Source organism: Amblyomma mixtum, chromosome 7, assembly GCF_055824585.1.
Source record: "Amblyomma mixtum isolate Tamu chromosome 7, ASM5582458v1, whole genome shotgun sequence".
NCBI lineage: Eukaryota > Metazoa > Arthropoda > Arachnida > Ixodida > Ixodidae > Amblyomma > Amblyomma mixtum.
In genome coordinates this window covers 65044102-65110220 of record NC_143018.1, presented here as the reverse complement: position 1 = coordinate 65110220, position 66119 = coordinate 65044102, and the positions used below count along the sequence as shown (strand labels likewise).

Sequence of the window (66119 nt, the reverse complement as noted above, 5' to 3'; positions counted from 1 at the left end):
GGAGGTGAGTCAGTTTTCACCCCCGCGTAGCCATTCGAAGTAGCTGTTTTTTTTTGTTCCTTTTTTGTGTGTGCGAAATCAAAAAGGGAAAGACTACTTCGTTTTGGGCTGAAGATTTATAGTTGATCGGATAGGGTTGTACTCCCTCATATCTTCAGCAAAGATTATCGTTTCGCTGAGTTAAAAATGAGTGTCAGTTTGCCATGCTACCGAGAAATAAGGGCACTGAGAGGAGTGTAGCGAAGATTCCCGAGTAGACGATGTGCTGTTTGCTTAGGTGGAGCCGTTTAGAGAAAGCAAGCTTCTTTGTGTTGGAATCTTGGCACACGATTCTTTTATATGTTTAGTAGATTCAGACGGGTCAAGCTTGGCTGAGATACCAAGACCTTGTTGCTACATTAACGACAGTGTAGCTAATGCCTTGCGAAAGGCAAGGTGCGTGTATTTGTGTTCCTTTGCGTACTCGTGTTTACTGGCGCGTGGTTAGTTATCCGATTGCGGTATTCGGAGATTAACAGAATGAACTGATCAAAAGTGCACAATTTTGTGGAGAACAGCTGTAGCAGCTTGTGTATAGGTTATGGTGCCTGACACAATGAGTATAAGAGAAGTATTGCGCCAGTACTGGAATGAGTACGAATTCTGATGAGCAGTCGTATCTGTGAGGTTAACTGGAGCAGTTGATTCTCAGTCTCGAGCGATCAAATTTCTTTGAGAAGAGTTAGTGGATTAATTTGAGCGCGGGCCAAATTTTAGGCAGACTTACGATATCCGGGTGGTATTTGGGATCAGAGCTTGATTGATAAGGAATGGAGTTTCTATTAAAAATTTGTAGGCTTTGACACACCACCGCTTATCGTGCCACGTGGCAGTCTGTCTTTGGCGACCTCTGATGTGACGCGGACGCTCGCTTTGACCCTAAATTGCGGCAAAATTGAAGGGTCAGTATTCTGGAGCAGGATTTTGTTTGGTACAAAAAGGAAGTCTGGTGGGTCTTGAGTGAATTCCGAACGCTTGCGCGTGGAGCGGTGCTTTGTTGTTTGGAACGTCCCATCTGTGCTTTCCTTTGTTGTTGGTTTGGTGTTTTGGGTTTGCCTTGGAAGTTGATGTTGCAAGCGCAAATCAACGTGGACGCGAGCCCATCTCTTCCTGCCCAGCGGTGGGGAACGCTGGCCCTTCGAGATTTTCCGGGCCGCGAGAGAAGCCTTCAGGGTTCGCTGGACTCAAGAGGCGCCGAGAGACGACTGACTCCGGTTAAGAGCAGCCTCGAGCGACATCCCTCCGGACAGCGGATGCAGTCCCCTGTCCATCGGGATCTCCTTCTCCCGGCGGGGCAGTCTGTTACGTTTCGCCTCCTTCGTGAGAAAAAATCGGCGTGGTAGCAGCGGAATGCCGATGAGTCACGAAAGGCACGCGGGGTCAACGCCTGAATTAGCCACGGAAGCGGCGTCAGTCATCCACCCCGCATGTGGCCAGCCAGCTCTGCAGTACGGAAAGAAGTTAGCTGCCACGTTCGGCAGTACTAGACATTCCAAGGGGCACATCAAGTTGACAGCAGCAACCGTCTTCCAGGGAGAAGTGGTCAACGACCGTTTCCCCTACCCCGAGCACGTGCGACCACATGAAAGGCGCAGGAATGCTGTTCGAGAGCCTTCCAGAATCTGTGCGACGCAGAGGGCATCCTTCTCTCCCAACACGTGACGGGGACGTGTTCCCCATTGAGAGTGTGTGTGTGTGTGGGTGCCACAGTGAACTTTCAGGACGCTCCTTTCCCGACAAGCCCGGCCCCCATCTAGGGAGCCCAGGGAAATGAAAGGATATAAAACTCGGCGCCTTGGACGGCCGAGTAGCTCCTGACCATCTGAGCTCATCGACATGTAGCTTTGCTCCTTGTTTTGAGACTCTCTTACTGAGACGTTCTCTCAGTTGCTGTTTATATATATGTAAAGTCCCTTGTATAAAGTTCTTCTCCCTGTCTTTCCCCGTCTTAAACCTCGCCTCCGACCTCCCTCATCCCCTCTTCGACCCGACCATGCTACGAGAGCCGCAACAAAACGGAATGAATTTTCACTGCCCTAACTCAACTGATAATGGTGGCGGTAGACGATCACTTCATCGGTCCTTCAATGTGTACCTTTATCGTCATGTGCAAAGTTGAATAAACGGGCCAAATTGCCAAGCGGCGTCATCTAATAGCGGCATTTCTTCCGTTTACACGAGGCCAGTAATAATCACTGGTATGTCGTTTTTGCTTGACCACTCTTTATGTATGCTTTGCGGTATGCAGCTTCTTTCGGGAAATGAATTGCATCGTGTTGCTTGTGCTTTCTTTGTACTTACTTTCAGAGTATTTTAGTGTCCACACCATACATCAGTATTCAGTTTTATGACTTCATCTATTAAGGTACATCCCCGAGTGCAAAGCTCCGCGGAAACAGTTGTAAGGGGCTCAGAAAAGCAGGCACAGTTCTTAGCTTTTTGAAGTTTTAGCAGTGAAATCGAATGCCGGTGGTTGCACTGCTGGCGTGCTGGCCATTCTCATTCAGGCGAGCGATCGCATTGCGGATGAACACGGCACGCTAAATCGAAATTGTTCGCAATGCGCCGGCAAGGAAATGGGAGTCCTCGCCAGAAGGAGGCATGCAAGTCGAACGTAACAGAGGCTGCATACTTTCCGGCCCACGCGACTGAACCACCCAGCGTGTTCTAGGATAAAAGACCAGCATCACCAGTGGGGAAATGTTTCTTGCTTATGGAAAACTGTGGCGTTACCCGAGCCTTAATGCAGTCAGCATTCGGCGGCGGCTTTCGAGTGTGCGTTTACTGTGCCATGTCGCCCTTGGCTAGCGGCCGCAAGAACGCAACGCTCAGAGCTAGTGCGCCAGGAACAACGGTGAATAAGAGCTGTAGAATATATCGGGTACTGATGGGCACGGTAAAAACATCCGCCATTTGGGTCCCGGTGAAGTTGTTGAAAGGAAAGATAGCAGGCGACACAACAACAAATGGCTGCTTCTCTATAGACCGTGTAAGCCGCCGACGGACGAGTGTAATCTTGGAGTGCATGCTCAAGTCAGTCCAAACTGGTCAGCTGAAGGAAAAGAAATAACAGCGCTTTTTAAAGACGAGACAGAGAACGAGAAAGGCACCGGCACAGTCTGTCTGTCTTTTTTTCTGTCCTGTCTTCAGAAAGCACTTATTTCTTTTCCGTCAACGTGTGCTAACCAGCACGTATTATCCCTTTTGTGTTCCACTGAACTTGGAAAATTGTGGTGTGGGCGCGAGAAGCAGAAGGCATATGACTTTCTCGTAGAAGCAAAGGGCAAGTAGACGATCTTTAACCCTAAAAACACGCTGAGATGTCTGAATGTTTGGCTCTAGATACTCTCATACTCGTAAGCTATAAAGCTGCCTCTATAAAAGTCACAAGCGGTGACGGTCTCTATATTGTAGGTTACATACAGCGTGAGTCGTTTTGTTATTTTCATTATTCTTGGCACGTATAAAAGCGCCTGGGGACAGGATATTTATATGTTCTTTCGGAATTAGCTGCCGCGTAACTAATACAGTGAACCGGTTTTCGAGAATAAGTAACAAAATGAGACACACCGTTTTCAGTAACTGTTATACTCCTCACTGTGACCCTGTATTCATGATAAAGGGAAGAGAAATATATTCTTTTTACTTTCCTCATGTACTACACCGCAAAGAAAAAAAAAAACTTATCCAAACCCACCTGCGTCTGATGCGACAACCTTCCGCTACCAGCATGCACTGCATGGCAGAGAAAAATAGGAACGAACAGGTCTGCTATTCGCCGGCTGCTGCCGTGTTTGACGTTTTGCGTTTGCTTGCACAGGGGTCGGAGCGAATGATTCTTCGCTCTGGTATTTTACTACTGCTTTCGGCCCGCGTCTCTTTTGGAACTTCGATGCTTCTGCTGTGAGGTATACATGTGCGTGTGCACGGCTCCGAAGCGGCGATTCGGACTGCTTTAACGAAATAACCAGTATGTAGTCGGAGGACTCCTGGTCGAGGATCCATTCCCACAGCGCGACGTCGGTGAATAACGCCTGTAGGTGAGAAATTTCGACCACTTGATAACTTTAGCGCTGCGACGAGTAACAAGGACAGAGAAGGAAGGGTGTACCAACTAGCTCAGATCACGGTTTTGCTTCCACCACTTGGGGCACTTAAACGTGCGTTGACATCGCACAGCATACGGGCCTCTAGCATTTCGCCTCCATCGAAATTCGACCACCGCGGGCGGGATCAAACCCCCGAATTTCGGGTCAGCAGCCGAGCGCCTTAACCATTCAGCCACCACGGCGGCCTGCTTTAGTATTAGTGGATATTTCATTGTGTTTGAGGTTTAATGGCCCAAAGCTACTCAGGATGTGAGGGACGTCGCAGTGGAAGTCTCCGTATTATTTATACCACCTGGATTTTTTTAACGAGCGCTGACATTGCTCAGCACTCACGCCTCTAGCATTTCGCCTCCATCGAAAGGAGACAGCCGCGGCTGGGATCGAACCCGCCTCTTTCGGGCCAGCAGGAGAGCGCGACAACCACTTGAGACCCCGCGGCGGCTATTTGGTGGATAATTCGTGATTAGAAATAAAAATGATGTTTTGTGGTAGGCTTATGCATAACGTAAATAATAATTCTAAAGAGCGTTATTTGCTATGTGATCAAGGTGCCGATAAAGAATTTAAGTACAAGTATTTACTTTGAAAGAAGATCGGAACCCATGTTAATACGGTTGATTTCTGATCTCTAGTCCACCAATCCCTCCCCGGCCTCCTCAATTTCTAGGAATAGCGATACCTTGAAAACAATTTGAAGCAATAGAAGACAACATGGCGAGACGGATCCTCATCACTTCTCTGAAAAGGGCAAAGTATCAGTTGTTTTTGCGCTAGCGGTTTTCACCTCCAAGCATTTTAGAGGTCAAACCACAGTAGAGCTATGGTGTGCTGCTATTGTGTTGCACCAAGGTGGCCCATAAGGTCATAGGTCAGGTTAAGGTCATGGGTCAAAGTCAAGTCAAGGTGAAACAAAAATTTCTGATGATTTATCTTTAGTTAAACCTGGTGTGTAAGCAAAAGCTTCATTCCCCTGGCTACGCTAAGAGTGGTGCTTATGGTTGAAGCAATGACATCACTCATAGTTTGGCTTAGGGAAATGAAGCTTCCACTTATGCACCAGGTTTAACTAAAAATATATCATCGGCAATTTTTCGTGTAAGGCATCATTTGTACCACCGAACGATTCGGTTACAGACTTCCTTGAAAAAGATTTATGGGGTCAGTTTGCGCCAGATATTTTTCGTAGTTTATACGAGCAGAGAGAATTCCCATGCCACAAAACTTCGCTACAAGTCTCTGCGTTAATTAAGCGTCGCTACGGTGCAATATCTCCTTGCAGTATTACTCAAGGCTAGTCCCTACCGTAGTTTAGAGCAGCCTTTACTTCTCCCGGAAAGTTTATGAAGGAAGCTAGCAGTTACCTAAACCTATGAAAGAATAGGGAATAGTTTTTTAATTGTTCAAAAAAATCTGCTGTTGACAAATTGGAAGCTATATTGAAATGATGTTTTCTTTGAAAGGTAATGAGAAAGTAGAGGAAAGACAACGACATGCTCCCAATGGGATCCAAACACACGACCTCCGCTTGTCGCGCACGGTGCTCTAACTACTCAACTACGGCGGTAGTTGCAAAAACTGTATTTCTTAAATTTTTTCTGCCATGTAACGTAACTTTTCTGCGTGGTTACCAGCACCATCTTCTGTCCTCTTTCCTTACCTGTCTTTTCCTGAGATCGAGAAATGCCAAGGACGTTAACCAGATCAGTGTCTGGCTTGCTACTCTGCGCTGTAGGAGGACTTGGCTTAATGGGGCACGAAGAACACGTATACAGCCGGCATCATTTGTACTGGTATAGGCGAAACACCGTGGCATTTAGTAAGGCTGAGATCTGGGCTAGTTGGTATGCATTCATACTGGTGAACAGCGCAAAAAAGGCGGGACAACAACAAGACTTGTTGTTGCTTGTCTTGTTGTTGTCCCGCCTTTTTTGCGCTGTTCACCAGTATGAAACACCGTGGCGCCCCTCTCTACAGTCATCGATAATCTCTCCTTGTCAAACTCCCAAATTTGTATGCTGGTCTGGTGGTATGGAAGGCGAAATACCTCTCTTCGTACTGCGTCTCTCCAGCAAAAACTTCAACCCTAACTCACCTTGAGGTGACGGTGACAGCCGCACTGCATCTTTTACGTGACTACAGAACCTAACCAGACTGGACATGCATGTCTAAAAAACGCTCATGCAATAAGCCGGCTAGCCCTCAGAAAAGTTTTTCCTTGGGCCAGAACTCATGCAGCTGGATAACGTACTAAAATAAGATGATACAATGGTCGGGCGGTTCTACGTCTTACACAGGCACCCCTGTCGTTGTAAAAATGTTATCACGAAAACGAAACAAAAGGCATGATACCCGAAAAGCAAAAAGAAATACAAAAGGAAGAGAGGCGCTTGAACTATGACGGGATAAATCTGTTTAGGTGAGGAAGTGACGGCAAATCAGGGCCACAAGGAAGGTGGTCAGTTGTTGAATAGGACTGGGTTGAATTGCATTTGGGCTTTCAATTCGAATTCGTGTACCTACATATAACCCTCGAGATGGCCAGGATAACCCTCCGAAACAAAAGAAAACTACAATGGCTACGTTACAGCAGCCAGCACTCGTTCCGTTCCCTCAATACATCCGTGTTTCATTTTTTGCTTTACTGTGTCTTTCCAAGCTCTGGTGACGTCCGCGTACGCAACAGACGCAACGCTGGAAAGCAAGATGTCCCGTTTATCTCTTTCCGCCCAGCACCTCGTCTGGTTACACCCCACTTGCCCTCTGCATATGTTCACTTTCGCCACGCTTGGCGTAGTAGCCACAGTCCATGAAAGTATCAGGACGCTTGTTGCGCATGCGCCACTGATTCTTCTTCTGTGAGCATCGACAATGCGTCCACTAACGACCGTTATCTGCATCCATCAAGGCTCAAGATATTTTGACGGCAGGGGACACGCCTACCGAAAGACAGCCGGCATTTGCTCAGTCGACACCATTACCTACGTCCACGGCATCTAGAGCGCGTCTGTGTTAAACGTTTCTACCACGGTGATATTCTCCGCAACGAGGGCCTGGATACGGCGGGGCCCCGTCAGCAAAGGTAGGCATAATTACGCGAGCTATTTTTGGTGTTATTTAAGCACCTTAACGCCGCTGGAGAGGAGGTTTGTTTGAGGATTGAAGACACTCCTCGGTGTTTTGTTCTTGCGCCTGTAAGTGCCTACTGAAGCATCAGAGAGAACATGGCACGGCAAAAGATGGTGCTCACTTTTGCACTATGCTATTGAATTGCATGGTTCTATGAAGCAGTCCTGTTATTATCGAGCTGTTTTAGAGGCTTCGCAAATGTTTCGTGCAAGCTTCGATAGACCGCAAGACTCCATTTAAAAAGCATCTAATTTTGCGAATATTGCTTACTTACCACGCCACTCCCCCCTCCCCCTACCTGGCAAAAAAAGAGAATAAAAAATGCTAATTTCGCGTGAAGTTGCACGAGCCACAGTGTAGACAATGGAGTGCCTATTCTTTGATAGATACTGTCGTATACTTTATTCCAGGTGCACTGGATTTAACGTTAGGCGCGTGAGTAAGCCAGTGTGAGGTTATTTAATAATGCGGGATATGTCTTTTTGGCAGGCTTACGCGATTCTGAGAGCGGTACGAAGAAACGGAAGGGAAGCATTAGCACTTTGTCGTCTATTGTGGTACAGCTGCAACGGAAAAAGATTAGCACAAGTTACTCATGACCGGAGCGGAAAAATTGCGAGACGCGGTGCTATTGTAGCTGTATGCGCAGATAGCGAGAGTGCCTGGCACATTCCACTTTCCAAAGTGGGGGTGGCCGACAGAAAGCAGTCCATCCGAAAGCAGGCACTGCCACGTTGCTCGCCACGCCAGCGCAAAAAGAATAAATAAAACGATATTATGTGCTTAGCCACCTTAGCACATGGTTTGGCTGATAAGTGATCTACAGGCGTTCGTTTAGGATGTTTCATTTCAGATGGGCGAATGTCTAGGTGGGCTGCTTTCTGCCGGCCGGCCCCGCTTTAGGAAATGGAATGTTCCTGGCACTCTCGCTATCGGTGTACTCAGCAACAATAGCGCCGCGTGTCGCGATTTTTTTGCTCCGGTCATGATTCACTTGTGCCATTCTTTTTCCGTTGCAGCTGTACATTTTTATTGCGAGCTGCTCTTTAAATTATGGGTCTGGCTATGCATTTGGGAAGCTAGCAAATTGCTACGAAGGCTGGCTTCACTCTTCCTATTTATAGTCTGAGTTGAGGCCTTACCAACTAGCTTGCAAGCATGAATTCTAATATGGGCTGAAGTAAGACCGTTCCCGCTGTCCGATTCCACGTTGGCGGCCTAAAAGAAACAACGCATATTCCTGCCCTTGTTTAGAATTTGCAGTTTTTGATCACTCCAGCGTTGCGGGTTCAAACAAAAAGGAATACTGCTGCTAACTATCTTTTTTAACCTTTTTATTACGTATTCTTTGGATTCCCGTAAATTTTATTTCCTCATTAGTGTTATTCTGGCCTATTGAAGTAAGCTGTTGAACTTTTGTTATGCATATCTTTACTTAAGTACCAACCGAAAGGAATTTTGGCTAGTACACTTAATTTCAATCTAAAGCAACATTACTAGCTGCGTGAATTAGGAGACAATTACTGAGCTGAGATTTAGGAACAAGTTTTTTTTAAAGAAAATGAATATACAGTGCACATTCGGCCAATTATCAGCGTCGCATAAGCGTCGACCAGCCGGCTGGTCAGCTCCTTATCGCGGCGCTGAGCGGCGAAACCATTAAGAATAAACACCTGCGCACAAGGTTCTGCCTGTCGCAAGTAAGCCCAGCCAGGATTTTCGTGGGAGCGCGATACTTGCCACGGTTTTTTCCGTGCGCAGTTTTCTGCACGAATTGAAATGGCAGAGGCGCGTGTAGCTAGGTCTTTTTTTTTTTTGCATATATCGCATAATTACGTATACTCCGGGAAACATTGGACAAGACGCGAAATAGAGGACCGAAAGAAAAAAGATGCCTCGTTGGACTTTCATGCTCTTTATTCGGGCAGCTCTCACGTGATACGTGCGTGCATGAGCGTGAGTGCGCGCTAGTTTCAAACTGACGGTATTGCCCATTGGGCAAGGCAAGATGCTCCAACTGACTGCATAATCCCAGCCATGCGCAAAGGTAGTAAAATCAGAGCTGGCACGAAGTTAGCGTCGACTTTTGGCATTTTCCACTCGTCCATCATGGCTTCCCACTGTGGGTCGGAGTCGCATTCTGCAGGCCAGTGGTTGAGGTTCCTTTTTATTATCCCCCACTATTTTTTGATGATATTGAGGTCAGTTATGACGGTCAAGTCGAGAAAGTGGGGCAGAAGCCTGTCATCAAACATTTTAATGCATTTTTCTTAGAGGGATAGACTCAGAATCAGACAGAAGGGACCGAGCCTGTACCTTGATACCACAGCCCAGATGTTTACGCTCTGACGACCGCGTGTTTTCACGTCCTGGGACTAGCTAGGGTAATGGATACGAAAGTATGAATGATGGCCTTTATTGCCGGAATGCTTCACTACACCTTTAATGCAATTCCAGGACAAATCTTTGTGGTTGCATAAAGGAAAAACATTACAGACAGTTCGTTGCGTGGATAGGATGAAACGAAATGCCATTTTATAGGCATATTTTTGTTTAATAGAAGAGTCAGTGCAAACGACGCTATGGGCAAACTTCATACTGATGCACCAAACAGAGAACAGCACGCCTATTAGAGCCGCATGGCGAATTCATTGCTGCTCGTGAATTTCAGTGCTGAGCATTTATCCATCCGTGAAAGCCCCTCTACCCATATTATTCATGCTGAACTCACTGTAGGTGATCATACACAAACCGCAGTCTTTCCACCTTGCTGGTTGTCAGTGGCAATGGCTTTTTGTCCGCTACTCTGTGCGCCAGGCCTCCTATACGGAGTCATCACACAAGATCGTCGTTTGTGTCTTATCGTGCGTTGTCCTTTCCTTGGCCTGCCGCAATGAAAGGATTCTCCGTAGCTACCGTAACAGTGTGCCTAGACGGGTCGGCCGTTTTTTTCTTGTTTTTGCTGTTCAAGCATCTAGACCAGCCTGCAAAACGTTCATCACTGACGACGAGAATAATTCCTTTAATCTTTGCCTGCCTGACACGAACTTTACGCCCCCTGTTTCAACATATAGCGAACGACTAGAAACACTAGGTCTTAACCACTTGAAATACCCTCCAACGCATGATGAGCTAAGCAAAGCAGATGTTGTAGCCTGGCGCCAAATACAAACTCATTTTGAAACCTACATAGGGCATAAACTATCCCACTCTGCTTCTTAATATCCGTCAGCTTTCAGATGATCTGTGTCACGGAAGTTCCACCTCTTGCGTTTACACTGAAATATGGCTAGTAACATTTGCACTTTGTACGAAAGCGCAGGATTACGCACTATTCCTCTTGCTTGGGTTTAGATGGGGTAGCCGCAACTTGTGAGGCGCGCATTAGTGCATTGTATCAAACGGGAGCCATGAAGTTTCAAAGCACTTTAATAAATTCATTACACCGTCTGAGTACATCTGAGAGCGCTTCTGTTTGTTAAAGCACGCACACTATAAATCTCCGCACAACCGACTGCTTTCACCCGTTCTCATTCAGCCCTCCTCTGGAGGGCCGAAGGTCCATTTCGTTAGTCCCGGCTGTGACGAATCCTCATAGCCGTGAGGTGCTTCAGTAGCAGTATCGTGAGTGTTCGAAATTTATTACACCGCCATAAAGGAATTTGTCTCGAGACCTCAGGATGACAGGACTGGTTGTAGAAGTTCATCTAGAAGTAGAATTGAGACCCTTCTTTTCCTTTTGTAAGCAAGGAATAAAAAGCTTGAAACTTACTTGCACTCTCCTAACCGCGGCACAAGAATATTTAGGCGAGGAAACTGTTTTCTTGGCCAACCAGGTAAGTCTTTGAAGCCAGAACCTTTTAGTTTCCAAATTCATGATATCACCTTAGTCGCATTATAATAAGACTAATTTAGAGCTTTTCGTAACACTCGAGGGGAAGGGTTTTGATTGAATGGTGTGACGACGTCGCAGAGCTTCATGTTCGTGCACCGCAAATCTGGCGCATATCCGATGCAGCTATCGTGCCAGATATTTCCTTTTTCGATACCTATTAAGACATGTTTGCAAATAAAAAAGGTGCCTTGGGAAAGACTACTTGCGTGCTTTAAATGCGAAAGCACCGTGTCATCGCGAGGTGTGTTGCGAGGTCCATTAAAGATCTGGCGCATGTACTTTTGCGTTTGTGCCCTTTTTGACAACCAGAGCACAACCATTCGGAACTTCATGCTGTGTATACCCACGAGTTCACTATGGTTGCGTACAGTGACCAGCGTGACATACGCGTGTTTTTGTTTAAGCAACTGTATTTTGTCTTTTATTCTTCTGTTCTGTATGTTTATTTTTTTTGAGTGATTGACTTAAAGGCTTTTATTTTAGGGAGGAAGGCGCAAAGCCGCTGTTGGCGAAATAGGGATAGAACGTTAGTCACACGTCAAGGCCCAAGGAAATGTAGTGCCAAGTCTGCTGCGGCTATACCCGATCACAAGTGCTGTTGTTGGCATCCCTACAACGACCTGATCAGGCCGCTTTGGCTCCCATATGCAGCGAATACGAGCTCTTAGTATCTAGTGTCTCCCGTACACAACTACCCTACCGCGCTGCTTACGAACTTTTTATATTTTTTAGAGCGCAGCTCTTTGGCGTCCGTTCCTGGGTTTCGCGTCGTCGTCGGCGTTGTCGTCGGCGTTGTCGTCGGCGTTGTCGTCGGCGTTGTCGTCGGCGTTGTCGTCGGCGTTGTCGTCGGCCTCGTAAACAGCTCCGCCCCCCTTTCATCCCCCCAGCGCTAGCAGCGACCGACTGATAACGACCGACTGATACCGCTGGATGCCGCTGACGCCGCTAGAGAGTCAAGATAACGTGACTGCATAGAACACCGTCGCCGTCATGCAGGAAGAGGAGGAAAGGGTCCCCCCCCCCCACCCCTGTTCTTGTGTGGCGGATAGGGTGCTCTTCAGTTGCCGACGCGCCGGTTATTTCACGTAGGCCCCGGCACGTCGACGAATACGTGACCACCTTCCCACGGCTAGACCTGGTTCTTAGCGCTGCGGAAGCGAGGGTATCATATTGTTTGTGTCGGCATCGGCGGCGTTGTCCCTGAAACCAACTCCGCAGCTGGGGTTGACTCACTATCGAACAGGTGAAACAGCTTATTTGCTGCGCTCAAATTTCGCATTAGGAAGTAACGTAATCGTCGGTAATTTTTTTCGTTATAATGCCACACCTACCCATTGGTATAGAGTCATAAGGCAAGCACACACCAGTTTAGGTTCCACTTTACTCATCAATAAGTAACGTGCTTTTGCGGCCTATGGTGCAAGGAAAATCCATAGGCCACAAAAGCATTTTTCTATAAATTACACACCGAAACTCTACCTGTCAACACGTGGCTCGATAGGAAAAACATTTTTGTGTCTTCTGTAAACTGTCGCTTGTGCAATGTGCCTGGAACAATTGACATTGTTTTATAGGCTGCAAAGAGGCGGTTTTGTTTTGCGATATGTTGCAGAGGACGCTGCAGAAAGATGTTCTCCTAAATTCCCACATTGTGCGCTACCTTGTTGTTTCCCAACCTGGCTAAAAAACCCTATGATATGATTCTTCTGTTTGGACTTCATAGCCTCTGGAAACGCGCATGCAAGACCGTAACGTTGAACCTGCTGTTTCACAAATAATTCATTTTAGCCGAATGTTGTTACGGCAGATAACGGACATTTACAATGAATTGGATTTTTTACCGGTTTGGTTTCCTCTCCTGATGCGGTGTATATCCTTACTGGCCTTTTAGTTCTAATATGTTTACTATTATGTTTCTGCCACGTAGCGCCTACCTACTTTCTCTGTAGATAGTTTTTTTTGTGTATACACATACACACATAAACACATGTCTATATATCCTTTCTGTACAAAACAATGTAAATAAATACCATGAAAGAAAGAAAAAAAGCTTTTGCGGCCTATGGGTTGAGTGCTCGCCTCGCAATCTGAATACCCCTTGTTCAATTCTGCGCACCTTCGCAATAAATTTTATTTTTCTTTGCTGATGACGTCACCGGGTTTCTGGACGACGCCGGGTTTCGTTGCCGATGAGCCAGGCAATGCTTTGGCAATAAAAGGTAGCCTGGAGAGCCATCAACATTTTTGCTACCTGCTCGCAGCATAAGCGCCATTTTAGCCACCACTGAAAACAACCAGAGACACTATGCTTCAGCGCCGGTGTTATGGACACCTGGGCCTAAGCTTATGACATTAAACTGTTATGACTACGGCCTTTACTGCTCCCTCTGTGCCTGCGGCTTTGGGCTGTTGTGTCCAAGGAGTAGGAATTGAATCCCCGCCATGGGCGCCGTATTTAGATCTAGTCTTATCAACTAAAGACGCGAGGGATCACGAAAATAATTCCCGCAAGGGCACCTTGTGTAACGAGGTGTTGGTGCATGGCGCCACCACGGACCCTTAGCCCCCATACCGAAGCTGTCATCCGTACCGTGGCGATAGGTTGAAAGGTGGAGGGAAGAAACCTTGAACGGTGGCGGTCGAGGAAGTGGTCAATCCTCGGCCGATGGGCTCCTCGTCTGTCTACCAGGCGGGGAGTCCCGGGACCTTCCTCTGTGTATAAGGGTGAATCAGAGGCGACAAAGTATGGGAACCCTTAGTTTATACATGCCGTATGGAAAAATTTGCAAAAAAAATCTGATCGGCCCCTAAAAAGGGGTCGCACCGATGTCAAGAAATTGAATCCACAGAAGCCAGAAATGTTCGCGAAGTTTTTTATGGTTCACTCAAACACTGATGAACCGGTAGCCAACCTCTCTGCATTTGTCATCGCCAACACCCTAAAAAGCTGTGTAGGCAAAGACTACAAAGCAAAAAAACAACGAACCGGAGATCTCCTTGTAGAAGTAAACGCAAAATAACAAAGTATCAAACTGATGTCATTACAGAATCTTGGAGAAATGAGCGTACAGGTAACCCTGCACCGCACCCTGAACCACTCGAAGGGAGTCATATCTGAATATGAACTCCTACAGAGTACCGATGCGGAAATAGAAGAAGAACTAGCTCAACAAGGAGTAATAGCAGCCCGAAGAATAACCATCCGGAGAAACAATGCAGAAATCAAGACAAAACACATTGTCCTAACTTTCAATGGCACAACTCTGCCTGACTCCATCCACGCCGCATACCTCCATTGCAAAGTCCGCCCATACATACCAAATCCGAGACGATGTTTTAATGTTTTAAGTGCCAGCGCTTTGGACACAGCATGTTGGCTTGCTGCGGTAAACCCACTTGTGTCACATGCGCAGAAGACGCACATACAGAAGAAAGATGCGAACGCACAGCAAAATGCGTCAACTGCAATGGCGCACATGGCGCGTACTCCAGGTCGTGCCCAGTCTGGAAAACAGAAAAACAAATTATAACTTTGAAGACTACAGAAAACCTGTCCTACCTTGAGGCAAAAAAACGCGTCTCTTTCCAACAGAAAGGGACATACTCTGAAGCGGTGACGCGGGGACGGCCGCCGCCTTCAGTTTCTGTCGGCACACAGGTCTATCCGGTGGACCTGGTGTCGACACCCAAGTCCCCACCACAGAAGAAGGTGGTAAAGTCCACAGGGCTGAAACTTTCGCAAAAAGACCACGCGATCCTCGCTGGAGGCCCTCAGGCCCCACTTTCATCAGCGGCATCCTCGGCGACAGACACCCAGAACAGCTCAGCTGAACTGGACCTGTCGCCCCACCCCTCTAAGAAGGCACCTGCTGGCCCAAAAGACTCTGCCGCTGGAGCAGGGCCTGGTTCAGCGGTGCCAACAAAAAAGACGAATGCGAAGGCCACGGGCCATCGCAACCAAGAAGCATCCCCCACGTCCACCGTGGAGGATATGGATGTCGGCGAAAGTCCGCCGACATCTAAAACACACACATCCGCGGCGTCTCCGCGGAAATCCGGCGCCACGAAAGTGGCGATGGATACAACTCCTGGTTCGCCACCGCTGCAGCGGCGGCGAGACTCCCTAGAGAAGAAAGGGAAACCACGGATCACTGCTCCTGAGAATAAGTAACTTTCCCCAATCCCCAACTTATCACAATGGCGTATCTAATACAATGGAACTGTAGAGGTCTACAGAGAAACTACCCAGACATAACCGATATGCTCAAAACAATGGCACCTACAGCTGTGTGCCTGCAAGAAACGAACCTTGGGCCACAGCACACAAACATCTTTAAAAAATATAATATTTTCAGGAAAGACCGAGTACAAGCTAGCCGACTCTCAGGAGGCGTCGCTATCATTACGCAAAGCGATGTCCCTGCAAGAGAGGTATCATTAAAGACGAACTTAGAAGCGGTCGCAGTAAACATCATTAGCCATAAAACAGTAACAATATGTTCTGTGTACATACCACCACACAACACAAATACCATGCATGACCTAGAAGAACTTCTGGGACAGTTGCCTGAGCCGTATGTCATAATTGGGGATTTTAACGCACACTCCTCATTCTGGGGAAGTGAGCATACTGATTCCAGGGGTCAGCTCATCGAGGATTTTATTCTTTCACATAGCATATGTTTAATGAACACAGGAAAAGCAACGTACTGCTGCGCCAGCTCTGGAAAAATGACCTGCCTAGATTTAGCGTTTGCATCACCATCGGTTTTTAATGATTTTATTTGGGATGTTTTAGACGACCCTCGGGGAAGTGATCACTTACCTACGGTTTTAAAGCTAACATCAGCTACCTCCATCCTCCCTACTAAGCCACGGCGATGGAAAATTCACCTCGCCGATTGGGCACTTCTCAGAACGAAGGCCTCACTAGAAAAAGAATATGCCGAAACCCTTACGATAGAAGAAATAAATGAAAAATTTTTGACATGCTTAACATCTGCAGCAATAGAAGCAATCCCACAAACATCTGAAATTGCACGAAAAACACATAAAGTTTGGTGGTCAAATGAATGCACATTAGCTAAAAAGCAGCAAAACAAGGCTTGGGGCAACCTTCGCAGATATCCCACTGCAGGGAACTTGCTCACCTTCAAAAGGGCTAGAGCCAAAGCACGATACATTAGACGCAACGCAGAAAGGGCATCATGGCAACAGTACATATCCTCGATAAACAGCTCAATAAAATCCAAAAAAATGTGGGAGCAGGTGCGGAAATTCACTGGAAATTTTACTCCTTTCACATTCCCAATGCTAACAACACCCGGTACTCAAACAACATTAGAAGAGCAGGCCAACATATTAGGTAAACATTTTTCTACAGTTTCAAGCTCGTCCAACTACACACACTCCTTTCAAAAGCACAAAACAATAGTAGAAAAGCAAGAACTTCCCTTCAGAACATGCATACATGAAGACTACAATCACCTTATTACCATGCAGGAACTAAACGCAGTACTAACATCCGGTAAAAAGACAGCACCAGGCCCAGACAATATACATTATGCCATGCTTGCTCACCTCTCGGAGACTGCCACAGAGGCTCTCTTAAAATTTTTCAATAAAATATGGATGAGTGGAGAAATTCCCTATGCATGGAAAGAAGCAATCATAGTACCCTTCCTAAAACCTGGAGAACCACCAACTAGTCCCACCAGTTACAGGCCAATAGCACTCACTAGCTGCGTTGCAAAATCATTCGAAAGCATTCTAAACATCAGACTAACCTTCATACTTCAGTCCCAGCAACTTTTAGATATACACCAGTGCGGTTTTAAAAAGACATGTTCCACAACCGATCACCTTGTACGCTTTGAGAACACAGTCCGGGAAGCGTTCATCCACAACCAACACTGTATCGGGGTCTTCTTCGACCTGGAGAAGGCTTACGATACCACGTGGAGGTTCGGTATCCTCCGTGACCTAGCGGACCTAGGTATCCGCGGCAGGATGCTGAGCTGTTTGAGCGACTTCCTGACCAATCGAACGTTCAGAGTCCGCCTAGGCGCAACCTTCTCCAAGACTTTTATCCAAGAAACTGGTGTGCCCCAAGGGTGCATCCTCAGCACGACCTTATTTGTCATCAAAATGAACTCCATAGGAAAAGTAATCCCAAAATCCATAATGTACTCAGTTTACGTAGACGACCTCCAAATAGCATGCACGTCTTCCAGCATACCTACCTGTGAGCGGCAAATACAAATAACAATAAATAAACTGGCTACCTGGGCAGATAGAAACGGATTTAGATTTTCCCCTCAGAAAACAGTAGCGGTTCTGTTCTCTTTGAGACGAGGCCTACAGGCCGACCCCACACTACATTTAAACCAAACCCCACTACCTGTCAAACAAGAGCATAAATTCCTAGGGATAACTTTCGATAAAAAGCTCACATTCTTGCCACATATAAACAGCTTAAAGAAAAAAGCTTTCCAGGCCCTTAATGTGCTGAAAATACAATCAAGAAAACGCTGGGGGTCTGATAGAGCTTCCCTGTTGCATATATATCGTTCTCTGGTTCGCTCTAAGTTAGACTATGGGTCCATAGTATATGGCTCAGCAAGACCGTCCTACATAAAACGACTGGATCCTGTCCACAATCTTGGTTTAGGGTTGTCTTCCGGTGCTTACAGAACTTCACCAATAGCAAGTCTGTATGTGGAAACTAATGAACCTTCCTTAGAAGATCGAAGAACTGCACTAACTTGTACATACATCCTCAAAATCCTTTCTCAGCCCAAACATCTCTGTTACCCAATTGTGACGAAATGCCCATCCCGAATACTCTTCAACAACAAGCCCCATGCGATTAAGCCGTTGCTCTTGCGCTTCGAAGAAAAATGTCAAACTCTGAACATACTAAACGAAATCAAAAATATTGCCCCAAGCCACGAAGCGCTACCACCGTGGTACACTCTCCCCACAGTGTGTGACGTCACTCTAACACGCCTCAGCAAAACCTGTACACCACACGACCATATAATACAAGAATATCTAGCACTACAACAAAAATACAGAAATTATACTGCCTTTTATACTGATGGGTCAAAAACTCATGCTCATGTAGGACGCGCAGCAATACAAGGAAAAAATGAAAATGCAGTGCGACTGCCCTCATGTGCTACAGTGTTCACCGCTGAGTGTTATGCCATTAGTGTTGCGGTACAGAAAATAACAAATGAAAACATCAAAAACAGCATCATTTATACAGATTCACTGAGCGTCCTTACAGCATTAAACTCCAAAAATGCCATGGAGCCACTGATAGGGAGCATCATACACAATATAGTAAAGGTCACAGCACAAAAACATGTTATAAAGTTCTGCTGGGTTCCCAGTCACGTTGGTATTAGGGACAATGAGAGAGCCGACATGTGTGCTGTTCATGCCAGAACCATGGAAATAAAACATGTGAATTTGCCTCCTAGGGATTACATGAAGTTAGTGCATAGCAGACTAAGAGCCAAGTGGCAAGCTTCTTGGGAAAATGAAGGACACAACAAGCTGCATACCATAAAGCCCATTTTAAAAGAATGGAAATCATGCCGCCATAAAGAGCGTTTTATCGAAGTAATTTTATGTCGTTTACGCATAGGTCACACACACATCACCCATAACTTCTTATTAACAAAAAAGGACAAACCTGTGTGTGAAATGTGTGGTGAGGAGCTCACAGTTAATCACATTTTAATTTCTTGTTCCCATCTCGAAGAACTTAGGAGAAAGTTTTTTACTGTATTTTATAATCAACAGATTCCATTTGATCCCGCATTGCTTTTAGGCGAGCAGACAAGCAGACACTTGTCGAGTTTTCACTTGTTTGTAAGTTTCTAAAGAAAGCCAATGTTTTAAACCTGTTATAATGTAACCTTTATACACTTGACATAACATCATCTAACCTTGTGTTTGGCGCATGATAGCCATAGTTGCTTATGCGCCATAAAACCCCATATAACTAACTAACTAACTAACGAAAATAATTCCTATTTCGAAGATCCTCATTACGCTTTAAGTTGAGAAAAAATGGCGGTACTAGTGGCGGCAAAATATGATGACACAAAAATGGTGGGCTGCGTGCTGCCGCACTCACTGTTTCGGAAAATATTATTTACTATGTTCACTATATGGCCTGGAAAACCGTATATTTGTGAGATGTAGGGTGCGAAATTCGCCTGAAGCAACAGGGTCACTGTTCAGTGCTGCCCGCGATGAGAAAAAGTTGCGAGTTCATTTTGTACAGTTTTGTACAAAGGCAGAACTTAAGTTTGCTCCAAGTTTTTGCCCGCTTTATTTTCAGAGCATGGCAAGCTCATCGAAGAAAGACCGGCGCTTAGGAGTCGTCACTGCAAAGTACATGGACACGCTTCGGAGCTTATGCACATTCTCCAAAGCTACCGCTAAGGATATCAGCGGCATCTTCAACGAGTTCAACCGCACTCTTAGCAGGGGAGCGTCCAGGCAATCTACCTCATCTCGTGGTGCCAGGAGGCGCAGTGGTGACTCCTGTAAGGAAAGTTCTTTGCACGGGGTAAAATGTTGCACTTACTTTGGTAAAAAAAAGTTGGGTTCAGGACACGTCAAACTGTAACCTTAAGTAGTTTTACTCCATATGGAAAGACTGAGAAACGCACTTTTAAACAAATTGAATAAGGCAACGTTTTGAGACGGAAGTAGACTAACGTAGATAAGAGGACAGGCCAGATAATGTTTTTCTTATTGTGATAAAACAGACGAAATGGACGCGGTACGCGCACTTGAGTTGGTTTACAAGAGGAGATTCCAAACAGAAAACCTAGCGCAGACAGCAGAGAATGAGACGAGGAGTTGAGATCAAGGAGTATGCTTCTATGAAGAGAACGTGGCTGATGCTGCGCGGAACTAATTGGAAATTTGTGGATGGGGCCTTTGGCCTATAACACATTTAATGTGTCGCTAAAGCATAAGGCACAAAAATATATACACACTGTATTGGCGGTATTGAATGACGACGGACGTTTAATGTGCACTTGAGTCTATCTTCATGCGCATGAAAAGTCAACACTCCAGCACCTCGACCAGATGTCATCTGGTGGGGACAAAGCCGTAGTCAGATGCGAAGCAGACTGAAGTGACACTTAAACAGATTATTTGGCTCTCTTGCGCACACAAAGAGCTGAACAATTCGGGGGTGGCGATAGCAGCAAACCTATCCAGCTGTCGTCGAAGAAACGAGTCGGCGCTGTTCTCGGCCACGCTAAATATAAAGCACGAAAGCCAACAATAAGAATCTCGAACAATGTAGCAGTTGCACGTGTCTGCGATCATTAGGGACATATCTCGAAGCCTATTGCATGAAATTAAAGCTACAAAGCACCGGGCCGGCAATTCGAGCATGAACAAAGAGTACAAATATTTGCAGCATTACATTCACAACAGTTTAAGGGTGTGCCAAAGGCCACCAGGCCACACTGTCTGATTGTGTATCGTACGTGCAGTGACGCCCTTACGACACCCCCCAAACTTCCTCATCTCAGTAGGTGGTAGGAGAAGTCGCACATGTGAGAACCTTACCAGCCTCGCAGGCCCAAGTGCTAGAATATGCTGCTGTAACAGACTCCGCGGCCAGAGCACATTTCATTTGAACCACCTGTACACGCATACACACGTGACTTTAACCAGCAAATGTCATCGTACAAGTGATATAAAGAGAAGTTGGCTAAGTATAACCGAACACAGGCTAGCAAACTTAGCATGAAGCTATTTTGCACAAATGCCAGCAGCAGACTGTTTAGGCAACCGAAACAAGTTTAAGAAGTCCTGATACCTAACATGGATATTTTGTATTGGAGGATACGAATTTCCGATAGCTTCGGCCATCTAGTCTAGGCAAAGTTACGTGGTTTCCTGTCAGCGTAGCACAACCAATTAAACGCAATATATCAACAGTCTTTAGGAAAACACCGTCGCGCAATGCTTTACCTGCGCAAAATATAACTACCTTCAGTGAAAACAAGTTAAACAACAGTCGGTTATGGTAGAAGTAGTGGCGTCTACCTATGTCCCGATAGCACGGAACTGGATCATACATATAAAAGACATCTCTTCCGCGTCGGTCGAAAAAGACCAAAAAGTACCTTCTGGTATGTGGATCACGAGCGTTCATAAGGGACGCAGTAGGATCAGCTGTATATGCTGTGCTTCCGTATTTCTTTCAGCCTTTCCTAAGAAATTAGCGCACCGTCGAGCACTCTGTTCTTGCAAGCCTTACCGCAAAGTGATAACCGTTCTGATTCCGCCGTGCCGCACCGGGTGCATCCCTGCAGCTTCATCGCAGGAGCAACGCCAAGGGTAGAAAGCTTCGAGACGCAGATACAGCAGCGTAGATAGGAGGTACTTCAGGTACCTCTCGAATCCACCACGTGTGAGGCGTAGTGCAGTGAGAATGCGCAGCTTCTTCCAGTCTAAAATGTTAGCAACGCATGTTTAGCACCCTTAAATTAACTTTCAGTAGTTCTGATCTTTATATGAGCAATTTCGGACGTTTAAATGAGCAAGTGCTTTGCTGAACCATTCAAGTACAGGCCGCCATGATGGCTCAGGGGTTACGGCGCTCAGCTGATGACCCGAAAGACGCGGGTTCTATCCCGGCCGCGGCAGTCACATTTCTATAGAGGCGAAATTCTAGAGGCCTGTGTACTGTGCGATGTCAGTGCACGTTAAAGAACCCCAGGTGGTCGAAATTTCCGGAGCCCTTCATTACGGCGTCCCTCATAGCCTGAGTCGTATTTTAACATTAAACCGCCACAAACTGAATTAAACATTCAAGTACTATATTCAAGACCTTCATCGTACATTCCGTGGTGCAGAGCCGATCCCTCCGTGATGCAGTTCGTTATGTTCAATTATTTCAGTGCATGAGCAGCTTCGACCTAAGAGCAATATAGCACGATATATTTCTGTCTGCACAAGGGAGGGTCAGATACCCATTTACCAAGTATTTAACCCCCGAGAAGGCGAACACTAGGCCAGGCGACAGGTTGTAGCTATTGTATCAACGGTGGACACCCGGTGTGACAGTGGAGTTTGAACACCGCACTTCCCCCATGAGATGCGGATGGTGAAGACAAAGGGCACCCCTTCGGGTCTATGAGGCACTTATCCGGTGATTTGTGAACACAAATCTCGGGATATATTTTTCCTTTTTCTATTTCCCCCATACACGAAATACGCTTTCCTGTATGTGTAACATTATGACGTATAATTTAATATTAAAATTTTGGTTTAATTATTGAAATGTCAAGTGATGTCGCTGCTGCATCTGTAATTTACACTGTAATGACATTATGCTTACTGATCACTGATTGCACTGTTCCAAAAGTAATTGCTTGTCTAGCTACTTGATATGTATTGTGTGTCCTCATGTATGAGCATCCACTTTCGTTGTTACATTTGTTTTTTCTCCTGGTGTTTGCATCTTTCCGCTGCCCTACCTTGCTGTAATCTCTTGAGCCCAGTCAAGCTGCTTCGAGCAGCGTTTTCTCCGAGAGTTCCTACCGTGTATATTGTGAAATAAATGAAATAGAATTGAAGTAATAAAGATAAGTGTCGTAGCAGTGACAGATGCTTCTGAAATGAACCTAATCACTTTCAGCACTTCTTTCAAACTCTGTCGCAGCGCTTGAAAGCGACAGCGGCGACCGCGAGAACTTCGACCGGCCCTGCACGTGCGAGCCCGGCGAGCAGCAGTGCTGGCTGGTGTCCGAACTGGAAGCATGGAACCGGGTGCTCTCTCGCAACTACGTCGAGCTGCACGAACACTCGTGGGGCGAACTGGTCCTCCAGGGATTCAAATGTCCCGAGAGCAATGAGCCGGGAATCCGTGACGTCCTCATGGCCTCCCTGCTGATTAACGTGCTCCTGCGGCAGCACAGGCGAGTGGCGCATGCGAGCGACTTGGGCAAGTTTTGCCCGTCACGCGCTTCTTTTTATTTTTGTATGCCAGAAGTGATTTTCGGCGGTTAGCCGCTGACCACGGCCGCCGCTGTGGCTGAGTGGTTATCGCGCTTGACTGCTGACAAGAAAGAGTGAGCTTGATCACGGCCGCGGCGGTCGAATATCGGTGGAGGCGAAATTCTAGAGGCCCGTGTACGGTGCGATGTTACTGCACTGACTAATTGACTGACTGACTGAGTGAAAAACTTTATATTTAAAATATGCATAGGGAGCGAGTGGAGCGGTCCTTAAGGGGCCGTCCCTAACAAACGCTAGTTGGGCTGCTCATTACAGGAGCCCAATGGCTGTAGCTACTGCTTGGGCGTGCCAGACCAGGGCCTTTTGGCTAGCCAGGTCAGAGCAGCCGAGCAGGGCCGCCTCCCAGTCCTCCCGGGTAGGGTTGGGGATGAGGGGAAGGTACGGGGTTGATTGGCATGCCCACACCATGTGGTAAAGGTCCGAAGACTTTTCCCTCAGTGCGGGCACTCCTCTTTGCACGCAGGGTCTAAATGTTTGAGGCCTGCCGGGCACAGCAGTGTTTTAGTATAAAGGCGAAGGAGTAAGCGTTCCTCCACCTTCGTGAGGCCCTTGCAGGGCTTAGGGAAGATTGCATGGCCGAATCGGTAATATTGGATGATTTCCTTGAAGGTAAAAGCCGGATTGGGATCGGAGTCCGCATCGGAGGGAGGCGAAGGCGATGCCCGAAGAGTGAGCGCGCGGGCAGCGACGTCGGCCGCTTCGTTTCCCTCGAGACTCGCGTTCGCGGGAGTCCATAGTAGTGTGCGGGACGCGGGAGCCCCGAGGTTATTGCTATTCTGAGGTATTCGTTATGCCAAATAGGGAATAAAGCCCCTTTCGATGTTCCTGCAGGCCCCTCGCAAGTCGGTAATGATGACCCGCGAGTCCTGATCGGCGGCGGCGAGCGCGATTGCCATCTCTTACGCAGGAGTAATGTCTTGTGCTTTGAACGTAAGCCGGTTCACTGCGTTGTTTTGGTGGACGACTGCGGCCTAGTACCAACCCCCATGGTGTGGGCCGGTGGCGTCCGCGTAAAATACTCCGCGTTTGTTTCCATAGTAGCGTGCCAAGGCTCCCGCCCGCGCGAGGCGCCGGCCACTATGGTCGTCTCGTGTCATGTTGGCCGGAAGAGGGCGTAGATGCAGGGCGTAGATGCAGGGCGTAGATGCAGGGCGTAGATGCAGGGCGTAGATGCAGGGCGTAGATGCAGGGCGTAGATGCAGGGCGTAGATGCAGGGCGTAGATGCAGGGCGTAGATGCAGGGCGTAGATGCAGGGCGTATCTCCAGATTCCGGCAATGCGCACGCGCTCTTCCGTCAGTGTTGGATGTTGGATGTGAAGTCGGGCAAGCAGGCGGCGACCCGACGGCGTCTAGAGAGTCTTGTGTAGTGGTTTGTCAAGTGCGCTTCTCGGAGCTCCACGAAGGTGTTGACCATCCCCAGACCGAGGAAGCGATGGTTGGACGTGGTGACCGGCAGGTCGAGAGCACGCTTGTAGATCTTACGGAGAACCACCTCAAGAGCTTCCTCGTCACATTTGCGAAGGTGGAGGTAAGGAGTGTTGTACAAGACTCGACTGGTTTCGAATGCGTGCGCCATCCGCAAGGCATCTTTGCACCGTAACCCCCCGCGGTTATTGAAAACCCGGCGGATTATGCGGTCCACCTGGTCCCCCATCTTGCGCAATTTGGCCAGTGTCGTGTCGACACGGCGGTGTTTATTGATAAAGAGACCCAGTACTCTGATCTCAGCGTGTTCTTGGATGGGTCCGCTCGCTAGGGACAGTTCGTTTTTGGTAGTGCACTTCGGCGAGGGTCGAATGTGCACAAATTTTGATTTTGCTGGGGAGCATTCAAGGCCGCAGCGGCGGGTGTAAGCGTCCACTATCTCCGCCGCTTGCTGCAGGTTGGCTTCAATGTCTCCTACCGATCCGTGTTTAGCCCAGATGGTGATGTCGTCGGCATAGAGCGCGTGCTGTATGCCTTCAACACTTTCGAGCTGGGCTTGAAGTTTCATCATTGCCAAATTGAATAGCAGGGGTGAGAGGGCCGTGCCCTGCGGGGTATCGCTCGTACCTAATTAGTAGGGGCCGTGTTCTTCATCGTGTATCCGGATATACGATTGCCGGGCGGAAAGAAAGTGTCTAATGTACTGAAAAGTGTTGTGTCCACAGTTCGTTTGGGAGAGGTGCGTCAAAATAATGTCGTGTATTACATTGTCGAAAGCCCCCTTCAAATCGAGGGCGAGTACTACCTTGTCATTAAGGGTGTATTCGACGGGATTCAGAATTTCGCGGTCTAATTGAAGCAGGACATTCTGCGAAGAGCGGTGCGGGTGGAACCCAACATGGTGTCTGCGAATACATTTTGGTTTTCCAAAAACTCGTACAGCCTGTCTCGCACCATAGTCTCCATCAGCCTTCCCGCACAAGACGTGAGGGAGATGGGGCGGAGGTTGTCCGTGTTGATGGCTTTGCCGGCTTTAGGAATGGAGGTGACCAGGGCAGTCTTCCATTCAATTTGGAGGGGTGCCTCACCTAGCCAGATTGAGTTTATTTATGCAATTGAGTTTATGTATGCGCCGCCGTGCGTCGGCGGGGAACGCCGACACCTTTAGGCCAAACTGCGTCGCCCGGGTGGCCGGCTGTAATTCGGCCTTAAAATCTTTAAAATTGGGCCCACCTGGCGAAGTTTGGTATCCAAGCGTTCCAGATTGCTTGCTGCGTCGAAAGACGCAGGTGGTCGAAATTAGACCCCAGGTGGTCGAAATGTCTGGAGGCATTCAATACAGGAACGCCTCTTCATAGCGGCGTTACTCATAGCCTGAGTCGCTTTGGAAAGTTAAACCTTCATAAACCATCCACCATAGCCCCTGGTCACGCTTTCCACTCTAACACTTCTGTCCATACGCGTTGACTGCGGAATACATTCAAAGATTTGGGCCAAGTGAGCTCCTGCTACATCCATTTCACTTGAAACTTCTGCTTACTCTTGCGAAGCAGTCACGAGGAGGAGGATATTACGAGGAGAGGAATGGCGTGGAGACGACCAGAGGGTACCAGGGACGAAGATCATAGGTCTCCACATTGTTTGAGTAGTTCCGTGAGACTAGCATCCAAGAACTTTGGCTGTTGACCTGGAGGCACTAGTCGGAACCTGTACAACCCGACTGGAAGGGTGGAACCCGAATGAACGCGTTCATTTTATGCGCCGTCGGTGACTCGTAATCTTACACGAAAGCGTTCACCGCCGGCACATACTGTGATGCGACGGGGCAGATATTGGTGTGGCGGTGTAGTGAAATGAAACATTTTTTTAAATACTGCTTTTTGTGTGTACCTTGGTGTATGAACAGGACTTCTTATGGCAATATCTGCTTACGATGCTCCCAGGAGCATAATCTTGCTGCATAGAAATATCAGTTAGAAGACAGAATAGACATAGGATCGGGTGAGCCCGTCGGTATCAGTAAACACAATGCTCAGCTATGTTCGAGAGCAACAGTATTTATCCGAAATATTTTCGAGAATAATCTAGGGAAAGCACATACCCAACAAGTCTTGACAAAATCATTTTTAAGGAAAAAACCGTTGATGATCACAATTTTTCTAATAATGTGAGATTTCACTTTAACAATCGATATATCAGCAGATCACCCGATTCTCACATTTTTAAAAATTAGTTCTTCCTATCGCCAAAAGCGTTCCGGTAATCAGCCGGAAATCTATAATCGCTCACAAGGAAATTTTAACCGTATGTAAGCCACTGTCGTTCCATGCGGCGCTCTGTGTTATCCAGGGGACCCGTACGGGCCCCCAAACGTCGTTTTCTTTTGATGAATTTGTTGGCGAGTGTACGTTTGTTATTTACGCTACGTTCCCAATTGCTTTTCTACTGCGGTCTGAACTGTTAGAAGCGATCGATGGAAACACTTTAGAAGAAGTATTTTGCTACATATCAGAAGAATGAACCACCAATATTCTATGTTTCCCTAACGGTATCTTGCATTTTTAAAATTTTCCAAATTTTTGTCAGAGAATGTTGGACATTATTTAGATCTACTAAGATGAGCCAGTGAAAATGCATGACAGGCGTGTTCGGATCAGTCAGAAAGCTACACCTAAGCTTATGCACACCTTCAATAGAGTGCATAGCAAAAAATTACCGACGATTACGTTACTTCCTAATGCGAAATTTGAGCGCAGCAAATAAGCTGTTTCACCTTTTCGATAGATTGAGGCAAAGAAATCGAGCAACTCATGTATGCGCTATCACAGAATTTTTTTTTTATTTTTCGCAGGAACAGGGGGGAGGGGGGCGGCGTGTACACCCAGCGGCAAACGATGGGGGCAGAAGCGCGCGCAGCAAGCGGACAACACGATAAAGGGAGGAGGGAAGAGATAGCAGCGACTGACTGATGCCGCTGACGCCGATAGTGAGTCAACACCAGCTGCGGAGTTGGTTTCAGGGACAACGCCGCCGATGCCGACACAAACAATATGATACCCTCGCTTCCGCAGCGCTAAGAACCAGGTCTAGCCGTGGGAAGGTGGTCACGTATTCGTCGACGTGCCGGGGCCTACGTGAAATAACCGGCGCGTCGGCAACTGAAGAGCACCCTATCCGCCACACAAGAACAGGGGGGGGGGGTCCCTTTCCTCCTCTTTCTGCATGGCGGCGACGGTGTTCTATGCAGTCACGTTATCTTGACTCTCTAGCGGCGTCAGCGGCATCCAGCGGTATCAGTCGGTCGCTGCTAGCGCTGGGGGGATGAAAGGGGGGCGGAGCTGGTTACGAGGCCGACGCCGACGACGACGCGAAACCCAGGAACGGACGCCAAAGAGCTGCGCTCTAAAATGAACAGCGTAAATAAAATAAGGGCGTCACTATGACGTTGGTACACCATTGACAGGACAGAGCCCAATGTTTTGCATTATGTCTTTCAGCTTGCCATTCTAATCACAAGCCACGGTGTCTTAGCACAGCGTCAGTCGGAGGGACTTTACACTGAGACTAAACGTGAGGTTATGTTCAGCTAATAGGAAACAGCCTGAGCGCGCACTGTACAACGTCTGCTCATCGAGCAGTGGTAGTTAATTTAGCGAAGACCACAGATGCTAGAAACAGACGCAGCGCTAATAGAAGTACTCACTGACAATTTTTATAACTGGCAATTTATTGGGCCACGTCTCAATAGCTGGTAGGCACGCAGGTCGAGCTTATGAAAAAAAAAGTGAGCTGAAGCCCCCTTTGCGCTCACCTTGAGCTCGGCGGTAGGCCTTTATGTCATCCGTTGTCAGAGGGGGGCCGTGTTTGTGACTTTTATCGCAGAGAACATAGGCGCTACTTGATATCTCCGAATTCGAGATATCTACTAGCTTGTATATTGTTTTATCGCCCTTAAGAGTCACTGCGAGTACTGGGAAATTTTTAGTGCAGAGTATTCCCCGATGGCAATATACGGGTGATCTGCTGCTATCAGACGGGTTTCAGTGTCCCCGCAACCCAGTGTATCATCGTGCCGCTCTGTTGAGTGATAACAGCCATATAAATAACAATGCACTAGGGGCCGGCCGCTTTCTTAGAGAGAAAAGAAAACATTGATAAAAGAAGGTGCTGCCTTGTGGTGGACCCTACATCCAATGTGCACAGCATTCGATGGCCCTGCACACTGCAGCCTCAGAAACAGTCTATTCAGTGTCGAGAAACTCTAGTCGAGTTAAATTTATCGCGCAGCTGTGTCACCGAAAACTAAATACTCATCAGTTGGAACGCCGCCGCGGTGGCTAAGTGGTTATGGTGCTCGGCTGCTGACCCGAAAGACGCGGGTTCGATCCCGGCCGCAGCGGCTGGAATTTCTTTGGAGGAGAAATTCTAGAGGCCCGTGTACTGTGCGATGTCAGTGCACGTTAAAGAACCCCAGGTGGTCAAAATTTCCGGAGCCCTCCACTACGGCGTCTCTCATAGCCTTAGTCGCTTTGGGACGTTAAACCCCATAAACCAAACCAACCATCATCAGTTGGAAAGCGGGGTAGAGAAACAGACCAAAGAAGACGACAGCACAAAGCGATTCAACCTGTCGTCCTTTCCAGTTTTATCTCTGGCTGAAGGCTTTTACAATGTCAATAATTGCGCTGACAGCTAATGAAAACACTAGAAAAAGAAGAATGGGGGGAAGCGCAATTGGCAGGTTCTTCCAGATCATGAATTGCAGTTTCCCAGTAGCCCTCTGCATAAAAATACATATCAGCTGTATTTTACCGATACTCACCCGTGGGACAAAACGTGGAGGCTAACGAAAAGAGTTCAGCTTAAGTTAAGGACAACGCAGCCAGCTATGGAAAGAAAAATGATAGGTGTAACGTTAAGAGATCGGAAGCGGGCGGAGTGGGTGAGGGTACAAATGCGAGTTAATGACATCCTAGTCGAAATCAAGAGGAAGAAATGGGCTTGGGCAGGGCATGTAATGCAAAGGCAAGATAACCGCTGGTTCTTTAGGGTAACGGCGTGGATTCCAAGAGAAGGCAAGCGTAGCAGGGGGCGGCAGAAGGTTGGGCGGGCGGATGAGATTAAGAAGTTTACAGTGAAAGCATGGCAGCAGCTGGCAAGGACAGGGTTATTTGGAGAGATTTGTGCGAGGGTTTTCTTTTGCGAATAATCAAGCTTACGATGCTAATGATGAATGGCTACTCAACAGGAAGCATTCAAGTTGGTTTCTTTATAATTGTTTTCCTGTCTGGTATTACAGGTGTGTAACCGACGTTGTTGTGGACAATGCTATTACGAAGATCGAGATGGGCATCTTCTGGCATTCCCTGCAGAACGGCGCTAAAGGAGTGCGCTCCTTCTCGTTCACTTCTTCAGTGAGCGCTGAACTCAAGCTGGTGAGCTGAGCAATAACAACAGACTTATCATAGTGCAATCACATACTGCTACAGGGAACCGCTAACAGCATGCGCAGATCATTCCTATACGCCAACTAAGCCGCACAGTTGATCGGCCCAGTATTGCAAATGGATGGTTTCATCCTGGTCCTTTGTAGAGCCGTCATTTGCCGATACGTTTCCAATATCGGACCAATCACCTCTGCTGCTTGGGCATGCGCAACAGCACCTCGCCCCTCCGTGGTACCTGTTGGTGCCTCGCAGTATATGATGACGCTATATTTAAGCTCAAGTACATCCGATGTAGGACTGGACATCCTAATCTCTTTCCCCACCCCTTTCTTTATGTCTGCGTTTCCACCAGCTTCAGTGGATGAGCGTGGGCATGTGGTCCCAGTCGGCGGTCTGCCTCCCTTCTCTCCGCGAACTTCACGTATCGCGGGTCCTTTTCGATGCCGAATCGGCGGAGACGCTGGGCGACTACCTTGTGCGCACCACTACCCTCAAGTACATCCGCTTTCAAGATGTGCAGGTAACGCCTTCAACTCGCAGTCATTTGCATTTTTTATGTGCGACTTTCTCCCATTCCGCAGTCCTGACGCCCAGATAATGAAATGAAATCAAATTTTTACTCAGACAGGGGGCTGGCAAAAAGGCGTGTAAGCCACAAGTGTAAGCCCCGAACCCCGTTTCCCAATTTGGCGTGGCACTCGTTCTATAAGCTAGTAAGATAAAAGAGAACAAAAGCTTGTGTTTAGAAGCTAATGCACAACCTGAATGCTAATCCATATACCAAAAATCAGTTTCTAGGCGCACAGAGGCAGAAATCAACAAGGATGAATGCAGTGAAAAAAGAATACGAGATTAAGTTCACAGCAGGGCTACTACTATGTTTTCTAGAGAAAATAAATTCAAAACAAAAACATTCTTTCCAAAGGCTTGATATGAAACTTTATTTTAGCATGGCTAATACAGCACGGCGATAGCTGAGCAAATCGGATACCTGACATGTCCTTTTTTGTGTGCTATATTACATGAGTATCTTTTCTATTGTGCAAGTTTGGGATCGTATATTGTAGTAACATTCCTTATAGAGGTAGTTATGAAAAGGAACTGGATTAATACACAATTTGTTTCAATATGGTTACCGCTAACCTATTTTTGATAACACTGGAGATAGCACTCGATGAACTCGTCATTTGACGCTGTACGAATATCGCTAGTAATATGGCAAGCTCCTCGAGCCTGATTCTGTTTTACTTAAACTTAAAATAACAACATTGTGCCGTCCATCGATTTGTTCTTAACACTGGAGGCCAGGAAAGTAGCAGAGAAAATTATGTGTTAGTCTTGGACGCGCATGGCTACAATACGTTTTAAAAATTCAGGGGACACTGACTGTCTAAAGTGCGTAGAGGCGAAAGCGTTTTCCGCACCATTTTGACTGCCTCTGCGGCACTGGTGGCGTTACATATAATTGAGTACTAATTGCTAAGTGATTTCAAATCACTAATTAATGGTTAATTACTGATTGAGGCCTGAACACTAATTAACTGCTAATTATAGACGCTCAAGCTTCGCCTTTAGGAGTAGAACACGACAGCGTGTTGTAGCGCTGCCAGGGAGTCCACGGAACGCCACCACCCGTTCGGCGAGGTGCCTTGCCCTTTGAACGCAACGGTTTTTGAGGAAAGGAAATGGCGCAGTAATTCTGTCATCTCGGTGGACACCCGAACCGCACCGTACAGGAAGGGAGGAAGTGGGAGTGAAAGAAGACAAAGAGGGCCCGTAATGAAGAAAATGAAAATTGTATTTGAGGGAAGAAAATTACTCAGTAACTGTGTCACATATCTCAATGGACAGCCGTCAAAATTCAGGGGGGCACTTTTTTTACCTAAAGTGTGGTCACTGATGTGGGGTTAAGATGTTAAGCTTCATCCTCTAAAGAGCGGAACACGACAGCGTCTTGCAACGCTCCCAGGGAGTCCATAGAACGCCATCGCCCATTCGGTTCTAAGCCTCGCTCGTCGGTAAATTGGTTTTTGAGGGAAGGAAATGTATCTGTCTCTCAGATCTCGGTGGACACCTAAACGTCGCCGGAAAGGAAGGGAGGAGGATGGGAGTGAGCGAAGACACCGTATTCACTAGACGCGCCTTTGTTCATTCCAAACCATCGATGACGGAGTGGATATCATGCCCGTCTCGCACGCCGAAGACCGGGGTTCGATTCCCGAGCTCGACGAATTTCCTACTCGGTTTTATTTATTTATATGGCCTGACTAGAAAAGTTAATTAGGCTAATTAGGTGATTAAGCAATTAACTAAGCTCAGTCCCACTTACATGGAGCATCACCATATGATCTCTTCAGTTAATTGCATGGTTACTAGCCAAAGTACAATTGGCCCCGTTTGAAATTCGCGCACTGTGACGTCACGACCGTTTCGACCAACTGAAAAGCGTGACATTTCTGTCGACAACTGCTGCTTACAACGATGAGACATTAAAGGCTTTCGCCTTAATAAAATATTTCATGGTGTCTTCACCTCGGTGAAGCCTAGGGATGCACAATACAGGCTAGAGACATGTAAACAAGGTCTTAGACCACCACAAATCAAGTATTTTATGCACGTACGCGTGCTGTGTAAGTGGCGAAAGTATATATGACGAATGTCAAGGAGAGCAAGCGCAAACCCTGCCTGCGTATTTTGTGTCTCTGCCTTTTTCATCAGATTCTTAATTACTTTGAGTAAAGCTGAAATTTGGGTGAGTTGGTAAGTATTCACCTTATGGGGAACAGCGCAACAAAGGCGGAAAACACATACAGAAGACAAGCGCTGACTAGCAACTTAGTTATTGAAAGACAGAAAGTAAAATATATGCAGGAAAACATACAGAAAACCTAGTAAAATGAAACTTTGTCATGTGGGAGGCAATATAGTCAATTTCTTTGTCAATGAACGTCACGGAAGGGTGGCTAGCGCACTTTGCTCCCTGATTGTGGATAAAATACATTTCCATGACATAGCGGGTCCCCTTGTCCTTATGGCGAAAAAGCACTGCTGTCTTCTTGTAGATAGGGCGCACTTGCAGTTTGGCAACGAAATTTTGTGTCAGGAGCCAGCCCTTCTTCAAACATTCTTTCGTATTTCCTTTCATGGTTGCACTTGCATTTGGCAGGTACAGCTGCAACGGAGAAAGATTAGCACAAGGAACTCATGACGGGAGCGGAAAAATTGCGAGACGCGGCGCTATTGTAGCCGTATGAGCAGATAGCGAGAGTACCTGGCACATTCCACTTTCCAGAATGGGGGTGGCCGACAGAAAGCAGCCCATCCAAAAGCAGGCACTGCCACAGTGCGTCCCCACTTTTGACAGTGCTTCCCCAGCACATTCAAGGAAAACGGTGATAAAGATAACGTTCCGCGCCACGCCAGCGCAAAAAAAAACAAATAAAACGAGATTATGTGCTTAGCCGCCTTAGCACATGGTTTGCCTGATAAGACATGCATCTAAAGGCGTTCGTTTAAGATTTTGCATTTCTTAGGGGCGAATGTCTAGGTGGGCTGCTTTCTGCCGGCCACCCCCGCTTCAGGAAATGGAATGTTCTTGGCACTCTCGCTATCGGTGTACTCGGCAACAATAGCCCCGCGTGTCGCGATTTTTCGCTCCGGTCATGATTCACTAATGCCATTCTTTTTCCGTTGCAGCTGTACATGGCCTTTGCAGGTACGTGGCCCAATATTAGATACGTATTGGCGAAGGGCGGTCTTACAAAATGACCAGAGCGGAACCAATCATTTCCAATAAAGTGCCGATCACCTGCGATTACCTGTGATTAGACGATGTGCTGCGACAGCACGGTTTCCCGAGCATCCGCGGGTGCATCGCCGCGGGGGGATGTTGGTGAGCAATGTGCCACCACGGACCCGAAGATCCACGCTTAACCGAGCGTGGCGTGCCCGGGGGAAAAGGGGATTCTGGTTGTTGAGTCGATGCAGAGAGTTTGCACCTTTAAGGGCCCCTCGACGGAGGCGACATATCAGCCCCGTAGCCGGCACTTCCGTCGTTGCCCGACAGGGGGAAATTGGAAGTCGCCAACCTACCTCTTTCCTGTAATTTTTCTCACAACTTTTATATCTGATCTTTCCGTCTAGGATTTTAACTTTTCATGGGCGGCTACTGTTGCTCCTTTGTGGCGAGCTAGCCTGAGTTACTGCATATTGGTCAGAGCACAGGTGCCCAGCTGGCGCGGGCAGGATTATCTTTAATTTCCTGTCCCGTCCCCTAGTTGGCCTTCATAGTGAGTGGCTCGCACCATGACCGAACGACACATTTTTTTTTTATGGCTCCCTTCATGTTTTCAATTGATCGCCCTCTGTAGAGAGGGAGGACAGAAGTGTCCTTTGAGTATTTCAACAAAAAGGCACCAACTTTCATAAAATATTCAAGGCTGCAGAGTGTTAGTGTGACGAGGAGAATGCTAGCTTGAAGTTTGCGATGGGCATGTGCTTGTGCCATGTCGACTGAGGGTGAGGTTGGACTCAAATTGTACGGTTTTCTCTGGCATCCTTGTAGTGTTCAGCTATTTGCCCTTTGTATGTTATGTGGCCTTCTGCTGACTTTGAGTTCGGCCAAGGATTCGACGGCAGCAGTATGTCAATTTCACGGCCCCGCTGATTAACCGACTCCTTTCAATCGATCGCAGTATGGCCATGTATCCAACGCAGGCTAAATGTAATGTTGGGATTGCGGTTATAGAATTCTATTTTAATGTCACGTGGGTGGGTTTCCAGTGCTGGGCTCTGTACATTGAGAATAGATTTCCTAGAGTGGACGTGGTTGTTGGTGTTTGCGGTTTTGGTCTTTTGTAAGTGGAGATTCTTTTTGGGTGGCGTATAATATCGCGTGAGTTAATTTCTAGAGTGTTTATAAGAGATGGTCTGAAAACGACCGAACTCTGCTCGTGATCCGTTCTGTCTGTCCGGGTGCATATACTGCATATGGGTATGGCCCTATAATAAATCTTGTGGCGTCCGTGTATAGTATTTATGTCCTGTTTCTTTGGTGATGTTTAGCTTATGCTTGACGTCGACCGTCATAGAGGTGTGGCGCCATATTTTTGGTATGCTTGCAAAGGTAAAGTTGTGTGCTAACTGAGGACTCTGGCCAGCTGGTGTCAGGTTGATGAGGGGGGGGGGGGGGGTAGCTTTGAAAAGAGTTAATTGCAGTGGTTGGACAGTGCAGATCAAGACATATGCTATATATGCTTTGTATATGCTGCATATGTCTTGTCATATGCTATTTTCTCTGAACTGCGTCTGTTCGAATACTCATTTCAGAACCTGTGCTCTCACGACACATTGAAGAAAAACTTCTCTAAAGCAGCTTTGTTTTATTTTTCTTTAATAACAACCAGGAAGGCAATTGAAACGAAATGAAAAAATAATATTTTCCCATAAAACTTGATATTTAATAATTTCCTTAAACAACTACGGGGTTTAAATTGCTAAGCCTGCAGACCACTTGAAGTCCGGTTCGCAGTCGAGCCGAATTGCATGTAACCTCTGGTTGTGCTAAGCGACGAGAAGTTGTCTGCTCTTCCTTCGGTTGTGCTAAGCGACGAGAAGTTGTCTGCTCTTCCTTCGTATGCAGTGGCTGCAAATTTAGAGACTTTATGACTTGCTCACTGCCATTTATTTCTTCCTCAGTCTGGAGGTGAGAACGCTACTGTGTTCCTGGACTCTCTGGCTCAGAACCAGACAGTCACAAGCCTCTTGCTGCCAGAGCACTTCGTGATGGCAAAGGAGGGCCAGGCACTTGCGCGTGTCGTGCAAAACCACGTCGCTCTAGAGCGCCTGCAGGTAAGGTTGATGGTGGTTTTTCTGTGTAGAGTTGTTTTTTGTATAGACAAGCGTGCCCGGTGGGACAGAAACCCCTGGCGCTCAATTTAAAGCAGACAAAGGAGTTTCGAGATAACGGACAAATGCAGCTACAACATCCTGGAACAATGTCTAAGTAGCTTCCCGTGGCCGCGATCAATCGCGATAAGTGTGGTGACATCTTGCGTCTCTAATAAAATGATAAAGCTGCGTGCCAGAGCTTTTGAGTGCGAACAAACACTACAAAGCTATGGGGCCTTACTTCCCTCTCAGAGCAGCATCGCCCTGATGTCTTATAATAAAAATAAAGCAGGGCACCTCTCTTCGCGTTATCTGCTGTTTTATATAGCGGCCGTTATATATTTCCGTGCCTTTCCCTGAACGTCCTGTTTTTTTTTTTTCGTATGGTTGCAGATCTCCGGCACACACGACTACTCTCCCTCAGCGGTGCTTCGGGCTGCTGTGCAGAGCCGCACACTCAAATTGCTCTGTGTCCGCATATACACCATCCATGCCGAGGACATCGAGGTCATGGCCGCCGCCCTAACACGGCACCCGCCTTCGTACGCTAGCCTGACCGGCACCGCGGCGAAGGCACCACCGACACGGACAAGCCGCCTGGAAACCCTAGATTTCTACAACTGCAACATGTCCGAACCACGCCTACAGGTGGCCTGCGCAGCGCTCATCGGAGGCAAGCAATGCATCTGCTTCTTAACGTGGCTTGTTCAGGTTCTTGTAGACATAAAAGTACAAGGAACCAAATTGAGGACACGGGGCTAGAGCAGGTGTTTTGCGTTCGGCTTCTTCTGTGCAGCTTATTTGTATGTTGATAGTTCTTTTGCGCTGCTGAAAACTCCTCGACTCTGGTGAAAAAGACTAAAAAACATCGGTCGCCGCAGTGCTTCACTGATAATGGTGCTCGACTGCTGACTCGAAAGACACGGGATCGGACGCGGGCGCGGCAGTAGCATTTATATGGTGGCGAAATGCTACAGGCCCGTGTACTGTGCGATCTTAGAAGACGTTATAAAGAACCCCGGGTTGTCTAAACTATCTGGAGCCCTCAACTGCGGCGACCCTCGTAGACTGAGTCGTGACTTCGAGGGGAGCTTAGCCCTTAGAGAAACAGGCGTCAGAGGGACACAGGACGAGCGTTACACCTCCTCCGATTTGTGCCTTACCAACTACCCAGAACTTCAACTTTGCTCTAGACTGGGTTGCTAAAAAGGTTAAACTCCATAAAATTAAAAAAAACCCCGTGCTGTGGCGAATGACGGAGCTTAGCACGCGTTTGGGATAGACTAAGCCACCAGCAGAGATAGCTTCGCACTTACTGGAATAATTACTTTCCCGACTATGTAAAGACAGGAATAGATGCGCCGAGTAACAGACTGCGCAAAGACGCGGTCAGTATAACCTGGAACTTTATATTAAGGTGGAAAGCGTGGCGAGTGGAATCATTCATTGTGAAGATAGAGCGAAAGACGAGGACGAAAGGATGAAGACAAGAGCGCCATTTCTTAACAAAATTTTGAGTGAAAAAAACAAGGAATATAAATCCATCTCTTGAAGAGTTTCTAAAAAGAAAGAAACAGAGAAAGGGGTAGAAACCAAAAAGCTAGCTTGAAGATTGTTGGGTAAGATATTCAGAGCGCCAGAAAAGCTGAGTAACAACACACAGGGTACACTGTCTCGTAAAGTTATCTTTTCCTTTCATACCTCGCTGTAGCTCTTACTGCAGCTGCGATCATAGCCTACTGCAACTGCGGTGGTAGCCTACTACGGCTGCGGGATGGTAGCGCCTTCTAAATGGGATGGTGGCGCATTGCTACGGCTCTAGAAGGCCTTGCTTCCAGATAAGTGGCCTTTGCTTAAAATATCACAACCGGTAATTCAACCGGTCTGCTGTTGTGAAAGATAATGCTGCCCAGGTAGGCGTTAGCTGCAAAGTACACACGGACCGGTTAACGGTGCTGGAGAGAATTGGCCGTACGAGGCCTTGTTTTGTAGGGTAACCTTGGATTGGTGACTCACGTAGAGTAGTTCATGCTATTTCTGCAACTTCGGCCCCGACGAGGCCGGAAAATGAAGAGAATTAGAAAGTGATTTCCCTACTTTTCACTGAGCTTAGGGGCAGAATGACGGTAGCTATGTGCGTCTTATCCTGCATCAAAGAGCGGTCTCAAGCCCTAGCATTTTGCTAGTCGACATCAGTTGTCTGGTGAATCTTTGGTATAGGTATCCAGAGCAATCTGCAACCGAGAACGCATGACCACTGTTCGCATCCTCAGGAGCACCTACTTTCTGGCTTATGTCGCCCGTACTGTGAATACCTAGGTCGACAACAGTTTTCGCGGCTACCGTGGGAGCTCTGAGGTTTTCCGGCAGGGCATAAGAAGCCAATGCTGTGCTGCTCAGTCAATTATTTCCGTACAAGCGAAAAAAATCGGCAGAGACACTTAAGGCTGCTTACGTGTGGAAATGCGAAAACATTCTCTGGGTACACTGACACCCACGCACCCACCCTCCCGCCCCCGCACACACACACAAACACACACACATGCACGCGTGCGTATGACACCACCCGGAAGGCTGTACTGTGAGTGGTTGGAACACAATTTTGATGTTAAATTGCTTTTATTGCGAAAGCAATACTGCTTGCACTTTTCTGCCATCGATGGAGGTCCATCCTCCGCTACGGCGGAGCTGCGGCGCGCTACCACGCGACCGCGTGATGTCACGACAAGAGGAGTGCTGGGGGCCCAACTCGTCTCATCGATGGAGGTTCATCCTTCGCTCCGGCGTAGGTGCCGAGTGAGGGCGCTCGCTAGACTGGGATAAAACGGGGCTGCGGCTATGCTCCTCGCAGTGCTGTGCTATGTCGGAGGATGCGTACAAGGCGAGGCTGGAACGGTGTGCCGCGGCCAAGCGACGGCGCCGTGCCGAAGAAACAGAAGAAGAAAGGGAACAACGGTTGGCGAAGCAAAGTGCGTATGCTGCAGAATGGCGAGCACGCCGATGTCATCACCGATGTACAGACCAAAAGCCATTTCTTTACGGATCGCCAAAGCGTGTTCATCGGAATAAATAAAGCACATTTACAGTAGACCCATATTGGGTCCAGAGTGAATCCATACGGGTAACCATATTAGCGGAACCAAGTCGTGACCAGAGTTGCACTACACGGGAAACCATGTTCAACTACCAGCAGAACCAAGCGCAGCCAGGTGTTATTGCTTTCGCAATCAGCCAGGCTTAACCAAGCTAAGCCCTCAGCCAATTTTTGAGGAAACGAACCGGCGCAGTAACTGTCTCGCATGTCGCCGGACACCTCAAACGGGCCATAAAGAAAGTGGTAGAGAATCTGGCAAGGCATATAATTAAAGGTGAATATGTCGTCTGTTCGAATACCTGCCGCAAGTTAACCTGAAACTTGACTAGCACATCTTAGCTATATGCAACCAAAACCCATATGGCGCCACACGGAACGCTGTAAGGGAAACTTTTCGGTTACTGTTTACGTACGAATGTTGTAGAAAAAACGGGGGTGACGTGGTGATTTGCTTGGGACTAGTATATTAGAAGAACATGTGTACGTATACCTGCAGTGGCCGTGCTCGGCTTTCTGCGTGCATCATATGGCCGCTTGATGCCGCCACCCTATTTTTCTTGCCATTGTTGCTATTTTCTGCACCACCTGCGAGTGCTCACTCGCACACACTCGCACACACTCGCACACACTCGCACACACTCGCACACACTCGCACACACTCGCACACACTCGCACACACTCGCACACACTCGCACACACTCGCACACACGCACACACACACGCGCGCGCACCGCCAGCTTTTTTCGTGATAAAACTAGTAATGCTTTCGCGGTAAAATTTTCGTCGTTTCTATGCAAGCACAAAGCTCTTCGAGCTCATGTCTGAAACGGTGGATTTTGTGACAAGCGCGAATTGCTGGCAATATGCGCTTGATGAGGCAATTTGTGACAAAATAAAGCTTTGTAGGGGGCTACTGCGACTGAGACTGGGGAGCGCTAGGTTCTAGACAAGAGAACAGCACACACAAAAGTAACAACACGAGAGACGAGCTCACAACTGAGTTTATTTTCGACATGGCGCATATTTATAAGTAGGGTTATTCGTTTTCGGGTTTTATGTTTTCAAATTCGGGCGGTAAAAATCGGGCGTTATTTTTCGGCTTAATAATAGGGGAGAAATCGGGTTTTTCGTGGAACAACTCCGAAATTCGGGTTTTATCGGGTTAAATTTTCAAACTAATAATTTATTCGGTTTGCTCTGACCGGTGGGTAACAATTAGGCTATATTTTGGGCTGCTTTCAAGAAAGTATAGTATTGAAAAATTTGGCTTTCCTTTGGTAATTATTACTCGCAGTGAGAGGCAACGGTCAGTTTTGAGAAAAGAAACATTTTATTCACGAGGGCTGGTCATCGACGTTCTACACGTCCTTATCAACATACATAATGATCTGCATGCGCAACATCTCGGTTTCCATTCGAGACCTGTCGGGTCTCTGCAGGTACCTTAGCTGAGAGAACGTTCGCACAACAATGACAACGCTGCATTTGCTAGCCTTGGGTAACGCACAGTTGCGTCGTTCCAATAGCCCATCACTTCAACACCTTCATTTGTGGGGCTTGCTTCCAGCAAGTACTGGTTCAACTCCTCGCGAAGCGAGCCTACATCGTCCATCACAGAAATAAAGAGAGGTCCGTAGTCATCAAACGACTGACTCATCAGCCGCCTCTGGAACGGATCGAGTACGGCTGCCAGTTTCCACAGTGTCAACTGGTTTTTTTCTTTGTCTTAGACGTTCCGTTTCAAAGTGCAGTCCCATTTTGTGGAGATTTTGGCGCAAAATTCTTCAACAATTTTTACTAGTAGGGCACTGCTCTTAGGTAACATAGACAAAACACCTTTCGCCCGTTCACTTTTACCTGCAGTCAACGATTGTCTGCTTGTCTGCTTGTCGGCCGCCTTGGCCGCCTCTCGCCTTCGCGCCAACTGGAGGCACAGCAATTCCGTGGGCACAATTGTTTCACAAATCGGGCAAAATCGGGCTTTACCCGATATTTTAGGAACGCGTTCGGGGTGCAAATATCGAGTAAAATCGGGCTTTACCCGAAAAAGAACAACCCTATATATAAGCATCTAATCATGTGACACATGAACATGAAAGCGTTAAAACCAGCCAAGATAGCCAAGCAATAGTAAACCATGCAAGATACAAACTATCCTCGCAAGTAAAGAATTTTAGACCTGACCGGATAAAAACAATCTTTCACACAAAACACAACAAGTCCACAAAAGAATTGTGGGAAGCAATTTGCATGGCTTCAGTAAAGCACGGTGGCGGGTACGTTAGCGACCCGCCCGTGGTTTAAACCAACAAACAAAGAAAGAAAGATTGTTTTTATCCGGTCACGTCTAAAATTCATGACTTGCGAGGATAGTTTGTATCTTGCATGGTTTACTATTGTTTGGCTATCTTGGCTGGTTTTAACACTTTCATGTTTATGTGTCGCATGATTAGATGAGTGTAAATATACTCCATGTTGAAAATCAACTCAGTTGTAAGTTTGCGCTCGTGTCTCGTGTTGTTCCTTTGTGTGTGCTGTCCTCTTGTCTAGAGCCTAGTGCTCCCGAGTCTCCGTCTGCGACAAAATTTCGTGTTTGTGGTGTTAAGATCCGCGTTTCACGCAGACCGTGATCACCAGAATCCACAATTTTACATAGCCTGTTGTGTGCTCGTATGTAAAATTGTGGATTCTGGTGATCACGGTCTGCGTGAAACGCGGATCTTAACAACAGGGACACCACAAACATAGCCTGTTGTGTGTTCGTGCCGCCGCGGTGGCTCAGTGGTTATGGTGCTCGGATGCTGACCCGAAAGACGCGGGTTCGATCCCGGCCGCGGCGGTTGAATTACTTTCGAGGAGAAATTCTAGAGGCCCGTGTACTGTGCGATGTCAGTGCACGTTAAAGAACCCCAGGTGATCGAAATTTCCGGAGCCCTCCACTACGGCGTCTCTCATAGCCTTAGTCGCTTTGGGACGTTAAACCCCATAAAACCAAACCAAACCTGTTGTGTGCTCGTGTCTTCCCTCGCCCAGGGGTCCTGTTAAAGCTCAAGTTTATCACGTGCTCCTTGGGCGAGGAGTTCGTTTGCACTGCTGCCCGCAAACTTCGCACCGACACCCGCCTACGAGTGCTGAACTTGAAACACAACCCGCTTCCCTTCAACTCCATCTGCATCCTGGTCCAAGCGCTCGAGGTGAGTAAAATATTTATTTCAGCGTTCTTGATTTACAGGGTGATTGCTCCTATATTCTGGGAAGCATACCAAGAAACCAAGGAAACCAAGAGCTAATTTTATGATTTAATTTCAATCTATTTATTATCGTTTTATTAAACAAGCCTGGCATACGAGCGGTGATTGTAAGAACCTTCGACTTGTTATTTCACAAGCGATTCCCGTGCCTTTTTGCTTTGATGGCTTGTCAGTCGTGGTTGTTAGTGTCTGAAGCGTGAACTAGCAGCGAATATTATTTTGCGGGAAATGTGACCATGGCCAAAGTGTTAAACATTTTACAAAGTTCTGCTATGTGGTCATATCTTCAGTCAAACTATCAAAATACCAATTGGGAAGTACGAGTGCTATGCTACACTGCCAGTCGCAAAACTGGTTACTGTGAGCACTCGGGCTCTCCTAACTGCTGCATTAATACGCAGCAACTGAAAAAATCCAGGGGACACTGACTGTCTAAAGTGCGTAGAGGCGAAAGCGTTTTCCGCACCACTTTGACTGCTTCTGTGGCACTGGTGGCGTCACATGTAATTGAGTACTAATTACTAAGTGATGACTAATCAATTAATGGTTATTTACTTATTAATGCCTGAATGCTAATTAACTGCTAATTAATGACGCTTAAGCTTCGGCTTTAGGAGTGGAACGCGACAGCGTGTTGAAGGCTGCCAGGGAGTCCACGGAACGCCACCACCCGTTCGGCGTGATGCGTTTCCCTTTGAACGCAACGCCTTTTGAGGAAAGGAAAGGACGCAGTAATTCTGTCATCTCGGTGGACACCTGAACCGCACCGTAGAGGAAGGGAGGAATTGGGAGTGAAAGAAGAAAGACAATGATGGGCCGTAATGAAGAAAGGGAAAGTTGTATTTGAGGAAAGGAAATTACGCAGTAATGGTCTCACATATCTCGGTGGACACCCGTCAAAGTTCAGGGGGGCACTTTTTTGACCTAAAGTGCGGTCACTGATGGCTGGTTAAGATGTTAAGCTTCGCCTCTAAGTGGAATGCGACAGCGTCTTGCAACGCTGCCAGGGAGTCCATAGAACGCCATCGCCCATTCGGTTCTACGCCTCGCTCGTCGGTAAATTGTTTTTTGAGGAAAGGAAATGTATCTGTCTCTCATATCTCGGTGGACACCTAAACCTTGCCGGAAGGGAAGGGAGGAGGATGAGAGTGAGCGATGACACCGTATTCACTAGACGCGCCTTTGTTCATCCCAAACCATCGAGCTGGCATGGCAGGGGAAGAAGCCGTTCTGTGCGGCTGTGCTTCATCATGCTCCTTGCTGGAAACAGCGCATCGGCCGTTATCCGAGGTCTACCGACGTCTCAGGACACTACGGACTCGTACAAAGATGTACTTCCCCGATTGCCTACCGGTAATGTTGTCCTTAATACCGTTTTCCTGCATGCTGACCTTAAGGGTCGCCCGTACCGAGCACGTGACTTCCGTGACGCACTCGCACAGATATTGGATCTCCGGGAAATTTTGTGCATTTGTCAATACCAAATGAGCCACGTGTGTATGGTTACCTGCGAGAGTAGTTCTTCCAAACAGAAGCTTGTTAACAAAGCGGAGTTTCCTGTCAAAGGACTGCGGTGAATGGTGTTTGACCCGGATACTAAGAACGTCAAGGTTAAGCGCCTTTGGCTTCCCCGCTATATGGAACACCGGAGGATTGTGGAAGCATTAGAGCCTTATGGCACGATTCAGTCTGTGGAGCGTGAAAAGTGGCGGTGCCCAGGGATGGAGCATATGGAAACGGCGAACCGTGAAATCTCTCTCACACTCAAGGATGGAGTGTCAGCAAGCACAATTCCACACACACTTAATGTTTATGGAGTGCAGGCATTAGTCCTTATCCCAGGGAGACCTCCACTGTGCCTCCGATGCAGCCGGGTTGGACATGTACGGCGCCAGTGTCGCACGCCTCGATGCACCCAGTGCCGACGCTTTGGCCATAGTGCGGAGAACTGTGTCTTGAGTTCCGCTGACAGGCTGCGTCAAGGCCAGTGGTCACGGGAAGATGACGTGGCATCAGAACACATCATGGATGTGTCTGAGGTTGTCGATGCGACCGGAGAACTAAGTCGTGAGCATCGAATAGATGGGGAACAGAAGACTTCAACACCTCAAATCAACGCGGAATCTGAAGCGACTGGCCATCTAGCATCCGCGCCTCCAGAACGAAAACCGCCGGACCCGGGCCCCCCCCCCCCCCCCGTGAGTGCTACAGAGACTGCTGTGCTTGCTGCACAGGAACACCTCGTCGCCACAGGTCAACGTCCGGATATGCCTCCTGTGGAGTCAGTCGAGGCGATACAGCCAGTGAATGCTCGCCGATCCTCCTCTGTTGCTGATTTTGCTTCGTCGTTGGAGGCTAACGGTGAGCCGTGTGTGGCGTCGATCTCTGGCGTGTCCGGTTCTCTGTCGGCTGTCAGTGTGGCAGCGAGTGATGTGCTCCCCTCGGGTTCGTGGGCCGAGGCCTTGGCTGTCTCAGAGGAAGACATGGACAGCACCGCACCTTTGAAACGTCCAGCAGATGCTGACGAGGTGTGTATCGATGGCGCTAACCACAAGGCACAATGTGTAGAGGCCACGGGAAGGGTGGCGTTAAAGAGCAGGACGATGTCTGCCCGAGAGGCCGCCAATTTGGAGGCGGGCCACCCCAATCCAGGGGATGGCGTTTGTTAAGACTGGCACCAAAAATGGCGAGCGTCGCAGCGTATCAAGTCGCTACCCTTAACGTAAGGGGTATGCGTAATCGTAGGAGGCAACAGCAGGTACGGCATCTCTTAAAGAAATGGAGTGTGTGTGTAGCCGCTATCCAGGAAACAAAGTTGTCCTCTGATGAAGAGACAGCAGCTGCTCTCGAGCCTTTTTTGTCGGAATACAACATTATTGTTAGCCACGCGAGAGGCCTATCCGGAGGTTGTATGCTATTCCTGGCGAACACGCTAGAGATGACAGCCATGTCTTATTGCATAGATGACGAGGGGCGACTTATATGCTGTGATCTCACAATTTCAGGTGTACAGTGGCGGATTATTTGTGTTTACGCCCCCACAAAGCAGCGCGATTGAAGGCTTTTCTTTCTGTCATTAGTTGAACATTTGTGCACGGACCGCAAAATTATAATGTTGGGAGATTTTAATTGCGTTTGTAGGGATGAGGACCGATCAGTGGTTTGTAAGAGATACGACCCTAGTGCTGCATTACTTACCGACTCGGTTTCTGAATATAGCCTTGTGGATGTGGGACAGGAAAAAGGCGACAGTATACATTTCACTCATTTTCAGTTTTCCTCTAATGCTCGCCTTGAAAGAATTTACGTTTCTGTAGACGCGTTAGCAAGTGTGTTTGGCTACTGGGTGCGGCCCATCTTCTTCAGTGACCACTGTATGGTGTCTCTTCACATAGGGAGGTACACTCGGCATGTACTTCACCCTCGATGGGAGTTTTGGAAGATGAATAACTGTCTGCTCTCAGACGAAATCTTTCAGCGTGCTGTACCTACTTGTTTGAAGGACGTATGGTCACGCCGTGATCTGTCCGTTTTTCAAAAGTGGGACTTGTTTAAACAGGAGATAAAAACTTGGCAATTGAGGCATCAGCAAGAATCGCTTTCCTGAAGAGACACCACCTTCGTGAGCTTGGGCGCACCCTAACGGAGCTACATGAGCTAGAGAGGGTAAGCCCGGGTGCCTATCTCGAAGAGATTAATAACGTAAAAGCAGAGCTTCAACAATTTGCGACAGAAAGATATAAGGGGGCCTTCATACGAAATAGGTCCCGAAGGTTTCTTGATGAGCAACCTTTTCGTCGGGCCCTGAGTGATGAAAGAGAGAATGCTCTTGCGAAGGAAATATTGGAAATTCAGTATGGTGATTGCACATACAGCGATGCGCCTGGTATTCTTGCTGCTTTCTTCGACTATTATCGGAAGCTGTTTGGAAGTTGCGAAGATCAAAATCAGGGTTTCGATTACAGTTCCTTACTCGGAAACTTCCCTCGACTTGACGATGAGAAGTGTGCTATAGTGAAGGGACCTATCACTTTGGATGAAATTCAATCAGCCATTTCTGCCCTGCAGAGCCAGAAATCTCCTGGGCCAGATGGTATTACTAGCGAATTCTATAAAACATTTTCGCCTTGCCTAGTGCCTGTTTTGATGGAAGTTTTCCAAGCATCTTATGATGTGGGTGTCCTGCCTCCCACTTTCTATTCTGGGCACTCAATATTAATTCCCAAAAGCAAAGATACTAATCGGTTGAAAACTGTTGAGGGATATCGTCCAATTTCCCTGTGTAATGTTGATTACAAAATTTTTGCCAAGGTTCTTAGCAGTCGTCTGCAGCTCGTCATTATGGACTTGATAGGTTCGCATCAGGTCTGTGGTGTTAGAGGCCGCAGTATTCAAACACATATCCATATTGCACGTTCAGTATTAGAGACAGTATCAGATGAGACAGGCCAAGTAGCTCTGATTCAAATTGACTTGGCGAAGGCGTTTGATAAAGTTCGGCACGATTTCTTGTTCGCGGTCTTGGAGTATGCAAATATTGGTGACGTCTTGTTCAAAGGCATAAGGCTGTGCTATAAGAACTCCTATACAAGGGTTATTCTTATTTAGGAGCTAACCAAACCAATACCACTAGAAGCATCTGTTCGTCAAGGATGTCCACTGTCTCCATTGTTGTTTGCCCTATATCTGGAACCCCTCTGTCTCAGTATAATTAACAGCGCAACTATCCGCGGTTTCTCTCTGGCTCAATGTGAAGTTAAAGTTTTAGCCTACGCTGATGATGTCGCCCTCTTTTATTCTGACAAAAAGAGTGTACTTGAGGCTCTAAACTTGACTAAACAGTTCTGCGATGTATCAGGCGCGGCTCTTAATTTAGAGAAATCCAAAGGCTTTTGGTTGGGTTATTGGGGAACTAGGCCAAGCCAGTTCGGTGGCATATGCTGGGACTGTAGCCCTCTTGAGTACCTAGGCGTTCCGCTGCACCAAGTTCGCAACAGTACAGCCTACTGGGATTCACAATTTGTAACTCTACGGCGGCAAACACAGGCTTGGATGGGTAGGGAACTCTCAGTGTTTGCGAGGGCACAGGTCTGCAACATATTTTTGTTTGCAAAGCTCGCGTATGTCCTTCAAGTCCTGCATTGTGCTAGGAGGAAGGTGCAAGCAATACACAGAATATTTGCAACATTCGTTTGGCGCTCTCAATGCAAGCCCATGAGGCGTGACAACTTGTTCCTTCCCTGAGAGGGTGGTGGAGTGGGCCTTGTTCACCTGTTCGTGCATCAACTTGTTTCCCGTTTTTTCTTTTTCAAATCGGCAAACCACCCGTTTCTGGTAGCTGTGCTCATTAGGCGGCTTAGATTTCATTTGCCTTACTTATTCGCACCGACTGCGCAGGCTCGTGAGGGGACTTTATGGGGATTCCTTAAGGAGGTTGCTGACACTTTCAATTTCCTCACTGTGTGCTTCTCTTTAGATTACCTGTATAGCCTCTCGAGAAAACAGATGACCCAGGCTCTCACTGAGTCTTTGTTCCCTACACCATTGTATCGGCAACCTTATCTGGGGTCTTTGGACTTCAGTGTTCTAAAGCGTGTTAGGCGGATGTGTGTTCAGGCAGCCGCTAAAACGTTCTTTTTCAAACTACACACAGCGACGCTGCCTGTCAAGACATTTCTTAATGACAAGGGGATGTTTGTACCCTGGAATGTGAATTGCCGTCTGTGTAACGTGCCTGAGACAATTGATCATTGCTTCATCGTATGCCGTGATGCCATGTTCTTTTGGGACATACTACAACGAACTCTTAAGAAGGACATTAAAATTACACCATACACTATTAGATTTCTGCCTGTTGACAAAAACTCTTTTGTGCCTTATGATCTGTTTATGTTGATGGGACTATTCAGTCTTTGGAAAAGCCGTATGATGGACAGACATGCCGAGCCACCAAGATCGTCCAAGTCTGTGTTTCGTGAACAGTGTGCTTTGGTGAGGTGTGTATATGCTGCACGCGAAGAACCTCCAAGCTGGCTGCCGTGCCTAGATGCATGTGTGTGCCTCCCTGAATTTTGATGTTTTCATGGAGATGCAGTGTTGAGTTAGGGCTATGGCGGGCTCCTATTAAGCAGCCCGGTAACTTGAGACGCGAACCAGTCTGATTGCAGTTTTCCTCCTTTCTACGGAAGTTCTTCCATGCAATAAAAGAAAAAAAAAGAGCTGCCATGGCAGAGTGGATAGCATGCTCGTCTCGCACTCCGAAGACCGGGGTTCGATCCCTGAGCTCGACCAATTTCCTACTCGGTTTTATTTATTTATATGGCCTGACTAGAAAAGTTAAATACGCTAATTAAGTAATTAAGGAATTAACTAAGCTCAGTCCCACTTACTTGGAGCATCACTACATGATCCGTTCAATTGATTGCATGGTTACTAGCCAAAGTACAATTGGCCCCGTTTGAAATTCGCGCACTGTGACGTCACGACCGTTTCGACCAATTGAAAAGCGTGACATTTCTGTCGACAACTGCTGCTTACAACGATGAGACATTAAAGGCTTTCGCCTTAAAAAATGAGCTAAAAGAGAAATAAAAAATATCTACGTCTAGTTCACCATTGCTTTGTTATCAACAATAGAGCAAGGCGCTAGAATAATTACGGGGCTTCCTAAACCCGCCTGTATTTGAGGTATGACACGGCAGTGTTGATGCTGCCCTCAGTGGTCTCTCTTCAAGCATCATTCACTGGTTTGCTTATATTTACATTTACCATAATTCTCACGACGGTCTCCCCAGTCTTGTTTTTGAACTATTCTATACAGCAGTTTACGCACGTAATGCTACTATAATGAGAATCTTACTATACAACACATCTCCAGTTCATTCAAATAATAACCACATTACTAAGCTAAAAATTAAGCCAAAACCAAACACACCTCTCTTTGTACCTCAACAAAGTCAACGAGCATAGCTCGCCAAGTCTGCAGCGTGCATCGCTGCCGACTGAGGGGTCGTGGGCGCGAATCCCACCTAAAAACCATGAACATTTTACGTAAAATGAGCTGCTTTATAAACTTAAGTTGTTTGAGACATGTAGCGACCTTTAATTCACATAAATGTCCTGTTTTCAGTTATTTGCATTGCAGACATTCACCAATGATGTCATGTGTGACGTGGGTTTCTCAACATGCCAACGCCGCCCGGACAACGCTGCGTTCTCCGCTGAACGGCAGCATTAACACTGTTGCAGTGAAACTGTCTCGGCAGCCCACCTGTCACTGCGAATGCGGCTAAGAGCAACCATCGTCACAGTACTAGTAATGAATGCGTACCTGGCTTGTTAAATCTGTTCATTGCCCGCAGAATAGATATCAAATATTCTCCGCGCTATTTCGCCGGTATCACCGCCTTGAGGCACCGAGAAAGACCTGTCCAGGCCACGAAGTACAGAAAGCAGTGTACATGAAATGTTCACACTTCGTGTAACTTTGCTGTTGGCAGCTGTCACTGCGTCCGTCCCGAGAGTTCCGGATAGCGGCTTTATGTGTGCTACAGATAATTCAGCGGGAATACATGAAAATGACCTACACTTTCGCGACGCTCATCTCGAGTGTTTCATGTGTTCCTCACAGAAAACAGACGCCTTTGTATCGTGAACTTCATCAGTACATGAGCAACCTGCTTCATTTTCACTCGTGATCTAAATCGCCCGTCTGTGTGTGTGTGTGTGTGTGTGTGTGAACATATGACCTCGCCTTTCGGCAATTGTGTGCAGTTATGCTTGCTCACGTTTCTGTGCGCACCCATGGAATATTTATTCTCCTGCCGGGGCACATAAGGGGGGGGGGGGGGGGGGGAGGCGCATGTTATTGTCTAATGTCTTCTTGGGCCCAGTAATGCACGCTTTGAATGAACAGGTGAACTCTACGCTGGAGAGGCTTGGCTTCGACCTACACAGCGGGATGCCAGAGCCCGTTCTGTGCACAATGTTCAACACCATTCGAGAGCTCGACGTCTCTTCGCGCATCCACATCAACTGGTACAATCCACGTCCGTTAGATTACTCACAAGGTGAACCGTTGTGCAGTAGCTCTGGACTCTTCGCCGAACTGGAGATGTGTAGTCCAGAAGACGTCGCCACTCTTCTGGAAACGCTGGCCTCCAGTAGGAATGCTAGTTCAGCGTGGATTGAGTGTGCCAAGCCGGTGGAAGACGCCGTCGTTCAGCGGCTGGTCGACGCACTCGGCAAGACCAAGTCCCTGAGGTAGGCACTCTTTGCTTTCATTTCCTAATCGCTCTCCTCGGGCCGTTTTGTACTCACTGGGTGGCAGAGGAGAGTTCAGTGTTCGCTGAGGTACAGAGAGAGAACGCAGGGGCGCCTTTATGACATGGCGGTGGGAATTAGGGATGGGCGGCTTCTCGGGCATTGCTTATCTAGAATTTAACTTAAAAAAAAATGGTGGCCAGTTGCTTTCTCTACTAGAAATTTTCGGGGTTAAAAAGTAATAACCCCCTCTGCTCCTTCTTTTTGGTGCACAAGCACTTACAGTGGCTATTCCTCGCATTCAGGAGAAGTGTATCTGTCTGTGTCTCTGAAGACTGCTTTGTGGCAGGCTTCGTAAGTGCACACCGGGTGATGGGCAACCTGTCCAGGTGTGGTTATATGTGTATATACATTTGTACATGTATGCACATACATAGCGAAAAGCACATTAACTCCAAACCGAGCAAAATTTTAGGAATCTGGACAAGTTTGGAATGCTTTCGCAGTGTTAAAATGTAAGTTTGGGTGAAAAATCTACTTTAGTCAAGTGGCGCAAAGTGTGCAGTACATTAAGTATATCGTATATAAGTAACCCGAACATACATCATATTGGAACTTCTCGGACAGAAAAAATAACCGCGATGCTTCTGTTCACTTCCAGTGCTCAGCTGTACGTTCATGCGCTGTATCTTGGCATCCTTTCCTCTAATTTTTTGCTACCATGAATTTCCCCCGAAAATATAACTGTGTCACGCCGATACCAATAGCTGACCATCTACACGTTGTAAGTAAATCGCATTTTATTGGCGCAGAAAGTTGGACCTCATGCTAAATTGGTCTGAAACCAGTATCGTCAACGTGCTGCGGTCATTGGAACAAAACCGCAGCGTCGGGAGACTCCAGATAAGCATCGCAACCTTCAAGAAGCGGTCAGCCCGGGCGCTTGCCCGACTGGTGGAGGAGAACCGCACGTTAGGCAGCCTTTCCGTGGACCTGCTTGAAGCCTCCGGCGGCATTCCGCAGTATCCGACCATCTGCAGAGAGCTGAAAGAGGCTGTGCCTCGTAATCGCTTCCTGACCAATGTGAACGTGAAACAGGAAGGCGTGAACCATGCTTCAGATTTCATCATCAAACAGGCCCTGAGGCGCAATAGGGTAAGCGCCGGCTTCGCTCGCCATGAAGGCTGTATATCGCTTTCTCCTTTCGTGAAAAATTTAGTCAAGTGGATGGAATCTTTCTTTCGTTTTCAAGAAAGTATAGCAACCGTGGTACAAAAACCACAAGACTTACCCTAAAAAAAGCCCAAGTTGGAGCCGTATAGCTTGGCTAAAAATTGAATTAAAATAGAAAATCATTTTCGGCATTTCTAAACCAAGCAGGAAGTACGGCTCCTGGGTGCTCCTTGAAGAAGGAACACAATCGAAAGATTTAGGGCCGCAGGTCATGTTTGCTTCTGCTGCAAGGAAGACAAGGAATGGGACCGCGTGAGAGAGCTTTTTATTCAGTGTAAGGGCGTACTTCCTCAGGTATGCTAGGCGACCAGTGAGATCGTTACACTAATCATTGCGCCGCCGCGGTGGCTCAGTGGCTATGGTGCTCGGCTGCTGGCCCATAAGACGCGGATTCGATCCCGGCCGCGGCGGCTAGCATTTTTTTGGAGGATAAATTCTAGAGGCCCGTGTGCTGTGTGATGTCAGTGCACGTTAAAGAACCCCAGGTGGTCGAAATTTCCGCAGCCCTTCACTACGGCGTCTCTCATAGCCTTAGTCGCTTTGGGACGTTAAACCCCACAAAAACAAACAAACACTAATCATTGCACCACTTAAACGAATTTATGCAATCACATCCAGTTTCCTGTGTCAACGACCAAAGTCTGATAACATGACAATTGTAACAGGACAGAAAACGTGCCAGTGTGCTTACATTGCCAAAACGTGTATGATACACATACAGACACCTCATATCACTTACGATTGCTACCGCACATCATTGCCAGCCTAACTAATCATACTGCAGGGCAAAAGCATCTCCCATGTCTCTCCAGTTAATCGTTTTCTTTGCCGGCTGTGGCCGCGTATGCCTGCAAACTTCTCAATATCATCCGCCCACTTCACTTTCTGCCCCCCCCCCACCCCCCCCTGCTACGCTTTCCTTATCTTGGAATCTACTCCGTTACCCTTAAGCAGCAGCGGTTATCTTCCCATCGCACTACATGCCTTGGCCAAGCCCAGTCCTTCCTTTCGGTTTTGACTACGATAACATTAAACCCCGTTTGTTCCCTCACCCACTCGGCCTCCTACCGGCCTCTTAACGTTACACCTATAATTTCTATTTCCATAGCTTGCTGCGTTGTTCTTAACATAAACTGAACATTTCGTTACCCTCCAAGCTTCTGCCCATTAGGTGAGTACCGGTAAGATGCAGCTGTTGTATACTTTCCTCTTGAGGGATATTGGCTAACTGTCTTTTATGATATGAGAGAACCTGCCATATGCGTTTGCCATATGCGTAAATCTGCAGTACCAAAAAATGGTCACACCACGGCCTCCGCATTGCTCCCCCCCCCCCCCCCCCCCCGCCAGCGTTCTTGCATAAAAGAACATGCAAGAACCCTCTGTATTTTGTACACCAGTCGCATCTGCCGAAAGACGCTGTATGTCCCCACGTTTCGTTCAACTTCAAACAGGTAATGATTCGAGGCAAATTCGTTTCTCAAAATAGTCTGTACAGCCTGTTCTTAGTAAGAGCTTTCTACTAATGGTATGTATACTCATTCGGCAACATGGGGCGGTAGCATCCCGGCTAGCTACAAAGCCAAAAGCAAGCTTTTGAAGCAAAGTTTGGGCAGATCTAGACTAACCAAAGATAGGATTCTTTGTACCATACTCAAGCTTAAAGCAGCGGCCATATTTCCCGCATGTGTTCTAGGTATTTTGTGGCTTCACGTGTGCTGAAGCGAAAGAAAAAATCTTAATTACTTATAGCTTTATGGCCGTTGCATGCGCACACGTGATTATAAGTGCTTTTGGGTCTACGCAAAGGTTGTTGACGAAACGGTGGTCACCCCACTTTGTTAAAGGAACTTTCAGTGCCCTCGTAGCAAAGGGGTCTGGACTTAGTTGCCAGCGGATCTGCCTTAAAATGCAGGTTCTCGTCAATGAAGCGGTGCGCTTCGTCAAGGGCTCCAACAACAAAAAGGATGCTCTGGCATTCGAGTCCCTGCAGAACTCGTGGACTGTTCAGAAGGACCTGAACCCGGATGGCGATGATCGTGACGAGGCTCGTGCCAAACTGCAGATCCGTGAAGCCCGCAGGAGGCTGGCCCTCAACTACTTCATCTTCACTGGCGTCGTCAAGGCAAAGATAGTCTGCCACCCGCATCCAAAGAAGAGGACCAGGTTCAGTAAGCTGTGTAAGGATGTGCAGGCTCACATCTGCTCTTACCTCAGCCTGACTGACGTCATGGATATCTGAAGGACAGCCTGCAATACACACTACCGCCAGCTGCTGTACTGCTGAATGAGTACATGCTACCGCCAGAAAATCTTTGGCAAAACATCTCAGCGCAACTGAAGACATCCTGTCTCTGTAGGCGTACCCTCTACGCGTCTCATCTCATTACGTTGATTGACTCTGGTCCCATTCTTAAGTCTTTTTATATGCTTTAAGAAATTACATAATTTTAGTGACTCATTTTATGGCTTCACTACATTCATCATAGTTTCCTAGCGGCTGTTTCCTGACCAATTCGCCGCAGTGCAGGGCCGCTCTTCATCAGCGTGCCTCAAGCTCTATTGACCAAGAACCTACATGGTTCTAGTTTGTGACCGAGTCTTGCTGAAATGTTTTAGCTTAGTAACTTTTCTTCACGAGTCCTATATTATCCTTCATTTTCGACATGTGGTCCAAAGTGCTCACAATTCTATTTTTGTGGACTACTTTTACTAAAGTATACTTTTAAGAATTTTTTTATCTGCAAGGCGATTATGTGCCAGCATTTTGCGCACACCCTTTTAGGTTGGGAATTGATGAACCGGGTGTATAAAGCATTTCCGTCATTAAATCAGTTCACCTGCTCTTATGTGTGCAGTTTATTGAGAGGCCTAGAACGTTGAGCAGCCATTTCACGGTTGAATTCGTTTTGTTGCCAACGATATAAAATTGAGCTCAGGGATGCATGTTCGATTTAGCAGTGCTTTATTGTACAGTATTTTTGCTCTTTTCCTTAAAAATAAATTGCACCCTGTCTGTTGTGTCCTGCTCGTGCAAATTTTTGGCTTTGGAGGCGTACACGACGCCCGCAGGGGAGTGGTTCTTCGGGAAAGCAATCGATATATCCAGTGAAGAGCCGAACGATGCTGTGTGCGGAAAAGTTTGGTTCCTCAATAGAATGCCACTGACTGCTTTGCCCTACGTACCGCCTCGTGGCTTTCGGCAAGTGTACCCAACGCAGGAAGAGCCCATGTACTCATCCTCTCTGGCCGAAGGAGTTTCGATAGTGTTTTCTCTTGTTTAGAGCGCATACAGCAGCGCCATTTGTTATCAGACTGTTTTACGGCAGCTGAATATTTTGAAATATGTCAGACGCAGCATTCTCATTTCAAGTAGAAACATGCATGTTCTAAGCCCATACCGGAGGCTTAGAGGAACACGGTAGATATTCTAATACAAACTAACCTTTATCGAAATCTGAATGCTAAGCGCTTACACCGGATACTTTCGTGAGATGTTACTAGGTAGCCAAATAACAAAATCAGCAACCGATGTTTTGCAGGCTTGGAATTGTTAGTTCTCACCAGGGAAGAACAGAGGTGGCAAGCATTGTTGCTAATTACATTTAGCTTCATACGCAGCCAGGACCTCCCGAAGAAGGATGTTTACTTGGCGCAACAGCAGCCGCTTCATCTACAGCGATGACTGCTCGCGGCATAGCCTCGGTGTGTACCAGAAACCGAAAACGATCTCTAACCTGCGCAAACACATTGAGCGATTCACCACTGCTGTTCTTGAGGTGGATACCCAGCTGGATCTTGCAAAGCGCAACTCTTCAGGATGCGCACAAGGTCTGCGCGTGCATCGCGAAGCCGCAGCGAAGAGAGACTAAGCCCCAACAAGGCGCTGGTACAGCTCTTGCAGCTCGTCATACCACACGTGCATAAAAGGTGTATGGCAGCCCGCCCTCTGAACGATTCTAAGCTCCGCAGCCGTGTCGGCCAGATCTGACACGCGACGACGTAGCATGCGAGCTCCACGGAACAATACAAACCCCATAGATTCTTCAGCGCATCCCACGGATTCTGGCTGCTGTCTGTCAGCGAAGAGCTCAGATCACGCAAAAGGCTCGCACGTCAATGCGGCCGGGTCTTGCAGCACGTGCACCTTTAGGCGCCATAGTCGACTGGTTCCAACCCCCGGGAGGGACATCACAAGTAGTATCGGTATCAGTAATGTACGTACATCGCCTTCGACGGCAAAGCGGCAACATTCGTCTATGAGATGTAGCCAGAAAGTACTTGAGGCACATATGCGCGGTCTAGCCTGCTTGCTGACGCATCTCGGCGCCATGTCCAACAAAACTGCGACCCGTTGAAGAGCTCATTTTCCCCCACCCTGGCAGGATGGTAAGAGGGGGCCGCGGTTACAGCCGCCGATGGTGCCAGGGGGGGGAAGGCGCTAGTGGTCTCGTGCAAGTGTGACCGGCGTACAGGGCGCGCCACTGTTCAGTCCTCGTCGCCGCAACGCCGACAGGAAATCATACAGTTGCCACTCGTTTGGCCATGAATGCCACAGCGTCCAGAGAACGGCGCCGTGTACTGCGCCCTGAAGTGGGCCGAAGAGCTACAGCGCCGACCGATGAGCTTCTTGCCACGGTAGTCGAAGGTGACCCCTTGGCATGCGACGCGTTGGTAATTTGGAACGGTTTATGCTGCTCATTTTCATGTGGTGAACCGTGTGCCGGTCAGGACCCCACAACGCGAACCCAACTGGCCCACGGTGGCAAAGAGGACCTTCCCATGCTGACTCAGAACCTGAACGAGCGCCTCGTTGTCAACATGCAAAGGCAGGAAAAGGCAGGCCACGGTAGTGACTGGTGGCCCCCCTGGAACGATGGGAACGCGCTCGCTGCCGATGACCAGGCAGCCGGCGTCGACGGTCAGAGCCATGGAGGCCTGGCTCTTGACCGTAACTTGAAAGGGCTGGGCGGACCTTGTGCTGGACCTTCTTGTGCTGGACACTTTCGCCATTCCAACTATGGAGTCCGCCGCATCAACGACTGTCTAAAGACTACTCCACGCAGGGTCAACTACATCGGATACTAAGCCTTCGAAGGACTGCAAGGCGACGATGGCGCCTTGGCTACTGAAAGGGACGCCCCTCGCGTGAAACACGCAGGCATTCATTCTTGCGCATGGCCTGGTTATTTTGGCCAATTTAGTTCAGTGCTAGAGCTCGAAGCATGTATTTTGAGTAATCGAGCAAGGATGCTGAGCATTATATTACAAAATATCTGTCAGAGTAAGTTATGAGCGCACAAATTACGAAATGTCGATTTGAATAAATACATGCATAAGAAGATTGAGCCACGCCGGTGGGTTACGCCCCGATTAACCCAAGAAGGAAGAAAGGAAGATGGAAACAAAGTGGAAGAAAGGAAGAGCTAATAAATTTTTCTGTCACCGCCATTGGAGCAAAGGTCAAACAGCAACTCAAATCATTATGTCAATTGATTTACAGCACTGCCTTACGATGTAGACTCGATAAAAAACATCTTGGTGTCGAAATGTGCATCTTGGTGTCGAAATGGATGGAAAAGAAACCGACATGCCACTGGCATTGCGTTTCGCGAGCAAAGTAGACCCCACGACGGCCTGTTGGGCGCATAACGCCTCCTGGACCACATACGGCGCACGGTCCGCGTGTTTACATGGCTAGGAGTCCATGGGGTCACGTGTGCTCATCAGGGAAGGCCGGGATGTTTCATTCCAAAGTTTTAAAACTCCCTGCAGGACCCGTGTATCTAAATCCGGTGCTCTGATGTCGGTTGAGTTCGAGTTCTTACTCTTTCCACGGCACTCGCAGCCTTCCCGTAAACGTCCTAAACTTCGCAAAGTGGTTGGCCGAAGAAAAAAATGGCTGTGGCTCAGCTAAGGTTAAGCCTGGATAAGCGAAAAGCTCTCGCTGCTTTTCAGCCAACTCCCAAGCTACCACTTCTGGATCGGTGATGATGATGATGATGTCCTCAGGCTTAATGGCACATGCCCACGGCGGGGGATTGGCCAGGTTGCATAGCGGATACAAACGCACTCGTGTAGAGGGAATGGAATATTTTTAAAATTTTGGGACGCAGAGCTAGAATTTGTACAAAACAAAAAATACGGAGAAGGAAAAGTTGTGAATTCACATTCTAACAGAGGAATCTACCAGATGAAATTATATAATCGTGAATATAATCGCACACTGGTTTCAGGGCATATCCCTTGGCGCTTTTCCCGAAGAATAGAAGAATCTGAATTGATAGAGGAAGCTCGATCCGAGCGAGAGGAATCTCCAAGTAAATTCTACGGAGAGCAGCGAGCCACTGGCAGGAGAGGAAAAAATGTTTCATAGACTCAATTTCGCCACAAGACTCACAAAGGTTGGCTATCGAAAACCCCGATCGGCATAAATAAAGGTTCAGCCGCGGTATCCTGCAGCGTAAAAGGGTCATGGACACCTCACATTGCCTCGAACTGCATATCCGCACATTCCAAGGAAATGCCAGGTGTTGAAAATCCGCTGCAGCAAGGAGAGGCTCATGGCTCAAGGAATGGAGACGCTAGAATCGTTGAAAGCGTGCTAGAGTCAAGTACACAGTATTTGGGACGAAAGGGACAATAGGTCCATCAAGGGCAGACTTTGCTAAAAAATCGGCCCTCTCATTAGAAACAATGCCACAGTGCCCAGGGACTCAGTGAAAGCGTACTTCTGTAACACGTGGAGGAATAAAAGATTGAAGGGAACGGCTCATAGGAGTATCCCTCGAGTTTTCTAGCGCTGTCCAAACAGACAGGTTGTCTGAGAGTATAATAACCCGAGTGCTTCTGCGCCGTCCTACTCTTGCTTGTTCTTCTCCTTCCATGGCGAGTGTCTGCGCCTGTTCTATGGGCAAGAGCGCCTTATATACCCCTCCTTTCAAATGTGCACTGCGCACGGCTGCGGTGAAAGGTCAAACGGTGGCGAGGATGGCCGCCTCTTCTATGGCCGCCGCCGCCGCAGCTCACGCGTTCTCGCAACGCCTTGCTTTGAAAGTACCTTCTCCTCTTTGGACGGCGGCGGCGACCGCGCGGCAGCGGCGAAGGGTTAAACGGTGGCGAGGAGGATAAGCGGCGACGCTCAGACGACGGAGTCAGAGCGCGGTGGCGATGACGGCTGCGGCAGCATCGGCCACCTGCGCTCCGCGTGACGTCGCTCGGTTTCGCGCATGCGCAGCTGTGGCTAAAATTGATCACGGCCCACGCCAGACCCAGTGTTGACGAACCTAGGGAAGCTTTTGGTTTCAATAGGTCACAACACATGGCCAGCAACCGCTTGATAAGCTCGCAGTCTGCGCCACGAGCTGCTAACCTACAAAAACAAGCCACAGGTTGTCGCAGGATTCTGAGCCTGAATTGTTGTAAATTGTAGGTTAAGACATCAGTTATTGAATTCGTAGAGCTTCGGGACATTAAACTCCAGATAACAGTAGGAAATCTCAAAATTAACAATGAATGCGCAGTGGTTCACCGGTGGGTAGGGTCGTGTTTTCATGATGTGCTGCCTCGAATACTGAGTCTCACTATGAAGCCGCTTTACAGCCCAGATTTTCGAAGCGCTTCATAAAGCTCACGTGCCAAGTCGCTGTTGCCATCTATCGGCGGTTGAAAAAAGTTGACTTCGCCAGTGGCTAATACCGCGCCCAAGAAAATTGAAGGCTGCCGCACCGGTGGGCCAAGCCGCACATAAATGAGTGGACGGAAGTCGCGGCCGCCTTGAACGTGTTAACTACGTGGATCGTGGGGCTCCTCTATGCTATCTCGTCTTCACCTGAAGGGGTCTACACCTGAAGGGAGAGGAAATGTTTTCGGACTTCATTGTCCACTGCATACGACTGGCTCGCGGGCGTATTGATGAAATTTTTTTAATGGATGGGCTGCCGAGGCGTTTACCAAACGAAACCTCGTAGTGCCTTTGTTCCGTGGATTACGTACATTCTGGTTTAAAACCACTACGAGCAGTACAGCGATTTTTGCTTTCGCGCAGCGTCGTTTTGAGTTACTCGGGGTCGTAACCTGCCATACTCTCCTTCTCGAAAACGCAGATACTAGTCATTTAAGGTGTCCAATTCGTGAAGCGATCCCTGAATAAGAAACACATCTTGGCCTACAAGGCACTGCAGTACTCTCAACGCCTTTTCAACGCTTATCACCTTGCTGACCACGCCACCTATTTTAGTCTATTTCGACACGTAAACCCTTACCAAAGTTCGCACCGACGCCAGTGGGCACTAGATCTGTGCTGTGTTAGCCCAGCTGCAGCAGGTCCATGATCACGTCACTGTATACCCCAGCGGTCTTCGCTCTTCAGCTGAGCGCAATTACGTCACTGCTGAGTGGGAATGCCTGGCTCTCATTTAGGCAGTTGCTAAATTCCGCTGTTACCCCTGAGAACATTCTTTCTTCGTCGTGCCAGGCCACCACACCCTTTGCGGGCTCTGTTCTCTCAAGGACCTCATGGGACGTCTTGGTCTTGGGACGTCTTGGGGCCTACAGGAGTACTTCGTCAGTGTAGTGTACAACTGCGGAAGTCTGCACCAGGACGCCGTCTGCTTACCTCGTCACCCTGTGTACACCTGACTAAAATAGAAATTTCATGACACCTTCTCTCTTCACCATTTCTGATATTTCCGATATCACCATTTCCGATAACAGCCGCGCTATATTTCGTTATGGCCGATCATTGAAGGCCTGAGCGCTGGCCGTCCCAATTCTTCACTGCTACTTTTTGTGCTCGAAAACGGCATTCTGCAACGATATAATCTCCACCCTGACGGGCCTGACCTGCAGCCTGTCATGCCTCAGCGCCTGCGTTCGGCTGTCTTGTCAGAATATCACGACCCGCCAACAGCAGGACATCGGTGCGTCTCGGACATACGACCGCGTCCGCTGCCGCTTCTTTTGGCCAGGATTACACCGTTCCGTCAATGGCAATATCGCCGCCAGCGACGTGTGTCAACGCCGGAAAAATACTCTGTTGCCTGCTAGTCCCCCCAGCCTAATCACATACCTCCCGCTCCTTTCTATCGCGTTGGTCTCGACCTTCTTAGCCCTTTTCCGCCGAACCTATCAGGCAATAAAAAGATTGCTGTCGCCACCCACTATGCCACAAGATATGCCATCATGCGTCTGTTGCCGACGAGTTTCGCGACAGATATTGCGGACTTTGTTCTGCCCGACATCATCCTTCACCACGGTGCACCGCGGCAACTCCACACCTACCACGGCCGCTGTTTCTTGTAAAACGTCGTGGACGACAGCCCTCGGTCCTGTTCTACCCAGCACAAACTCTCCACAGCCTACCATTCTGAAACTGGTGGACTTGCCGAACGCCTGGATCGAACACTCACACAATGTTACCTAAGTACATATCTGCTGATTGTCGCGATTGGGACGAAGTTTCGCCTTCTATAGCGTTCGCTTATAATTCGTCCCGCCATGAGACTTCAGGCTACTCTTTTTCTTCGGCCGGCATCATCACCTACCTTTGAACACTTTGTTGCTGCCCGCCATCGTTACGACCACACAGCACAAACAGGATGCCATTACACGCACCGCCATGGCGCAACAAGCTGCTCACGCTCGTCTCTCCGCATCTCAATTCAAGCAGAAGGCCACTTACGACCATCAACGTCTGGAGGTCCACTCCTCCCCGGGGCCCTTCTCGGCGTGTTCGGCTGTCTGAAGAGGTGCTTTCCGGTGGTGGTGGTGGTGGTGGTGGTGGAAAACGTTTATTTGCTCTATTTTACAAGATTTTTTTGCGGCTTCAGATGGAGTCTTCCATCTTATCATCAGGGTCGGTTCCCCTAGTCCAGGGCTCCGCTGAGGGTAGCTGCCCTGCGTGCACGCCCTACTAGTCCTTGTTGGACTTTCAGGATGTCGCTGGATAGCATCCTCTCCCACTGTTCCGCACTCGGGTTTTCAATTGTGGGTAGCTTGTCTATTTTCTTGCAAGCCCATGTGGTATGGTATAGGGTTTGTTTGTCTCCACACCATGGGCACTCGCTCTTGTACTGTGTGGGGTAGGTTTTACTTAGGATGTTTAAGGCACGGGAATGTTCCCGTTTGTAACTGTCGCCATGCTACGGCGTCTTCTCTATTGAGTTGTTTGTGTGGGGGCGGGTATTTTCGTCTGATCGCTCTGTAGTAGTTAAGGATGTCTGTGAAGCTTTGGGCTACCGGCTCGGGTTCCTCAGCGGGGTTGGGACTGTTGGATGCTCGGTTTGTTGCGTACCCTCGAGCTATCCTATCCGCCTCCTGATTTCCCGTAATGTCGGTATGTCCCGGCACCCAAACTATCGTGTGTTTGGCCTGGTTGTTTTCGGTTTTGACACTTGAGCGGAAAATGCGGAGCGCGCTGTGGCTGATTCTGCCGTTTAGGTAGTTGCGGAATGCAGCTTGTGAGTCTGTGAGAATGGTTAAGGACCTGTTGGATCGGTAGGCCGCCGCTGCCGCTAGAGCCACGGCTGCCTCTTCAGCCTCGGCTACCGTACAGTTCCGGATTGACACGCTGGTGATTTCTTTTAGGTCCGAATTGATCACCGTTGCCACTTTGCTTTTGTGGTTTCTGTTACCAGTGTATGTAGCGGCGTCTACGTACACAGTATGGTTTCTAGTTGCCAGTGTTCTTTGTACATACTCTACTTTTGCTCCTCTTCGCACCATGTGTAGGTTCGGGTCCGGAACTAGAAGCCTGCTACACGGGTCGTCTCTCTCTGGTGCTCCGCTGCGACCCCGCAAATCCTCAACAAGCCCACGCGGCGCATTCGCCTAATCTGGACGCCTGCTCATGCCTCCCTTGCTGGTAATGAGGCGGCTCATAACCTAGCTCGAGAACTATCCCGCCGAGCGGGGTCGTGCAGTCCACCCGCCCTATACTCCGGCAAGGACAGGTTGTTTTCTTACAGAGAAATCCTGCAGCACTACAGGCTTGCAAGACTCAGATTTCCCCCAGCAGATAAAACGCTTTCCAAGCAACAGGCCAAAGCCTGGCGTAAACTTCAAACTAAAACCTATCCAAATCCCCAATTTTGTAGCTTCAATTCGGATGGACTCTACTCAGACAAATGCAAAAATTGTGATGCGAAAGCCGATCTAAATCATATGATCTGGAACTGCCCGCAGTCCCTACCCGCGAGTGGCTTCATTACCGACTATGATCATTGGGAGGCTCTATTGCTCAGCACCGACCCGGGGACACAGATCAAGCTCCTCCAGCTGACTGAAGACGCCGCCGCTGCCCAAGGGATAGCGGCCGCCGTTTAAGCGGGGGGCGGCTTCGGGTCGCTCCTCTATATCCGTTGGAAAAATTCAGGGGTCACTTTGTCTAAAGTGCGTAGAGGCGGAAGCGTTTCCCGCACCACTTTCGCGGCTTCTGTGGCACTGGTGGCGTCAGATATAATTGAGTACTAATTACTAAGTGTTTTCAAATCACTAATTAATGGTTAATTACTGATTAATGCCTGAATACTAATTAAGTGCTAATTAATGACACTTAAGCTTCGCCTTTAGGAGTGGAACGCGAAAGCGTGTTGTAGTGCTGCCAGGGAGTCCACGGAACGCCACCACCCGTTGGGCGCGATGCCTTCACCTTTGAACGCAACGCTTTTTGAGGAAAGGAAATGGCGAAGTAATTCTCTGTCATCTCGGTGGACACCTTAACCGCACCGTAGAGGAAAGGAGGAAGTTGGAGTGAAAGAAGACAAAGAGGGCCCGTGATGAAGAAAATGAAAGTTGTATTTGAGGAAAGGAAATTAGGCAGTAACTGTCTCACATATCTCGGTGGACACCCGTGAAAATTCAGGAGGGCACTTTTAAGGCGGAAGCCTTTAATGCCCCATCGTTGTAAGCAGGAGCTGTCGACAAGAAATGTCACGCTTTTCAGTTGGTCGAAGCGGTCGTAACGTCACAGTGCGCGAATTTCAAACGGGGCCAATTGTACTTTGGCTACTAACCATGCCACCAATTAAAGGGATCGTATAGTGATGCTCCAAGTAAGTTTGAGTTTAGTTAAATGCTTACTTAACCAATTAGTCTAATTACACTTCTAGTCAGGCCAGATAAATAAATAAAACCGAGTAAGAAATTGGCCGAGCTTGGGAATCGAACCCCGGTCTCCGGAGTGCGAGTCGAGCACACTACCACTCGGCTATGCCAGCTCGATGGTTTGGAATGAACAAAGGTGCGTCTAGTGAATACGGTCTTCGTTCACTCCCATCTTCCTCCCTTCCCGTTACGGCGAGGTTCAGGTGTGCACCGAGATATGCGAGACAGATACATTTCCTTTCCTCAAAAAACAATTTACTGACGAGCAAGGCGTATTTGTCCGCGTTTCAGATTGGTCCAAATTGTCGTGATTTCACCACGCGCGAATTTTGACGGGTGTCCACCGAAATATGTGAGACAGTTACTGCGCAACTTTCTTTCCTCAAATACAATTTTCATTTTCTTCATTACGGCTCCTCTTTCTTCTTTCACTCCACTTCCTCCCTTCATGTACAGTGCGGCTCAGGTGTCCACCGAGACGACAGAGAATTACTGCGCCATTTACTTTCCCTAAAAAGCGTTGCGTTCAAAGGGCAAGGCATCGCGCCGAACGGGTGGTGGCGTTCAATGGACTCCGTGGCAGCGCTACAACACGCTGTCGCGTTCCACTCCTAAAGGCGAAGCTTAAGCGTCATTAATTGGCAGTTAATTAATGCACCAACACAATGTGAAGTGAACAATCGTGTAGCAGAATGCAGCACTCAGGCTTTCGCCTTTCAGCACTTTAGCCGCTAAAGTTCCTCGTAATTTTTTTTGACCTAAAGTGTGGTCACTGATGTGTGGTTAAGATGTTAAGCTTCGCCTCTGAGTGTTGAACGCGACAGAGTCTTGCAACGCTGCCAGGGAGCCCATAGAACGCCATCGCCCATTCGGTTCTACGGCTCGCTCGTCGGTAAATTGGTTTCTGAGGAAAGGAAATGTATCTGTCTCATATTTCGGTGGACACCTAAGCCTCGCCGGAAGGGACGGAAGAGAAGGGAGAAGAATGAGTGTGAGCGAAGACACTGTATTCACTAGACGCGCCTTTGTTCATTCCAAACCACTGAGCTGGCATGGCGAAGTGGATAGCATGCTCGTCTCGCACGCCGAAGACCGGGGTTCGATTCCCAAGCTCGACCAATTTTCTACTCAGTTTTATTTATTTATATGGCCTGACTAGATGGTGGTGGTGGTGAAAAACATTTATAAAGCAATAAATATTTACAGAGAGGTGATTGGGGTAGGCCCTATTGGCCCTTTCCCCTAACAATACTAGGTGGAGCCCCTATTCCGGGGCCCCATTGGCAAGCAACGCCGCCCGCGTCCGGTGAACCAAGGCCTTTTGGGTCTTTAGGTCCTGACAGCCGAGCAGGGCCGCCTCCCAGTCCTCTCTGGTGGGGTTGGGGTTGGGGGGGATAGATGGGTTTGACTGACACGCCCAAACCATGTGGAAGTTGTCAGCCACCTCCCCACAGAACTGGCACGCGCCATCAAAGGATGGATTGAAATGTTTAAGCACCGCCGGGCACAGTACAGTGTTGGTAAGAATTTTGATGAGGAGGCGCTCGTCAGCGCGATCCAGACCCTTACAAGGGGCCGGGTAGCGCCGGTGCTCCTCCTTGTAGTAATCGGTGATTTGTTTGAATGTAATGGCCATATTGTCTGATTGGGAGTACCCTTCCAAGGACAGGGAGATAGCCCGGGGAGAGAGTGCGCGGGCGGCCTGATCGGCCTGTTCGTTTCCCTGGAGTCCCTGGTGACCGGGGGCCCAAATCAGGTTGCGTGAAGTTGGATCTTCAGATCGACAGCTATATTCCAGTATGCGCCAGGCAAGCGGGGGAGCCCAGCCCAACTCGTAGTTCCGACAGGCCCCTCGCGAGTCGGTGATGATGTGTTTCGACTTGGGAGTAGTGAGAGCAAGAGCAATGGCAATCTCCTCCGCGTGTGTTGCGCTGTAGGCTTTGAAAGTGAGCCCGTTGACTGTGTTTGTGTTGTGTACGACTGCGGCCGTGTACCACACCCCGTGGTGTGGGCCGGCAACGTCCACGTAATACACATGTTGTTGGTTACCATAGTATCGCGCCAACGCTTCCGCGCGCGCCTGGCGACGACCGCTATGGTCTTCTCTGGACATGTTGCGGGGAAGGGGTCGGACCCGGAGGGCGCGTCTCCAGGGTGCTGGCACTCTCTCCCTT

The 66119-nt window shown here is 48.1% G+C and overlaps 1 protein-coding gene and 2 pseudogenes across 1 annotated transcript; 2 read left to right on the top strand and 1 right to left on the bottom strand.

Annotated features, from left to right (window-relative positions):
- Positions 1–19528: 19528 nt before the first annotated feature.
- Positions 19529–54921, top strand: LOC149336328 (uncharacterized). The gene is made up of 11 exons (XM_089554127.1): positions 19529–19733; positions 22883–23138; positions 29964–30099; positions 30464–30657; positions 33808–33826; positions 35809–35961; positions 36394–36673; positions 42128–42288; positions 50261–50607; positions 51420–51762; positions 53756–54921. The coding sequence occupies exons 1-11, from the start codon at positions 19529–19531 to the stop codon at positions 54080–54082; spliced, it is 2421 nt and encodes an 806-aa protein (XP_089410253.1). The 3' UTR covers positions 54083–54921.
- On the bottom strand, positions 23488–25304 carry LOC149336330 (uncharacterized; annotated as a pseudogene).
- Positions 43542–45892, top strand: LOC149336329 (uncharacterized; annotated as a pseudogene).
- Positions 54922–66119: the final 11198 nt, after the last annotated feature.

Bases quoted from the DNA above. Each gene is read 5' to 3' on its own strand.
- LOC149336328 (XM_089554127.1), top strand. From the start codon at position 19,529: ATGGCAAGCTCATCGAAGAAAGACCGGCGCTTAGGAGTCGTCACTGCA. The intron at 30,100-30,463 runs GTGAGCTGAGCA...CGTTTCCACCAG, and splicing joins TGAGCGCTGAACTCAAGCTG to CTTCAGTGGATGAGCGTGGG. The intron at 50,608-51,419 runs GTAGGCACTCTT...TTATTGGCGCAG, and splicing joins GGCAAGACCAAGTCCCTGAG to AAAGTTGGACCTCATGCTAA.